This window comes from Cupressus sempervirens, chromosome 1, assembly GCF_028749045.1.
Source record: "Cupressus sempervirens isolate cs-2001-9-10 chromosome 1, ASM2874904v1, whole genome shotgun sequence".
NCBI classification, from domain to species: domain Eukaryota; kingdom Viridiplantae; phylum Streptophyta; class Pinopsida; order Cupressales; family Cupressaceae; genus Cupressus; species Cupressus sempervirens.
In genome coordinates this window covers 363,708,446-363,780,534 of record NC_143118.1, presented here as the reverse complement: position 1 = coordinate 363,780,534, position 72,089 = coordinate 363,708,446, and positions in this window count along the sequence as shown.

Sequence of the window (72,089 nt, the reverse complement as noted above, 5' to 3'; positions counted from 1 at the left end):
AAAAGCTCTAGACTTAACAAAAGTGTCATCTGACAAAAATTGATAGCTAGCCTATTCTAATACAAGGTCCAATTCCCTACCTCTATAGTCTGCAACTATCAAATCCAAATTTGGCACAAGAGGCTCTTGAGGGTTTCCCTCATCCAGTTCTCCTTGGGTGATAAGTACACCTCCTTGTAATCCTATTTGTTCAATTTGCTCACCAGTGAGCTATTCTTCTCCAATCTGCAAAGGGGACTGAGTGGGTGAATATTCCTTAGCTTGAGGACTCTTTTCCTTTATTATCTTCTACCTCTTAGGAAAAGGTTCATCAGGTCTCTCTTCTGTGACTACACTGGTGGATCCCATTATTTGCTTTCTCTTATCCACAGTGGCCTTTTTATTTTGAATTAGAGTATAGCCCGGTCTCTTTTGAACAATTATTTGATCGGCTCCTACATTAGGAGTGAAAGCCAACCTCCTCATGACCTCTTTGGCCTTATTTGGGTATGAATCAATAAAGAATTGTTTCTTCTCATTCATGGCTTCCATTATTTCAGGGAATGTATTCATGAGCTTATTTATTTTATTAGCCTTTGTATTAGCATTATCTAGAGGACTATATTTCTAATCAAAACAATGAATGAATTCTAAAACCCTGGAATATACTCTCCACTTTTCTTTTTTGGTTTCCTATTCCTGCAAGAACTCATTCCTTATGATATCCTTTGGATAATATGAGTCATGTTTGACCTTTCCTAATTTAATTATATGTCTTAAGGTCTGATTAAAAAACCCCCCAGTATCACAAAAACAGGGATGGGAAACAACCATTTTGTACTGATCCAAAATTTTATGTAAAAAGAACCATCCGCCTTTGGTAATTAGAAATTGATGGGCCATAGTACGAGTAGGGAAAATTGACCCTAGTTGCCTTTTCAATAGAAACATCTCTTCCAATCCTCCTAACTACCATAAAACTTCAACTATTCCTACCTTTAAAGGTACTTGGTAGGGCAACACATGAGGGTTCCCCTTAAAACCATAAACTCTAAAAATAGTAGAAATAGAGTATGGGATGATATCTCCCCAATTGTGTGAAACTTTCAAATCAATGGGATTGTCTATAGGCCTAATAAAATTCATTAGTGCCTTGGGGATTATAGGATTGTCACTCAATATGAGGCATCTCAACTTGGAGTCAAAATGCTTATCAAACCTAACAAAGCTAGCATTCTCTACATTCTAGGTCTTATTTGCACTCCACAACTGGACTGGCAGTGCTTCCCCATGCTCCTCTCTGTTCAACTCCATCTCTTTACCAAAGTATGTTACTCCCTTAAATAAGGACATATGCATCAATAGAGAATAATGGCCAAAAGTTTTCTCCACTTTTCCTTTTGCAATTCCAACCAAACTAGTATGAATTTCTTTAGCCAAATAAGAAGCAAAATAAAAAATAACATCTTCCCCAAAGGAAGCAATCTGAACCATCATATACATAAGGCTGACGGGCATGAAATTATGTTCATCCACACCAAAAAATGACATAGGGTCCTGTATATTTCTATAGCTCGGGAAGTGAAAAGATCCATTTTAAAAGGTTCCCTAGAGGCTACAGTGATTACTGGCAAAGTTCCTATTGTGCGAATATGTGCCCTTAGTGCACCTCCTCTAATCACATCCTTCTTTGCCTTGTATTCATTCTCTAGTTCTTGCAGATTAATTGGCACATGATAATCTGTCAATGGCTGTAGGCAAAAAACCTCTCTAATTTCCTCAGGACTGATTGAGATCAAAGGCACACCATCAGTTCTTCTCACTACCCTAACAGCTTGGTCATAATTCTTTGCAATGGCTTCAAGAAAATCATAATCCATGAAAACACTTGGAACTACTAGTTTACCCAAATCAAAATTCCAGATATTAGCATGTGGGGGAAACAAATTCCTCTATGAAAACCACTTTTTAAACAAAATAAGACTAGTTTGTGAAGTTGTTGCATTCCTAACCTAGTTCCCATTATCATACAAGACATCTACAATTTTAAGCCTAGGGTTTAAAGAAGTTAGCTTCTTCACTTGCACAGTTTCAGTGGTGGACTCTGGGAGTAATTCTAGCAAATCGTCACGAATATTTCTATCCATATAATTCACTTGCCTAGAAAATAATTTCTTAGGAGGCATCTTGACTGTAATTCACAGAAATTGGAATGCTACAGAGGTTATGATATGAGTACTTGATTTTCTTTAAGCTTGTTCTTCTTTGAATTTTTGCAATAGCTCATGAACAAATGGGAAACTACTTCACGTTTTTGCTAGGTTTAACACAATATTCTCAGTAGGCTCTTGTGCTCAAAAAATGTGAAATCTTTGTTCGCATGAGACTGGAACTGATGAAATCTCCTATATTATACTCTTATTTTTTCACACATGAAGCTTTCATTCCTCATAAATGCACAGAGTAGAAAACAAAGTGGCATCACCTCTCCTTTTAAATTTATGCCATTGATCTTTGAAAAATCCTACGATTTAGGGATAAAAATAGCACTGACCCATCTTTCTTCTTAACACGCTGGAAGTCAAACCAATGAAATTCTTCCATTTGTACCTTTCCTTTGTTGTTAGTGCTTTGAACTGGACCCACTTTTCCTTGACGACACGTGTCACTGAATCACTACCTCGCTATACATAAAGAGTGAGCACATTGCTATAGCGAGGAAGCGATAACCCTTGATACGATGGTAGGCACTTTTCTACATTCTCGTTACTATAATGGTGGGTCCCTCCTGTATTTTCCTTGTTCGCTATGTTGCTATGCATAAAAAGTGAGCAACTTTCAGTAGCGATAAAGCAATGATCGTTGATTTCGCTTTGATTGAGTGGAGGACATTCAATGCATCATACAATATGAACATGGGGGCCCCCATCTTTATCTGCCTTACTCACTATATCACTATACATAACCTTTGAGCAAATCACTATAGCGAGTTAGTGATTATCGTTGATCTCAACTTAATCGAACAATCACAATTCTTTACTTGGCTTCTGACTTGGAAGTGGGTCTGCATTTCTTGGTGACACTGAGTTGTCTTAATGTGCTGGCATATATTATTTTAACCCTTAATGACATCAGGTCTCCTTGATTTTTCCATGTTTGTTATTTTCAGGCTGGTCGCTACATCGCTACTGATGAAAGTCATTAACTTTTTGATCGCGACATAGCGAACTTTGGTGGATTAAGAGTTTTCGGCATATAAGTGCTTAGTAGGATGCCACCATGTCATTTGATCTACACAGCTCATTTTTAACGAAACACTCATTGGGGGCCCATCTTTTGAAACTGTTGTTACATCATGACATTTCGGCTAGTCACTACATCACTACTGGCAAAAGTCATTAACTTTTCGATCCTGACATAGTGACTTCCGGTGATCTACCAAAGTTTGGTGCTAGGAAAAAATAAATAGAATAACCATAATTGATATGACTGTCACAGAAATAAAAAGCATACTTTGCAAAATATCTTTCTTGGGATCCTCATAATCACCACCCTTTTCAAAAGAGCACTGTCTTTTGCATTATCTAAGCACTCGCTATGTCGCTACCGGTGAAGCACAATGATTTCCCATTCACGACATAATGACTTCTATTGAGAACTAAATTCTGGTGATGGATAAAGTATAACACATCAATTCTGATTACATCAATTAATATTTTTGTCAGAAATAGTGGTCGTGCACATTTATGATACTGCATGGGAATTTTGCGGTCACCATCAATTTTAAAAAATTATTGCCACTTTCTTCATATTTTAGTTAGTCACTACATCGCTATCGACAAGATGTATAGATTTTTTGATCGCGACACAGTGACTCACCAATAAAATTTGAATTTCAGTGACACCACTTACAAATTGCTCGACATGCATCCTTTCTGACACTGACAACCTTGGGATAGAGTGCGTGACCATAAAATTTTCAAATTGATGCACCTTTTTGGTGCTAGACCTCATTCTTCAGTACCATAACTCAATTTTTGATAGTCACTATGTCGCTATAGTTAAAGACCCTGCATTTTGTTATAATGACAAAGCGACAACCATGGATCTAGCCAAGATCAAATGGTGAGAAAAGATTTTTGACAAAGGTATCTTAGCGTGACAAGAATTAAGTGGGAAAGGAATATTCATGTTTTAAAAAGATTTGGTGCAAGATAAATTCAAAACTAAACCAAAACCTAAAGCTTAGGAAAACTTTTTCAAAGGATAAAAACTACTAGGCCCAAAAAACTAGAAAACTTAGCCTCTAACAATGGATTCAAATCTGATTTTTTATAGCTAAAAGTAGGGAAATTCATTATGTAAAAAGTCAAACCAATGGTGGCTCTATCTGGGGATGATAGACTACTTGAGTCTATACAAGAATTTAGAATCTTTGGTAGAGCAGACCACATACTTGATACAACCATGACAACTTCTTTAGAGAGCTCAAAACAAAACCATAGAAACCAGGAACCAAACTGTACAAAAATATTTACAAGGATCTAAAAAATATACAAAATGTACAAGAACACAAGGAACCCTAAAACTACTCTTCATGGAAAATAGATACTTTAAGAAAAGTAGCTATTCAAGAATTGTCCATGAACTGGCAATTCAAGAATATCTCCAGTTAAATCCTTCAAAAAATATGAATCTTCTCCATTTGTGTCACAAATGTTGTATGGGCCAAGCCAGATTGGGTCAAATTTACCATTTTTCCCTTTATCCTCCATTCTAGCATTCCACATTAACACCATATCACCTATTTCAAATATCCTCTCAATAGCCCTTTTGTCATATAAGTGCTTCATTTGTGATTGTAACTTGGTATTCTAAACAGAAGATTCTCTCCTTGCTTCTTCTAGTTGCAAAATATCATCCATCCTAAGTTGCATCTCATCAATGATATCATCTTCATATAATTGAATAAATTTATACATCTCTTTTAGGTTATTCTATGGAAGTCTAGCTGGTATACCGTAACCCAGATCAAATGGAGCACATCCAATGTCCTTTTTCACAGTAACCCTGTCAGCCCATAGAGCTAATGGCAATTTTGAATCCTAGGCCTTCTTTTTTTCTCATAAAATCCTCTTGATGATTTTCAGTATACTCTTATTACTTGATTTTGCCTGACCATTTCCTTGAGGATGATAGGGTGATGATGTGTACTTTGTAATGCCATACTTCTTACAAATTTTTTAATATTCCTCAGATCTAAAACATATAGCATTATCAGTTACAATCTTCTAAGGGCATCCAAACCTAGTCACAATATTATTTAGAAAGAAATTAATCACCACTTTACTTGTTGCATTCTTAGTAGGAATTGCTTTAACCCACTTAGTGAAGTAATTAGTAGCCACCAGGATCCAATAATGTCCACCACTAGATTTGTTTGAGATCTCACCTATAAAATCAATTTCCCATTGTTGAAATGGTGCCTGTACTTCAATAGGTCTTAATGGTAAATTCCCAAAAAAATTTAACTTTCCACTAAACCTTTGACAAGCATCACATATTTTAACAAACTATGAGAATCCTTGAAAAATGTTGGCCACCAGAAACTAGCCCTAAGAACTTTATGAGTAGTGGTTTTAGCCATATAATGACCACCACATACACCTTCATGCATATCTTTTAAAATCCTTGTAGATTCAATTTCATCTACACATTTCAAGAGTACCCCTTCCATATTTCTCCACCATAATTGACCTTGCACTATAACATACCTTATGGCCTGTAACTTAAGGGACCTTTTCTGATTGTCTATTAATTTTGATGGAGACTTCATATTTTGCAAGTAATAAGTCACATCTTTGTACCAATCAGAGGTATCCATATCACAAAGATTATGCCTGCAACTATCATCAAGTTGATTGATTTGGTTTGCCTCTAGATTGGCTTTTGTCATCAATTTAGCCAAACCTTGACCCCTAACCAGTTTGGTAATCTGAATATCAATGTTAAACTCTTGTATCCTATTAATCCATTTACATCTCTTGCCAGATACATCTTGTTGTGAAAAAATATCCTTCACAGCAGCAATAGGAACAAAAGTAATAACAATAGCTCCCATTACTTAACACCTAAAAGCCTTGACTCCTTTCACCAGTGCATATGCCTGTTTTTCATTTATATCATACTTGAGCTCCGCTACTTGCAAGGATTTGCTAAAAAATGCAATGGGTTGCTCATAACCTTTCTCATTTTTTTGTAACAATTCTACAGCAATAGTGTGAAATGAGGCAAAGGAAATTATATGCATTGGTTTATCATAATTTGGAGCTCTGAGAATAGGGGCATCTTTAATAGCTTGCTTAATCTTCTAGAATGCAATACTCGGTTCACCATCCCATCTTATCTCAGATCCTTTCTTTAGCATCCTTGATATAGGCCTACTAATCTCTGCAAAATTTGTCACAAATTTCTTAAGAAAGCTGATCTGTCCAAAGAATGACTAAATACCTTTAACATTTTAGGGTTTTTGAATCTTGTCTATTGCTTCTACCCTTTCAGGGTCAATCCTCACTCCATGCTTACCAACTAGATGTCCTAACAACTTTCCTTCAGTAACACCAAAACTAAATTTCCTTGGATTCAAAGAAATACCATACTTAAGGGCTCTGATAAATACCTTTTTCGGATGTATGCAATGATAATTTTCATCATTGGAATAAGCAGCGAGGTCATCCTAATACACAACTAGAAACTTATCAATGATATCAGCAAAAGTCACATCCATAGCCCTTTGAAAAGTAGCCCCAACATTAGTAAGCCCAAAAAGCATCCTAACATAAACATAAGTACCCTATGGAGTAGTAAAAGTTGTCTTGAACTATTCTGATTCTTTAACAACCACTTGATTATAGCCTGAAAATCCATCCATCATAGACATTAGTTCAAAACTAGTAACCCTTTGCAACATAGCTTCCATATTTGGCAATCCATAATTATCCTTTAATGAAGATATATTAAGATTCTTGAAGTCAACACATAACCTTATGTCTCCATTTTTCTTCCTGACAGGAACTAAATTGGATCCCCAAGAGGAATGTCTAATAGGCTTTATGATCCCAACATCTCTTAACTTGACCAATTCCTCTTGCATTTTGGGAGCCAGGGTGGGATTTATTGGCCTTTTTTTTTGCCTAAAAGGTTTAGCATCTAGTTTCAAAGGGATCTCATGCTGAAAAAGATCTTCCCTATAGGCTTTAAGGTCATCATATGACCATGCAAACACATGTCTATACTTCCTTAGCAGGTCCATCAGATCTTTCCTAATTTTAGGGGGCAATTTCTTACCAATATATACTTTTTAAGGTGTTTCTTGAGTTCCCAACTTTACCTCCTCTAGATCTTTGGCATTATATTCACTAGTATTCATTTGTGACCTGTCTTGGTTATCAAAAACAATCTTTAAAAAACTAAACCCTTTGGGATTTTATTTGTCTTTAACTGCACAACTTCCTGCCCAAAAACAATATCGTTTCCATTTATATTTTCTACATAAGCTGCACAATCAATTTCTTGTCCTGACAACATATTCTCATAGTTCAAAAATCTTAGAATATAGATGAAGTAACTGAGAGGGGGGGTGAACCAGTTACCTCAACAACAAATCCTGATCCCTTAGATGTCTTAAATAACTATTTACTACTGTCACTCGGTAAACATATCACAAAAATTCTATAACTTGGTAGATTAACTTGTTACTAATCTTTAAGAATTTATAATTATTAGCATGCATGCAAAAGTAAATGACATGAACACAAGAGACACTATATTTAACGTGGAAACCCAATATGAGAAAAGCCACCAAGTAACTAGTTACCAATTTTCACTCTTCTAAAGTGAGCCTTGTTAGGAGCCAACCTTGTTAAAGGTTACAATACACACTGTTAGGTGTGATCCTATTAGAGGATTCAATCACCCTGTTAGGAGTGGCCTTGCTAGAGGTCTTTAGAACAATTCAACTAAACTGTCACCTTGTTAGAGGATTTACAAAATGGTTGTTAAATCAACTCTGTTAAGAGATTTTGAAATCACTGCTACGATGGTTAGAAAGTAAGAATGAATTGACCTGAATATGATGCAACTAAATTTGCTGATTACAGATCTCTATTCTATACCATTAGATCCTCCTCAATCAAATATAGCTTTGTTGCTCCTCAATGATATCTAATCATCCTTCAAAATTTGCTTTCACAATAATCAGTCCTCCTTCTCATTCACATTACATCAAATCCATCACACACACTTAGAATTCACAACTTGACCTCTTATATATACCATTCAAATTATCAAGTCGGCTCATTCACAAGTTACATTTACCAATAAACCATACATCAGTCAACTACAAATATTACATTAAGAAAATAAACTTTATTTCACGAAACATTGAAATCCTTCATTGGCTGACCCTTCTCGCTAAGCACTACTTCCAGAATTAATTTCTTGAGTTAACCATCTCAACTCGATTAATACTGCAAAATCTACAAAATCCTTTGGCTGTCGAGTTAACTTGGTAATAACTAAATTACCTTCGTTGATCATGAGAGCTCGGTAAGAACTGTCTCTGCCATATTTCCCTTTGGTGACTGAGTGATCTCAGTAACAACCAAATTTCCTTGTTTAACCTTGAAAGCTCAATAATAACTGTTTGCACAAGGTAAAGCCTGAGAATGCTCGGTAGACACTGTAAACCTTCTTTGCTAACCTTCTGAGCTTAGTAGACTCTGTCTTTTGCCTTGCTGACCAACTAAGCTTGGTAGACTCTGTCTAATGACTGATATGACATTCGTGTAACATCAAAGACAACACACAATTGAACAATTGTATCCAAAAAAGTTGCACAATCAATTTCTTGTCCTGACAACATATTCTAATAGTCAAAAATCTCAGAATATCCATATCATCTTCAAACACTTGCCAATTTTGGAAATGATCAGAAACAGAGGGTCTAGTTTGAGTCTCAACTTTGGATATGCTAACAAATATAACATCATCAGGTTTTATTTCTATATTTGCTAACAAGTTTGCCATTTTTTTGTTAGTCCTATATTTCCAAACTATCTTAAATGCATCAAAACATTCAATCATATCCCATACAACATTTCTGTATTGTTTTAATCTTTTATTCTTTGACACATAAGCATTTCTTACTTGGGATACAACCAATTTAGAATCTCCTATAACATGTAAACATTTTATCCCATGCTTATGAGCTAGTCCAAGGCCTAATAGTAAAGCCTCATATTCTACTATATTGTTGGTACAAGGGAAACTTAAAGTAAAAGAGAATTTGTATGTTGCTCCTGCTAGAGATATCAACAAAATACCTGCACCTGCTCCATCTTTGCAGCAAACACCATCAAAGAACATAGTCCATAAATCTCCTTTATCTATTTTTTTTATCAACTTCTACTTCCATCTGAGATTTATGCTTACCCCTCTTCAAAGTTAGAATCTCTCCTATGAATGCATTGACATCTGTATCCACAAAGTTTGTCATATCATCCTCAAGATCTTCTTCTATCACATATATGCTCTTTGGTTCTCTATTTATTTTTACCAAATTCCCATCAATGTTAAAAGTAACAAATGATAAATCACATTGCAAACTTCCTCCCATGGCAGCACTCCACTTCCTAGATAATAACATACCATACTAAGGTGGGATATCAACAACTAGCACACTCATAGTAAGTTCTTTGTCTGGACAAGCTATCAGTCTACATGGTAAGGCATTAATAGTACTTATGACTATTACTTCTCTTTTATCCATGGCACAACATCTTCCCTGACTAGTATCAACTTTCAAACCTAGTTCCTTCATTATTTCAAAAGGCATAACAATATTGGAGGCACCATAATCAATCATGCAATTTTTTAATGTTTTACCACTCACTAAAATACTCAAGAAAAATGGCTCAACACTTCCCAAGCATTTATTAATAGAGCTATCCAAAAGTATATGAGGAATTTGAGACACAACTACTTCAACTTCTTTGTCTTTTATCTTTTCTTTGCTTCCCTATGTGGGATCATGAATTTCATTGCAATCTTGTTCTATCCTTACATCAGTATTTCCCAACCATACTATTACTTTATTTCAGCGTTCAATGATCCTTAATAATTTAGATAAAGCAACTCTAATAGTGATTTGTGACAGAACATCAAGCATATCTATAGAAGAATTAGAGGAATTATCAATAGTCATATCCTTCTTCTCATGATGTTTATTAGAAGTACCTTGATAATTCTTGTCATTTACAGTGATCACTTTTGATGCCTTCTCATCAAATTTCTTGGGAAAATTATTTGAGAATTCTAACTCCTTTAGATTTCCCTCTTTTTTTGGTTCCCATTTTTTGCAAGAAATTTTGATCTTCACAATAGGAATTTCTTTAGGCTTTACAGCTTCCTTTTTCTTAGGGTCAGCTTTCTTGATAAATATACTAGCCACCTTACCATTATCAACATTCTGAGCCATATGTCTAGTTTTTACTTGAGCTATCATGCTAGTAGTAATCTAATCAACCTCTTCTTTGAAAGGCTTCCTTAGTATCACCTCCTCTCTGGTAGATGCCATGTTACATACATTATCCTCGGCATCACTCTCCTCATCAGAAAATACCTGTTGCTGCATATGACTTTGAAACTATCTTTACTCAACTACATCTCTATCATGATCATCACTGTCATAATGGTCATAATGTGACTCAAACATATTACATCCTACATCATCACTACTTTCTTCATGTTCTTGATTTTCTTCTACCTCAGTTTGATTTCCAGAAAATGACAAAGCTACTGCACAATATTGAGGAGCATGAGGTAATTGGCAAACAAAACACCATGTGGGTTCAGTAGTGAATTTAGGGTCATCTACCACATTTATGGAATTTTTGGATAATGGATTAGTGGTAACCTTGTTACTTGTGTTCTTAGGAGGAGGGACATTGGGCTGACCATCCTTCCAAGTAGTGTTATAAGGAAAATTTTGCAATCTATTTTGTCTACCAAAATTAGATTGATAAGGGACCTTATTTTCAGTGGGATTCCTATCATTTTTTCCTTGAGGAAGATTCAAACATTTTATAGCATTCAAAACTTGACTCATCTCACTAGGCTCATGCTTTTTTCCTCCTGTAGATTTGTGCTCTTCTTTTCTATTTCCCTTACTCCCAAATAGCCAAGGATCATCTATTTTGTTCTCTAATCTCCCTGAAATCCTTGAATTATTTTCTATATTGATAGCAATTTTGAAAACATCTCTTAAAGTCCTAGGCTCCTTATCCCTAAGCTAATATGCCATTTTACCATCAAAGGCATTCAAATAAGCAATCATACATACCTCATCATCAACTTACATGGCTTGCATTAGCTTATCTTTTGGATCTAGTGCTATTGTGTTAATAATTTGCACCTTGTCCTTTTGTACCTCATCATCATCTGTACTGGCTTCTTCTAACTGCTCACCAGAAGCAATATCTACCATCAATGTGTCAAATTGTACATCATCTGGCTAGTTGAATTACATAATATCATTTTGTTTCTTAAGTATATACTCAGTCTCATTATTAATACTAACAAATTCTTGCTTCAAAGAATAAAAAAAAACTGGACTTTAACCAATTCCTCTATCGTGGTAGCCCACCAAGCATTCTCTTTTTCATTTATAACCTTGTTCATCCTCAGACAGAACAGGTCATCCAATTCCTTAGCCTATTATTCTTCAATTTATTCTTTCTATCCAAGGCACGAGGAAACAAATCAAAATTTTGATTCTTGTACTTGCTCAAATAAGAAATAATTTTTAGTTGCAAAGCAACTCTCCTCTTATCAAAGTCTAACAAATCATTAGCAATATCATATGTCTTTTCACTATGGTCATGAGAAGACCTTATAATTGAATAACATAAAAAATTAATTTCTTTCTTCCTCTTTCCCCACTTATTAACAATAGGCTTGAGGGCCTCATCATGGGTTTTCAGTTCTTCTCATTGTCATGTCCCCTTTTCAAATAATTAAAAAATAATAATCTTTGCTAAGGCAGGCAGGCCCAAGAAAGTGAAGTTTCGGAAAAAGGGGGTTAATCTTTGGAAACCGTTGGACTAATAAATGAAAATTATTATTAAAATATGTTTCATTAACCTCTCTTGGACGTGAGTTATAGTTATGCCCTCTTTTAAGGGGTTTGGAGGCATTTTAGGCAGATTCCAGAACTTGATTTTGGCTCATTCTTTGTTATTCTTCAGAGGCTGCCAAACCTATGGAGAAGGAGACCCAAGAACGGGAGTTTGCAGGTTTCCAGGGAGACCCAAGAACGGGAGTTTGTAGGTTTCCAAGAAGGCTAAGGATGGGATTTTGAAGCCATTCCATGTGCATGCTCATACAGAGGTTGCCTTTGTGCTGAACAGTGCAGATTTGTGGGTTTTCGGGTGTGTTTTTTGTATGAATTTGGTGTTTTCAGTTGAGTATTTCATATCAGTTTGGGTTGCTACTGTATTTCTGAATTTAAGGTGTTAAAATAGAGCTGAATATATGTATTGGGACATGATTAAACTTCTGAGATAGATTATTAGTGTTTTTGTGGTGTTTCCGAGCATTTTTGTGTTAATTTCGGGAGCCCAATGAGCATAGTTTTTGTCCTACATTTGAGAACTGTTGTGTAAAGGCTATACGGATCTGGAAATGTCATTTTGTAGGCTATTATGCTGCTGAAATTTCTGTAAAAATGTCCACTTTCAGATTTATTAATAATAGGTGAAGCTGTGAAGCTTTTGGCACAATTTCTAGCATACCCGATTTGGGGTTTCTTGAGAAATTTGGTGGATCTTTGTGATATTAGTTGTTTGATCTTGAAAATCTGATTAGAGGTTGGGAATATCATATAAAATCAGAAAAGAGACATTTCAGTGGTATCAGAGCCATGATCTTGCCAGCCTGAGGGTTTGTAGAAGTTGCATGTCAGTTTTGACAACTACCCAGATCTTGCATTTCAGTTTTTAGAACTACCCAAATCTTGCATGTCATAATTTATGGTTGCATGTTGCTTCTAATCAGTTGCATGTCAAAATTTATGGTTGCATGCTACTTCTAATCATTTTCATGTTAGTTCTTGGTGAATTTGGTGGTTGTAGAAGTTTGCATGTCAGTTTTGACAACTACCCAGATCTTGCATTTTTGACAACTACCCAGATCTTGCATGTCATAATTGATGATTGCATGTTGCTTCTAATCAGCTGCATGAAAAAATTTATGGTTGCATGCTACTTCTAATCATTTGCATGTTAGTTCTTGGTGAATTTGGTGGTTGCATGTTGCTTCTAATCAGTTGCATGTCAAAATCTATGGTTGCATGCTACTTCTAATCATTTGCATGTTAGTTCTTGGTGTTTGAAGAAGTTATATCCTATTGGGGTTACACTCTACTTTATCCAGAATGGACAGGTATAGTACAGAGTCTCAGAGGACACGATCTTGGACAATTGATATCCAGAGTCAAAATAGTAGAAAGGATGGTTATTTAGACATTCGAGATAAACTTATGAAAATAAGCCATGACATGTTTGAACAGTTGGTTGAGCACCACTGTATAATGAATGACATGTTGTCCGACCCAGCTAAGGTGGATAAGTTGACTGGATTTCTATTTGGTAGATTTTCTCACAGGACAGATGACACAATTCCCAAGAACTTGCATGAGGAGTTTGAGAAACTAGCTGATAGCCAGGTAGAGGTCTCAGATTCTACTCTGCCACAGGAGGTGGTGCGAAAGGATATTACACAGATTGATAGTAATAGTCAACTTGATACTCAAATTGAGATAATTGTTTACAAGTCGTCAAAGGGTGATGCCACAGGTATTCAGGATGGTATAGTTACAACAAGCAGTGACTACAGTGTAGTGGGTTCAGATGATGATTATGAGGATGTTGTTGTGCAGGATGGTGAGATACCTGGTAGAGATGAGCAGACATTGAGCATTCATGACTTTGCTGAGAAAGAGTACCAGGCATAGTTAGATGGTTCATCGCATGAGGTTGAGGCTGGTAGTACTTAACATGATTTGTCTAGCCAGCTAAAGGTGAACAAAGATAGTATTGTGACTTCATTATCTCATCATGACAGGTATGTGGAGTTAGTTGGTATTGGTCATATTACTCAGGTGAGGAGTTTGCTTGAGTTACCAGTTGATTCTAGTTTACGGATATCCACTTGAGATTGTTATATTGGCATTTAGGATTCAGTTGACTGGAGATCTTTAACACTTTTTGGTAGCAGTGATTGTTTGGGTGCTATCATGGATTTGATTAGCAGATTGCACGGTGTTGTCTTTTCTTGTGCTAGGAGCTTATCTGATGTTGGTATTAGTTTTTATACACCGGTGTTGGGCTTTGTTCATATATCCAGTCGACCATACTTGCTGGAATGTGTTGACGATATTTCATATTTGATAGTGTGTACAGATGAGTCCCAGGATCATATTGGCATTGATGACATCCACGAGGATGCAGTGGGCAGTTTTGAAGACTTAGTTTCCTTGGGTACAGAGGAGTTGGACAACAGTGCTAATGTTTTTGATACTCCGTATGTTGATATGAGCTTTAGATTTGATTCACAGGATATGGATGGTAATACTCTAGAGACTAGTAACTTTGAGGATACTCCTTTAGATAGTGCATCAGAGGAGGTTTGTAGGATACAGTCAAGCCAGTGCCATCATGTGTCTAATCAGTTGAGAGTTAGTGACTGAGACATTGCTATCACTTGCCAGCATTTCGATGCTGCTCGTCAGTTGTTAACAGTTTATGGATGGGGTTCTCCTACTAGTGATGAGTAGGAAGGCAATTATCTTTCCTTGATAGAGATCCACTCTTTATGGGAGGCTATTCAGATTTTGAGACAGAATTATATGCAGTTGGTAGCCGATAGAGATTATCTTATGGAGTGGGGCAGTACAGCATATGATGCATTATTGGCCAAGGAAGATGAGGTGAGTGAGCTTACTGAGCAACTTGAGGTGACTTCTGAGATTCTCGAGAGTACACAGTTGGCTTTCAAGGAGTCACAGTTTCATTTGGCTAAGGTGACCATGGAGTTAGACTGGCTACAGTCTTTACCTGATTCTATACAGTCACAAGCTGTGGTGTTTGGTGATCCGAGGATGTCCATGGTCGAGATTTTCAGAGACAGTGGAGATGGGGATGTATCCATCCTTGATACTAACATTAGCATATCAGGTTCATTCCCACTAGAGTCAGGTTCAGTTGAGTTGGGTGTTGTAGCAGATTGTTGTATGCCTGACATGGTGGTGGCCTCTAGTACTGATGGCACAAAGACTAGAGATGTATCAAAGATCATGTGTGATGTTGGTGAGTCGATAGTTGGCATGGTTCCTGCTAGTAATACTACTCCCTTGGTGATATCTTTGGAGGTAGTAGTCAGTTCCAACATGGTTAATGATCAATTGCAATTAGTTTCATCTGGATTACAGTCTGAGCCACTGACTAAGATTGGCGCATTCTATCGGCATTACACTGTGAGGTACGCTCATCAATTTACCTTTGATGACCATGTTGATGAGATTATGATACAGAGATGTACTTTGGTTCCTAGTGCTTATCATCAGTTATGGAATAGTTTGATGCCTCGGGATGAGAGTTGTGATGGGCAAGACATGGCGATAGGTCCTATAGTTGATAGCTTGATAATACATGACTTAGAGCAGGAGTTTTGGAGTGATGCTTCAACAGGTGTTATTGATTCTACTCCTTTGGCTATGACATCTCTTGACTTAGCTAGTGATCAGTCACAGTGGGTTATATCACTTGTTCACGGTGAGCTGTTGACTGAGGTTGGTTTTTTTAATCAACATTATATTGCAGGGTATGTACATCAGTTAGCAATTGATCCTTGTGTTGAGGAGTTGATGGCAGGAAAATTTGGTTTGGGTTCCATTTCTTGTTGTTTATCTTGTGATGGCTTTTCACCATCAAGGGTGCATGGGATTTATGGTTATGAGACAGTGGCCAATGATCTATAGAGTTGTATTGACTACAGGAGTTGTACAGTGTGTGGATTCTCCATACTTGGTATAGTTTCATTTGAGAGCATTCACCATTGTTGCAGAGTTGGATTGTACATTCCGTATAGGCCAGTGGAATGCATTGATGGTATTTACTATGTTGGTAGTCCACTTTACTTGGGTTTTGATGTTCTAAGAGTTTGTGTCTCATGGGTTTCTGACTGTGGAAGTTGTGATTTTGGAGTTTGGTTGAGCTATAATTGTCAGTTTGATTATGGATTCCTCTTGGTCATATTGCAGAGGATATTGCAGGAGCCTGTGTTAATTGGTAGTAGTATTCATGACTACATTTGGGATCCAGGTGGATTGATTGGTTTATTGTTCAGCCATTGCTTGAGGACAAGCAATGTTTGGGAGGGGAGGAATTGTCATGTCCCCTTTTCAAATAATTAAAAAATAATAATCTTTGCTAAGGTAGGCAGCCCCAAGAAAGTGAAGTTTCGGAAAAAGGGGGTTAATATTTGGAAACCGTTGGACTAATAAATGAAAATTATTATTAAAATATGTTTCATTAACCTCTCTTGGACGTGAGTTACAGTTATGCCCTCTTTTAAGGGGTTTGGAGGCATTTTGGGCAGATTCCAGAACTTGATTTTGGCTCATTCTTTGTTATTCTTCAGAGGCTGCCAAACCTGTGGAGAAGGAGACCCAAGAATGGGAGTTTGAAGGTTTCCAAGAAGGCTAAGGATGGGATTTTGAAGCCATTCCATGTGCATGCTCATACAGAGTTTGCCTTTGTGCTGAACAATGCAGATTTGTGGGTTTTCGGGTGTGTTTTTTGTATGAATTTGGTGTTTTCAGTTGAGTATTTCATATCAGTTTGGGTTGCTGCTGTATTTCAGACTTTAAAGTGTTAAAATATATCTAAATATATGTATTGGGACGTGATTAAACTTCTGAGATAGATTATTAGTGTTTTTGTGGTGTTTCCGGGCATTTTTGTGTTAATTTCGGGAGCCCGATGAGCATAGTTTTTGTCCTACATTTGAGAACTATTGTGCAAAGGCTATACGGATATGGAAATGTCATTTTTTAGGCTGTTATTCTGCTGAAATTTATGTAAAAATTTCCACTTTCAGATTTATTAATAATAGGTGAAGCTGTGAAGCTTTTGGCACAATTTCTAGCATACCCGATTTGGGGTTTCTTGAGAAATTTGGTGGATCTTTGTGATATTAGTTGTTTGATCTTGAAAATATGATTAGAGGTTGGGAATATCATATAAAATCAGAAAAGGGACATTTCACTCATATACTTATCACTCTTGCCAACTGATCATAGAATAGGGGCCATTCAATTTTATCTATCAAGTACATTAGAGCCTTTCTAAGTTTATCCTCATATTGTACTTCCATCTCTACATGTAATGCCCAAAGTTTAATTTTTTCTTCATCAAAATCCTTTGTTGTATAATATTGAGGCCTCTGTGGGGTGTTTGGCATTTCTATAAGAGGAGTGGATTTAAAAGGCTCCATTGAAGGGTGAGGATATGTCATTTTTGGCCTGGTAGACCTTCCCATAATTTTATTCTCCAATTCAATCCTCTTTTGAACCTTTTTATTGTAAGCTTCCAAAATTGTTTCATATTTACTTTGTAATTAAAACATAGCCTTTTCTTCCTTTTTTGCAGTGGCCAAAACAAACTAAGATGAATCCACATTCCAATGTGCAGCCTGCACATGAGAAGTATCAGCCACTCTTCTTACAACAATACTTCCCATCAAACTAGAATCATCTGGTTGTAATGAAGTGGCTCTTGATCCTCTCCTCAATGATTAGATAACCAAGGCAACCTGGTCTTCATTGAAAGGAGTGCCCTAGAAGTCTTTCTTATTTTGGGCTTGTAAATCAAGCTTATTTGAAATAGAATTAAACATGGGAGCATCAACAATGTCCCAATTGGGCAATAATAAAATGTTTGATGCTCTGACCATTTTCCTACCTTCCTTAGGGCTTATACTCTGAAACTCCCTAATCATTTCCTCTTTCACCTAATTTTGCAGGGTAGTTTCATCCATTTCTAGGTGCTCTATTCTCAGCTTGTTGCACCTTTCTTCAAATTTGCTCATATTGGCCTATCATGCAAATTGGAGAAAAGTTCTAGACTTAACAAAAATATCATCGGACAAAAATTGATAGCTAGCCTATTCTAATACAAGGTCTAATTCCTTGCCTTTATAGTCTGCAATTGTCAAATCCAAACTTGGCACAAGAGGCTCTTGAGGGTTTCCCTCATCCAGTTCTGCTTGGGTGATAAATACACCTCCTTGTAATCCTATTTGTTCAATTTTCTCACCAGTGAGCTATTCTTCTCCAATCTACAAAGGGGACTGAGTGGGTGAATATTCCTCAACTTGAGGACTCTTTTCCTTTATTATCTTCTACCTCTTAGGAAAAGGTTCATCAGGTCTCTATTCTATGACTGCATTGGTAGACCCCATTATTTTCTTATACTTATCCACAATGGCCTTTTTATTTTGAATTACAGTATAGCCTGGTCTCTTTTGAACAATTATTTGACTGGCTCCTACATTAGGAGTGAAAGCCAACCTCCTTATGACCTCTTTGGACTTATTTGGGTATGAATCAATAAAAAATTGTTTCTTCTCATTCATGGCTTCCATTATTTTAGGGAAGGTATTCATGAGCTTATTTATTTTATTAGCCTCTATATTAGCATTATCTAGAGGACTATATTTCTGATCAAAACAATGAATGAATTCTAAAACCCTGGAATATACTCTCCACTTTTCTTTTTTGGTTTCCTATTCTTGCAATGAGAACTCATTCCTTATGATATCCTCTGGATAATATAAGTCATGTTTGACCTGTCCTAATTTAATTCTATGTCTTAAGGTTTGATTAAAAAACCCCTCAGTATCACAAAAACGGGGATAGGAAACAACCATTTTCTATTGATCCAGAATTTTATGTAAAAAGAGCCATCCCCCTTTAGTAATTACAAACTGATGGGCCATAGTACAAGTAAGGAAAATTGACCCCAGTTGCCTTTTTAATAGAAACATCTCTTCCACTCCTCCTAACTGCCACAAAACTTTAGCCATTCCTACCTTTAAAGGTACTTGGTAGGGAGACACATGAGGGCTCCCCTTAAAACCATAAACTCTAAAAATAATAGAAATAGAGTATGGGATGATATCTCCCCAATTGTGTGAAACTTTCAAACCATTGGGATTGTCCATAGGCCTAATAAAATTCATTAGTACCTTGGGGATTCTAGGATTGTCACTCAATATGAGGCATCTCAACTTGGTGGCAAAATACCTATCAAACCTGACAAAGCTAGCATTCTCTACATCCCTAGTCATATCTGCACTCTACAACTGGACTGGTAGTGCTTCCCCATGTTCCTCTCTGTTCAACTCCATCTCTTTACCAAAGTATGCTACTCCCTTAAATAAGAACATATGCATCAATAGAGAATAATGGCCAAAATTTTTCTCCACTTTTCCTTTTGCAATTCCAACCAAACTAGTATGAATTTCTTTAGCCAAATAAGAAGCAAAATAAAAAATAACATCTACCCCAAAGGAAGCAATCTGAACCATCATATACATAAGGCTGATGGGCATGAAATTTTGTTTGTCCGCACCAAAAACATGACATATATATTATTTTAACCCTTAGTGACATCATGTCTCCTTGATTTCGTCGTGTTTTTTATTTTTAGGTGGGTCGCTACATCGCTATTGGTGAAAGTCATTAACTTTTTGGTTGCGACATAGTGAAATTTGGTAGATTAAGAGTTTCTAACGTATAAGTACTTAGTAGGATGCCATCATGTCATTTGATCTACACAACTCATTTCTAACGAAACACTCATTGGGGGTCCATCTTTTGAAACTGTCATTACATCATGACATTTCGGCTAGTCACTACATCGCTACCAACGAAAGTCATTAACTTTTTGGTCGCAACATAGCGACTTTTGGTGATCCATCAAAGTTTGGTGCCGAAAAATAAATAAATAGAATAACCATAATTGATACCACTGTCATAGAAATAAAAGCATACTTTGCAAAATATTTTTCTTGGGATCCTCATAATCACCGCCCTTTTCAAAAAAGCATCATCTTTTGCATTATCTGAGCACTCGTTATGTCGCTATTAGCGAAGCACAATGATTTCCCAATCATGACATAGTGACTTCCAGTGAGAACTAAATTTTGGTGATGGAGAAAGTATAACACATCAATTGTGATTACATCAATTAATATTGTTGTTAGAAATAGTGGTCGTGCACATTTATGATACCGCATGGTAATTCTACGGTCACCATTAGTTAAAAAAAAAATCCACTTTCTTCATATTATAATTAGTCACTACATTGCTACCAGCAGGATGTATAGATTTTTTGTTTGTGACATAGTGACTCGCCAAAAAAATTTGAATTTTTGTGACACCACTTACAAATTGATCCATGTGCGTCCTTTCTAATACTAACAACCCTGGGAAAGAGCGCCTGACCATAACATTTTCAAATCAATGCACCTTTCTAGAGCTGGACCTCATTCTTTAGTACCATAACTTAATTTTTGGTAGTTGCTATGTCGCTATAGTTAAAGACCCTGTATTTTGTTATAACGATAAAGTGACAACCATGGATCTAGCCAAGATCAAACAATGAGAAAATATTTTTGACAAAGGTATCTTAGGACGACAAGAATTAAGTGGGAAAGGAATATTCATGTTTTTAAAATATTTGGTGCCAGGATAAATTCAAAATTGAACCAAAACCTAAGGCTTAGGCAAATTTTTTCAAAGGATAAAAACTACCAGGCCCAAAAAACTAGAAAACCTAGCCTCTAACAATGGATTCAAATCTGATTTTTTATACCTAAAAGTAGGGAAATTCATTATGCAAAAAATTAGACCAATAGGATGTCTATCAGAGGCTTGGGAGTTCTGTTTTTGTGATATTATGATGATTTGATCTTGATCTTTTAAACTCAACTATGGTAATGTGTTTGGTATGCTTTATGATGAGTTTGGAACTTTTGTACATTATTGCTTTAAGATATTCTTATGTGATAACGTGAGGAATGGGATGACATAATTGTGTTGACCTTTGAGTCTTCAATCAGTTATTTTTGGGATGCTTTCCAGTTGCTTGTAAAGAACCGAGGGGTTATTGTGAATTATCTTTTGATGCTTTCTAGTCACTTGTGTAGGATCAAGGTGAAAAATTATGATTCTTTGATTTGTACTTTATCGAGAAGGTAGGAAGAGCTTAGGGTAGGTTATCTATATATAATGTCAAGAAGTGGCTTGCAATGGAGGCTAGGGCCCAAAGTGGTTGCTAGGGTAACCCATTGTAGGTTGTTTGACAAGTGAAAACACTACACTAAATGAGAGTAAAATGAACCTAATAAGAGTCTTTATATTTCCTTTCCCATGCGTCGAGTACTAGTATAGACTAGGATGGGAGTAGAGAGGAAACTTGGTTGTGACCATGCATCGTTAGTATGCCTTGTCTATATAAAAGGATACTAGTGCTGCATAGAGTCACTAGGGGGTTGGGGTCAAGTTAGACTACCAAGGTAACTCTAGCATTGATTTGTGTGATGACACTTTCCTGCTTGCATAGTAGATTCCATACATGTCTTTGTTTGCCTGTGGGTCTAGATGTTGATTTATCTTGGAACCTTTGAGTTAGATTACTTTTAAGGTTTCCTTGACATAGATATTACTTTTAATTTTTGGATTGATATCCTATTTGGAACTTGAGACTATCTCCTCAGCATAGTGGGAGTGGACCTTTTTGGGTTACCACGAGATTGGGTGGTAGTGCTTTTTACTTTTACCATTGAGATTCATTTGTTGATGTCGTGGCTAGAGTTCCTTGTCTACTTTTCCTTTCATTCTATCTTTGTGTATTATGATGGATGGTTATATCTTTATGATGGATGATTTCACTTATTGTATTGTACTTTATTTCATGGATCTGAAAGGGATGATGTAATTTGTTTTAATAAATGTATATTCTTTTAGCCTTTCATACATTGTGACATGTACAGTGGATGATTGTGCATTCTGAATTTTATTGCCAAGTGGAATTCGAAACAAATGTATATTATTTAAATGGAATGGACTTGTAGTTATACTTTCATGTGGATGTGTTAATTATTGGACTTAGTATTATTTAAATTTAAATGTGATTCAATGTCTTGGGATCCTTAAGGAATGTAATCTATTATGTTTTCTTATGTATGATTTTATGTATTGCTTGTGCTACTTTATGATTGTTGTACATGTTGTTCTTAAAAAAAAATGTTTGGCAAACTTACTAAAACTCTAGATTAGTTCTTTTGATCCCTTGGTAGGGTGTTACATCTGGTATCAGAGCCCGAGTTCTACATTGGGAGCTATGGGCATATAACACCCCTAGTTGTTAACTACTTGAAGTAAAATCAAATTTAAACTGTTATGTATATCTATTTCAAATTGAAACTTGAACTAGTTGAACTGAAACATAACTTAAAATATTAGTTGTATATTTTCAAAACTCAAACACTTCAAAATTGAAATGTACTTAAACCTAAAAATTGACAAAATTGAAAATTGAACTTATATAGTTTTCAAAACATCTACCTCCTATTTATGCTTTACAGTAGTATGTTTTCGTGTTATTATATCTTGGATATTGTTGTAGGATGGTATTTGGGACAAGATCTTTTGTTAGAGGTTGTAGCTTAGGACATGGTAGATGCCGTGGATGAGGTTGAAACATTAGTGTACATGAGTTTATCCACAAAGGCCCTAATCGGGAAGAGGATAGGGGAGATAATGTCAGTGAGCATCAAGAAGAGAACCATAGAGAGCAGTAGGCCAACTTGGAGGAGGTTCACTTGAGGCAAATGATGAAGACCATCATGGATCACCTACCTCCTCTTCATGGTTAGTATGAAGCACATCAAGCAGGGCATAAGCATAGACCTAGGTGTAGGAGCCCTTAGAGGGATTGATAGAGATTGATTAAAACTGCTTAGATAAAGGACCTTCAAAAGTCCAAGGTCAAACCCTTTAATGGGCATGGTTCAAGTTATGTAGCCAAGTAGTGGCTTATTGCTCTTGTTAGGGTTTTTTCTATTCAGGACTTTGACATTAATATCAAAGCAAAGTTTGCTATTACCAACCTGGAACTCTTTGGAGCCACCTGGTGGACTATAAAATAGAAAAAACTGGGTATAAACATGAACAATGTCACATGGGAGTTATTCTTGAAAAACTTCTATGAGAAATTCCTACCAAAGGAATGGAACCGACATAGAGCAGATGAATTCCATAACCTAAGATAGTTCACGATGACTATAATAGAGTATGAGTGCAAGTTCTATGAGCTCATGCCCTATGAGAGAATTAGTGATAACCTAACATAGTTGGCACAACATTTCAACGGAGCCTTGAACAAACTTCTAGTTGGGGGTGTTAAGGTATTTGAATGTAAAACCCTCAAAGATGTGGTACATCAAGCCATTCTTGTAGAGCAAAGTGTTAACCTAAGACATGGGAGTTTTGTGGGAGCACCTATAGTATTAGGATCTAAGGGTAACCACAACTCAGGTGGGAATAGGAAACCTCATTTTCCTAAAGGGAATTAGAACCAATAGCAACCTTAGCTTCAACAACAATAGAAGGGATCATACCCTCAAGAACAAAGTGGTGGTGGTGGTTCTAACTCTAAGAACTATCACAATGCACAACGCAATAGGCAAAATCAGAACACTTAGCCTACGTAGAGCAACCAATCTTTTGCTAGTAGGGATAGCCTATAGCAGTCAAGTGCACCTCCAATAGGGAGGGGATCTGGTAGAGGCACTAGACGTTATTCTTGTGGGTAGTTTGGACACATTGCAACCCATTGTATACAATGTGCATCTTAGTATTTAGGTTCTAGGCTAGCAACATCTGAGCCCACAATTAGAGATACAGGTAGAGCTCATAGGGTATTTGTTGCGGTGGACCACCGTCAGACAGACCATCACGGGAGTGTGGTTAAGATTATGAGAGCTACCCAAGGTACAACTCTCTCTATATTGTTTGATTCAGGTACCACAAACTCTTTTATTTCGCCATCATTAGTTGCTAAGTATAAGCTAGAAGAGGTTAAGTAGGATTTGGGTTAGCAAGTGGAAATATCCTCAAGTGCTAGGGTTTCCACAAATTTTGTAGTTCAGAAGTGTGAACTAATCTTAGGAGGGTTTGTGATGATAGTTGACCTTCGGGTAATTCCTCTTGGCTCTTACGATGTGGCCTTAGGTATGGATTGGCTTGGTTCTCATAGAGCTAGTATAGAGTGCAGGAAGAAGAGCATTGTGTGTCAGGATGATCAAGGAAGGGTGTGGAGATTGTGGGGATATAGAGACCTATATCTCTACAGATGATATCCATTATGCAATTAAAGCAAAGCTTTCGTAAGAAATATCAGGTATTTTTTATTATGGTAAGTGAGTTGGAAGAAGAAGACCTTGCGGGAAAGACTATAGAGCACCCTATTCTAGATGAATATGTGGATGTATTTTTGAGTGAGATTCTATGCATGCCCTCAAAGAGAGATAGTGATTTCACCATTAATCTCATTCTTGGAACGAAGCCTATTTCTAGAGCTCTTTATCGTATGACCACTTAGGAATTGAGTGAGTTGCACCTACAACTTGAGGACCTTCTGGCCAAGGGTAGTATCCGATCGAGTGTATCACCATGGGGAGCTCCAATGCTCTTTATAAAGAAGAATGATGGTTCTTTTCACCTATGTATTGATTATAGATAGCTAAAGAAGGTGACAATAAAGAATAGGTATTCTTTACCAAGGATTGATGATTTATTTGATCAAATTAAGGGAGCTAAAGTGTTCTCCAAAAATGATCTTAAGTCAGGATACCATCAACTTTGCATTTGGGATGCTAATATTCGTAAGACCACCTTTTGAACTCGCTATGGGTACTATGAGTTCACAGTAGTCCCATTTGGGCTGATGAATACTCCTTCAGTTTTTATGTGTCTAATGAATGGAGTGTTTTGTTCCTATCTTGACATATTTGGACTTGTATTCTTAGATGATATATTGATATATTCTAGATCCTTGAAGGAGCATGAGGTACATCTACATTTGGTTTTGTAGTGCTTGAGAGATAATCAACTTTATGCCAACTCGATGAAGTGTGATTTCTTTCAATAAGAGATACAATATTTAGGGCACATCATATCAAGTGAAGCTATCTCTATAGAACCTACGAAGATTCAGGAAATGGTAGATTGGCCCATACACACTATCATGTTGGAAATTCATAGTTTCATGGGTCTAGCTGGTTAGTATTACAGGTTTGTCCAAAACTTCTCCAAAATAGCACATCTTATTACTTCCCTTTAGAGGAAAGGAAAGAAGTTTTTATGAATAGAGAAATGCGAGGAAGCACTTCAAAAGCCCAAGGAGGTTTTGACCAGTGCACCTATCTTATCAATACCTAATACAATAGGTGACTTCATGGTGTGTACTGATACTTCCCTTGATGGGATTGGAGTAGTATTGATGCATGATAGATGGTTGATTGCATATGAATCACACAAGCAAAAGGATCATGAGTTGAATTATCTTATGCATGATCTTGAGTTAGTTGTGGTAGTTCATGCCTTAGTGAGATGGAGACACTTCTTACTGGGACACAAATTTTAACTTCATAGTGATCATTACAGTCTATAGTACATATTCACACAACCTAATTTGAATGCTAGGCAAAGGCATTGGATGGAGTTCCTTTATTATTATGACTTCAAGGTGAAGTATATTCAGGGAAAGGAGAATGTGGTAGCTCACACTTTGAGTCATAGGAGACATGTGACACTATCTATGATTCTTAGTGTGGATTTGAGGAGTCATATACTTTAGGCAATTCCTATAGATATTTGGTATTAGGAGGTGAGAAGAGAGATGGATTCAGGGAGACCATTGGAGGGTAGGTTTTTTGATTATGTTTTGGAGTCAAATGGGCTTTTACAACATTCAAGAAGGATCCATGTAGTGCTACTAGATGAGCTTCATACATTGATCCTATCAGAAGCTCATTGTGCACCTTACCCAATACATCCAGGTGTCAAGAAGATACATGCAGAATTGCAATGTCTATTCTATTGGACAAGGATAAAGCATGATATCGCTGATTTTGTGGCTAGGTGTCTTGAGTGTCAGAGAGTCAAAGTAGAGCACTAACATCCAACAGGGCTTTTATAGCCAAACCTCATTCCTTCATGGAACTGGGACATCATCTCTATGGATTTCACAGTAGGATTGCCTATCACTACTTGTCGACATGATGCTATCATGGTCACTGTTGATCGGTTGACTAAGGTGGCACATTTTTCATCGATGAGGTCATCCTACACTGCAACCTCTATAGCTAATGTCTTCATGTGTGATATCATGAGATTACATGAAATTCCTTGGAAGATCACTTCAAATAGGGATCCTGTATTCACTTCCACATTTTGGACATCATTGCAACATGAACTTGGAGTGTAGTTGAACTTCAGCTCAGCTTATCACCTAGAGACAGATGGGTAGACCAAGAGAGTGAATCAAGTTCTGGAGGATATATTTTGGATGTATGTGATGGACATACAAACTCTTTGGGAGGACTAACTTTAGCTAGTGGAGTTTTCTTATAACAACTGATATCATAGTTCTATTGGCATGAAACCTTTTTTAGATCTTGTATGGTCATCCTTATCATACAACTTTGAGTTGGGACAATCTTGAGGATCACATCCTGTTGGGTCCTGAGATGCTTTGAGATATGGAGCAACAAGTAGTGCTCATCAATGAGCATCTAAAACATTAATATGTCATAATTTGCATATCAATATCACTATCTAGTCAAATGACCCAACTAACATCCATTTTCAATCATATTGATGAAATTTTGAATCTATACTATTAAATTAGCCAACATGAATATTAGTTCCAAATACATATTTTAAGTCAAAATCATCAAAATGAAAACATCTCAACTAATATACTTTGATTCAGTTAAATATCATTTGGTTGTTGTCAATATCCTATTATCATTATGAGATAATTATAAAATGTATCAATTATGTTAGGTAGACAGGATGTTTGCATAGTCACGTCACATAGTTTCTAAATCGAATCATATAATAAATTGATTATGTTTTATTGGTTCATAAAATCTTTCCTTATAAATACCAAGATATCCACCTAATTGACTTATCACATTACATCATAAAAATTTCTTCTGTGTAGACCTTTATCCAAATTTGATAATAATTTTCATCTTATGACTATTAATATTAATCACAAGAGTGGGTGTCGATTCATCTTTCCATACTAGCCATATAATTTAATTATCCTAATAGATCATAACGTAACATGAACCCATTAACATAGTTTCTAAGCTATGACATCTCAAGCCTTTATTCCTTAGGGTCTTAGCTTATCAACCTAATGTGATTTTGAATAGGATACTTAGCACATGTGCGCACACACACACACACATATCGATCTCCATAAGATCTCAGGTTCACTATTGGTAAGGAAAATGCAAATCATGCCATACTTAGATCCTAGAACCTTCTTGCCATCACCCTATCTTAAGGTACATGGTACCAATATATATTCACATTGTATACAAAAAGGATTAAAACATGTCATCTCATCTCCTTACACTTCTATCTTTGACCATATGTGTGTTATGAAGATTAATAATGGGGTACTAGGGAAGGGACCTTATGAATTCTCTCTAAAAACTGTTAGAATTCTTTAGAATAACTTTGGGGGGGGGGGGGTGTGAATCAATTATTCAAGGTCCAGATGTACCAATAAAACTTTTCACTTAGCTCATTAAACATTCATATCTATGCATGTATCCAAGCTTGTCACTATAAACTTGCAGGTTACTGTTAAATCAACATGCAGTAATAAAAACATGAAACATGAAAATTCATCCACACATTTGACACAGTGATTTAATGTGGAAACCCAATTAAGGAAAAACCACCAATAAAATGCTCCTCCTTTTTCACTCTTCTAAAGTGATGCCCTATGAAAGGCCAACCCTGTTAAAGATTACAAAACACACTGTTAAATGTGACCTGGTTAAGGGATTTCAATCGCCCTATTAGAAGTGAACTTGGTTAAAGGACTTTAGGCCATTCACTTGGAATGCTACCTTGTTAAAGGATTTTTTAATGACTGTTAAGTCAACCTTAGTCCAAAGGATTTTACCCTAATTGATACAATTGTTAGAGAGTAACAATAGAGCTTTCATTTGATACAACTTACAACTTATCTTGCAAATTTTTGATCACAATTTAGTCTTCAATTTGCTTGGCTTTCATTCTTTGTAGCTCTAATAGCTTGTTCACCCTTCAAGCATGTATCTCCTTAAGCCTTCTTTCTTGGTAAGCCAATGCAGTCACTTTGACGAAGCAGAGTCCTTGACTCTCTATCTCTATTCTTCCTTGGTCTTCTCTGACCTTCTCAATATCTCCCCCTTTGACATTTTGCTTCATGACCAGACATTCCTTAAATAGGAAATTAGAATACTTTGCCACTTTGTTCTCCATCGTCCATTTTAAGGTTTGGATGGATTAGGTAGGATATAATGTATCTACCCCATAACTTGTCTATTTTAGAAACTTATCCTAGAATACATTTGAAATTTCCTAAAAATGGTTAATCTCAAATTCTGTACCACCAGCTCATCGTCCTTATCTTCCACCTGGTTCACAGGCTTCAAGAAAACAAAACTTGTTAGCTCAAATTTGGTGAATATTTGACTTTTATAATAATGCAATAGCTTAACATTATTATTCTTCTAATGCTTGACACATACTACGTTGCTTGACATCAACTGTGAGTTCACTTAGCATCAACTATGATTTACTAATACTCGACACCTATTGTGTTTGCTTGACATCAACTGATTTACTCGGCACACACTAGAATTTTCTTTTACTCGACACCAACTAATTTTCTTCTTGGCTTGAACTAACTTTGCTTGGCACCTACTATCAACTCAGTCAAGCTTTGCAGACAGTCTTAGTATTACTTGTTCTTCAAAAGTTTCTAAGTGTAGCCAACCTTTGTAACTTCAAGTAGATTATCAATACATCATTTCACCATTGTCTTAACTCATCCTTGTACTTCATTACATAACCATAACTCAACCTTTTCCTTAGGTGCTATTGTTACATCTTATTTATTAAATCCTCTTCATCAATCAACTAAGTGATAGTACTTGGATCTTATAAGCAATTGTCTTACTAGCAAATAGCAGGTTTCACATCAATGACAAAATAATGATTAAAACATATTATTTGCTTCAACAATCTCTCTCTTTCAGTAATGATCTTTTCAATTAGATCTCAATGGGAGCAAGAGATCAAAAAGGAGAAATGGAGAGTTTATTCTAGGGTTTTAGAGTTTATTAATTATTTTGACAAAGATTATAAGCCTTAAAAGATGCAAAGACAGAAGTAGATAAGTTAAATAACTTAATGATCACCTTTCTAGAGATTATGGAGGCAATGAATGAAAAGAAGGCATCCTTTATCAATTCTTATCCTAACAAGGCCCAAGAAATAATGGAAAAAATATCTTTTACCTCTGTAGTAGGATTAGGGCAATTGGTTATTAAGAGGAGATCTGGCTACAACATCATTAAAAACAAAGAGCATGCAGTTGACAAGGGTAAACAAATAGTTGGATCAACTAGTACTAGTTTGGAAGAGAGGCCTAAAGAGCCAAAGCCCAAGAGGTGAAAGATAGAAGAAAAAAAAGTATCCCAAATAGAAGAGTACTCAGCCACTCAATCCCCATTGCATGTAGGAGATGAACATCTCACTAAGGAGCAAATGGAGCAATTACAATCCTAGGGAGGAGTTTTTATTACTGTCACAAAATTAGAAGAAGGAAATCCTAAAGAGCCTCCCATGCCTAGCCTTGAGTTAACTATTGATGATTATAGAGGAAGGGAATTAGATCTTGTAGTAGAACAAGCTAGTCATGAATTTCTTTATGATGATAGTTTTGTTAAATCAGGAGCTTTTTATCAATTTGCATGGAGAACAAATATTGAACTATTTGAGGAAAAGTGTAGTAAGAGGAAGGCAAATCATTCTTAAATGGAAGAGGCATCCATAAAAGATAAAATCAAGGATGAGATGATGCAAGAGTTTAAAAGTTTGACCTCTAAAGAAGGAAGAAAAATGACAAAATCATCTGGGGTTCTGCTTTTACAAAATTGGGACATTGCAGATGCCATGGTCTTTGAGACTATTACCAAGCAGCCGAGTGCAGATGAAAAGGTAAAAAAGGAGCTAAGACATGCTAAATTTAGTGAGGATAATGCTACATTAGCAATTTTTTCTATGAGAATAGGATCTAGAGCCAGTTCCTCCCAACCTGATGATACTGGCATGATTGGAAAGTTGATTGTAAAAAGGGTGGAGGATACTCCAAATGAGGAGGCTATAGAGAAAAATGTTGGAACAACCAACCTCACCCTAGCCACAACCTCAAGGGAGAAAAAGGGAAAATTAGAATTACAAGGAAAATATGAACAAGTTTTGGGGGCTTACAATAAATAAGTGTAGAAGAGAATGGAGCTTGAGAATATGATGACAGGATGGTCTAGCAGACCTAGAGTTACTTATCCTTGGCATCTAGTTGAGCCTTTTAAATCAACTCCTCTTATAGAAATTCCAGACACCGCACAAAGACCTCAATATTATACTGTTAAGGATTTTGAAGAAGAAAAGAGAAAACTTTGGGCATTTCATCTAGAACTAGATATGAAATTCTAGACACCGTACAAAGACCTCAATATTATACTGTTAAGGATTTTGAAGAAGAAAAGAGAAAACTTTGGGAATTTCATCTAGAACTAGATATCTAGTATGAGGAGAAGTTGAGGAAAGAAATTATGTATTTGATAGATAAAATTTTTTGGCCTACATTCTATGAACAATTGGAAAAAAAGTAATAAACATATGGAATGAGCTGAAAGGAAATGAAGATGCTCTGAAGCCAATTGGCAATAAATGGAACAACGGGGACTTCAAAATAGAGGAGTAGAAACTTTGAACTCTTCCCCCATGTGTTGAATAAAAAGGATAAATTAAAAGATAAAGAGAAATGGGCCAAGGAATTGGATGATCTGTTATGCCTTAGGATGAATAGGGTCATAAATGAAAAGGGACATGAATGATGGGCAAATATAACTGAAGAAGTTGTTAAAGCTCAAATATTTTATGATTCTTTAAGAGAAGAGTTTATTAAAATAGATAAACTAGGAGAATATGTATTGAAGAAACAACATGAGATTTTGAGTTTTAATTGGCTAGATGATACACTTTTTGATAGTTAGTGCTTGGTGAAACTGACAAGGATAAAATAGAATGAGATGAGTTGCAAACAACTGATGCCTTAGTTAAAGCAGAAGAAGATAAAGATAAAAAACCAATTGTAGTAACAAGCACAGAGGCCCAAACTGATGAATTGGCAACAAGAGAATCAAGTGTGACTGTTAATTTGTCAGTACAAGATAACATGGATGGAGAACCCCGAGTTTAGCTCAATTTTAAAATATTAGAACATGGTCCATCTCAAGCAAGTCCAATGGCCACATGCTTCAAGGAATGACAATTATGACAAAGCCAATCACAAACTCCTCAACAAAGAGTGCAGTAGAAGTGGTCCCCACAAAAGGAATATTCATGATACACATCATTTTGTTGCACCATTTTTTGTCTTTTATGATAGTAACTTTTGTAAATGTCTTTTTATCTTAAGGAGAGCTATTAGTACTCTCTAGGCTTGGAGCTTGTTGCATCTCATACTATATAAATGAGATTTCAGGGCTAGAGAGGAGACTCAAACTATTGTGTAATATTTAGTTTTTGCTAGTTTTATTCAATCTAGTTTTCTTGATGCAAATTTTATGATGTATTTTCTCTTCAAGTCTAAGAATAAACTAACATTCAAAGATTATGTTGTCTTATCTTGAGTTGTTCTGAGTTTCATTCCAAATTTCATATATTTTCAATGAAAATTAATATAAAGACGAATCATCACCATATCTATTTTCTCTGAGTCTTGTCTCCTTCCTTTTTTGATTGGTTATCTTGAGGTTGTATGAGTGAAGCTTGTTCAATTTAATGCAAATGGAATAGGTTGTATATCAATTCACTATTTCTTTTAATTCAATAAATTAAGTAAGTTCTTCAGTGATATGACAGGATTTTGAGGTAATAAGAAGGATATGCATAAGAATGAGGTTTAGGGAAGATTGCTGATAATATTGATTGTAATGCAATCAATTAGGTCAAAATAATTAGATAGACTCTGAATCCCAATGGATGAGGCACTGGTCAATAATTTTAGTTTGTATGTGAAGAGATCATGGATAAGCATCAAGAAAAATCTTAAAATCAAAATTGATTTTACTTTAAATGTATGAAGAGTATCATAGCTGGTCAGTACTTGGTTGCATTTAATCTCTATGTTTTAGTTAGCTACTGTTACCAAAATTACCTATAAATCTAAGAAGAATTATGACCAAACATCTACTATAGAGGATGGGTCTTGTAATAAGATGTTATTGAATGAATGAAATGTGAAGATAGTATCAAGTTTTGAATCTTTTATCCCTCAGGTGCATTTTCCTTGGTTTTGTAGAGCCTAAAGAGTAGAAAATCTTTATGATTTTGTTGAAGTTGGGTCCAAATCTCAAGATCTCTTAGTTGAGTATAGGAAATAGCTAATCCTTAGACTAAATTTCTCTTTATTATCTTGGTATCAGGTATTTTTCTACTTGGTAGTTTAAAACACCAACATTGTAGAGGTAGATTCTACCTTCCGAAAGAAAAGAGAAGATCTATGAGTTTTTCGCTAAGCACTAATGGAAGAGAATGTGTTTTTTCATATTTCCAAAGCCATAGAAACACAAGAGACTTTAAAGTATGAATATTCTTTGGATATTCTTGAAATATACTTTACAAAAGTCAGTGGAAAGAATGTGATCCTAATATAAAGGAAAGGTAGGGTTAAAGGTTTTACGCAGAAAGTGAAATAATGAAGTGTGCAAGTTGACAAATGATCATTCCTTGTGCTACGATTCTAAATAGAAGGAAAATTTGTTTGTGAAAAAGCTAAGTTTCTCTTGAACTCCCCCATAGAACTTAAATTCTTGATTTGTTAAGTGTTTTTTGATAAACAACTTTGCTCCATGTAAAGTAACAATGCTTCTAGAAATACAATATTTTACATGAAAATGAATGGAAAGTTTAAATAGCCATTGGTAATCAAATTAAATGAAAATTCTACTTTTATATTCATTGGAAAAACTTAATTTCATTCATGTGGCACCAACATTCTAATTCCTAAACATATTTCATCATAATTTTTGGCAATTGATTTCTTCAAGTGTATTAAAATAACTATTTATTGAGAAATGTATCCTATGCAATCATAGCGAATGGAAATCATGTTAGAAATAGGAATTACTGGAAGGATGTTGTAACTAGCTCTATAGAGCCTCTAGCTCACTCATCTTACCTTCAATCTAACTAATAATATCCTTAGTCAACTTGTGAGGTATGGTACACTTGATGTACAATATCTTGCCATATTATTGACATTTCTGAAGTTCCTTGATACAAGTATCAAGACTTATCAAATCATTCTTGATGTTCTAATAAATAGTGCTAAACAAGTTAGCATCATGTAAAATTTGTGCCTTTGTTTCTGCAACATTGAAAAAATTTGAAAATCTTCATCAAAATATTTTACCACTAGTTGTATCCTCCCTATGTATGTTGGACTACTAAAGTACTATGTAATCTGTCAACAACCTCCATCAAGGTTCTCTGTAGGCTCTTTACTGTCTTGTTGTTCTCAATAAGTTTTGATGCAGATGAGATCAAGTCAGTTTGATCATCATCATCAGTTGTCAGGCTAGCAAGAAAAAGTAGAGTAAATGAACTAGAAGGTTTAGTGTCATCTTCCCTTTGCTTCTTTTTAGCTACCTCTTTGATTCTTCTTTCTTCTTTCTCTTTCTCTTCTTTTTCTTTTCTTTCTTTTTCTCTCTTTTCTTCCTCCTCTAATATCTTCTTCTTATCTTCCTCTAACTTCCTCTTCTTTTCTTTTTCAACTAATATTTTCTTTTCTTCCTCAACTTTTCTTTTCATTTATTCTTCAAGCAATTTCTGCTTGGCCTTTTCTATTTTCCACTTTGCTTCCCCTAATAACCTCTTCTCTTCTTCAATTTTCTTCAATTGATCTTTAATATCATCGGTGTAAGGTTCATTCTAATCCAAACTCTCAAAAGGGTTAGTATCATCAATGTTAATGATAACATTGGTCTGATCTATCTGCATCGTGTCACCGCTTATTGACACTTTCGAGGTTCTGGGTGCTAGTGAAGATGCTGCCTTGGATTCTATCAATATCTAACTTATAGCTATAGCTATTTCACTTCTTATCTTGTCCTTCACATCCACCATAAAAAGGAATGGTCTTACATTGTTTCTCAATTAAGGTGCTAGATTGTTCAACAATCTCTTGACTTCTTCTTCATCATCAGTCTTGCACATTGTCCTTATCATAGACTTCTGAAGTTCAATATCCTCTTCTCGAGTTGGTGCCTTCTTTTCAATGAGTTTGTCATTGACTTTATAGTTTACTGTGCCTTCAATATCCTCAAGTTTTAGATTGTTCTCTATCATGTATCTCATAGTAGAGATATCAATATGATCTTTCTCAAAATTGTTATACAAGTCATAAATTTTTTTTATTTGCACAAAGTTGCCTTCATTAGCAAATTCTAAATTTATCTTCTCTATCTTCGGCTTCTAGGGTTGCTAAGCTTGTCATGTTAATTGTTTAGAAGTAGTTACCTTCTTTGTCTATTTAGCTTCTTCTTCTTCTTCTTCTTCTTCTTTACTAGACTCAACAATTGTCAATAATGTCTTTTGTCTCTTTCCTGGTCCAGTGGCTTGTTGCTTGACCCTTTTTGTCTTGGTGGTCATAGCTTCCACTAATCTCTTTGATTTCCTCTTTGGCTCACTTGGTTGTACATCTGATATTGTTGCATAAGGAATGCTTTGTTCTGAAGATGTCTCTACAATAGATGCTGATAAAGGTTGCACATTGAATATACCTTGTTTCATAGTTTGCTAGACTACCTGTGACTCACTTTTAGTCATACCGACCTCTATTAAAGCTTTCTTCATTATTGTTTCTATCTTCTTGTGAGATATTTTCTCCAAGGATACCTAATGAGTTGATTGGTTAATCTCATCATAAGTTCCAAATCTATAATCAACTTGGTCCTTCTTAGATTTCAACAATAAATCAATGTATCCAACTACTACTTCATCACTCAATTCAAAACCTAAGGGATCAAGAAATTTTTCCCAAGGTTCTACTACTTGAATATAAGTAAAATTTGTATCAAACATAAGACAAATATCTTCTTTAAATTTGTCTATAATTGCAAGTGCAATTTAGAATCTTGGTCTCATCTCATTCTAAAATGTTTTCATTATCAAATTCCCACTATCCAAGATTTTATCTACTAGATATCCTCTACATACATCTGTAATCTTCTCCATTTTACATCTCTAACTACTCATAATCTTTGTTTCTAAAAAATATGGAAATCTCTTAAGTTCATGAAAAAATAAATGATTGATCAGTGACTAAAATCTAAACACACCATTCTTTGTCCTTTTGAATTTCTCTAGATTTTCAAGAAGTTGCATTCTTAGAATTTCACCAAGGTTAAGTTGTTCCTTCTCAACACATATCTAGTAGGCTACATAGATGAATCCAGCTGATAATTCATCAATCTTTGAACTTGCACATATAGAGTAGGCAATGATTCTACTCAGGAATCTTACATCATCTTGTTTAATGGTGATGATCACCATGGCCTTTCCATTATAAACTACTTTGGTGTAGCTCTCAACTTTCTTCTTAACCATTTTCTCACCTATAGGTTCACTTCCTTGTTTGCTAAGACCAATTACCTCATGAATAAGATTAGCTGAAATATCAATTACACTATCTTCCATCCATAGTTTTCCATCATGTATTCTACTTAGTATGATCTGAGTCCACTCATTGGTGTCTAATTCATGGTAGAAATGGTATTTGAACATGTCTAGTTCCTTTAAATGTTCAAATATGGGTTTCACAGTCATATCATGATTAAAGACTAATTTCATATCCTTGTTCATATACTCACTCCCAATACATTCAAACTTATTGGTAATATAACTTCCTACATCTTCCAAATACACTACATTGTTTGGAGTAATCGATAATGCTAAATTAGGGTTTCCTTCTACGATTTTCATAGAAAAAACCTTTAATTTCAGTCTCTCCTCATTCTCAACATTATAAACTATTGACATATCCATGCTTCTATCAAATATAAACTTTTACTGAATAAATTCTATGGATAAATGATAAAATACATCTTTCAAAAATAGGGTTTTCTTCGAAATCACCTTTTCAAGTCACTTTTGAGTGCTCTATGCTTCTGATGTAATCACAATTGAAGTGGTAATCAAGTTTGTACTCCATTTTATTGCTTCAACTCAAACTTGCATATTGTGTACTTTCCAAATATGAAAAATCTATCAATTACATTTTGAAATCAAATATCTGCTCAAGATCTTCTATCTGATCTTCAGATGATACCCAAGGTTTACTATAGCCTCCTTCCATCATGACGATGCTCCACAAAACTTCACTTCACAAAATTCTCTATAAAAACATAGTTTTCATGTTCTGCTACAAAATTAACTTCCTCTATAATATCAGTAACTCTTAATTCCTCCATAACTAGTTTATATAAGATCCAAATTACAAGTGAGCTTAGATACAATCTAAACTTATCTCAATACACTTTTTTGCAACTTCGCTACCTCTACTTTGATATCTAGATGAAGTTTCAAATTTTGGTGTTGTGAACAAGATTAATTCAACTTACTTGAGTCAAACTTGACTACTGATTTCGATCTTCCTATCTCATCATCTTCTAGCTTTTCTTTTGAGATGTGTAATCATTTTACAAATGCCTCATTGAGTTCTTCTCGAAGTTCACTGACTACATTTCTTTTTTGCTCATTGTCTTTGTTAGTTCTGGAGTTCTTCTCATGGTTCCATCTATCATTTTCAATGTTTCTTCCATCATTCCTTTTGTTTCTAAAGTTTCTTCCATTGTTCCTTCTATCTTCAAAGTTTCTATCCATAATTGACATACTGGAGTTCTGCTTCTAGGATTCTGCTGATCATCAGGTGCATGAAAATTCTAAGCTATGTTTCCAAAGATATTACACTTATAACACATGATTTATCTTCTTTCCTCATAAGGTCTTACTTATCTTGATGTCCTTTTATTAGATCTTCTTCTATCTATAGGGTTGGTATTTGTAGACATCCTGCTATTCGTTCTATCATTATCATATTTAGGTTTCCTAAAATCATTTGCTCTATGACCCATACCATGACAATTATGACAATAAAGATCTATAACATGATTAAATGACTTATTTTTACAATCTATTTTCATATGACCTATTTCATTACATGGAAAACACTTACCTCCAAATTCATATATGGTTTTCTTGGAAATTATACATGCTTTGGTTCATCCAATATCTCAACTTTCTTGTCTTGTCCAACTTCTTTAGGTTTATCAGAAGATTGATTGGGTTCAATCTTATCATCAGATTTATCTTTTTCTTTTGGATAGGATCTAATCTTAGGTTTCTTTGCAGACATGTTAAATAGATAGCATAGACCAGTCTTATCATAAGTAGGTCTCTGTATTGACATTGAATCATCAAGCTTTCTTTGCTAAAATAAAGCTTCTCAAGTTGTTTCTTGCATTGAGTTAACTCACCTTTCACAATATCGCTGTATTTATGAAGTTCTTCATGATCTTCTTTCAATGTTTCAAACTCAAATGTCTTCTTCACTAGACTTTCTCTAAGATATGTATTCTCAGTTTTCAAATAAGATTCAACTTTTCTAGGATCACTCCTCAAAGTCAACTTTAGATTCATAATCTTCAATTCATGCTTCAAGATCTTCTACTTTGTCTTCATCTTTGAATAATCATCATCACTAGTTTCAGATTTAGTAGATTTGGGCTTGGATTTGAGATAGTCAATCTTGTCCTTCAATTATCCAATGTATACTTTGGAGTCTTCATATCTATCCTTTAGCTTATCTCTTTCTTCAGTAAGGAGATCAATTTGTTCAAGTGCCTCTTCAAGGTTCTTCATCAACTATTACATATCCATAGGGATCTTAATCAATCTATTAAGCCTCTTCTGAGTAACTGTGCTCTAATACAAATTATTAGAAATAGGAACTACTAAGAGGGGGGTGGGTCAATTAGTAATTTACAAACTTTAGTTTCCAATTGGATAGTATTAACTACTTAGAACCATACATAAAAAATTAATAAAGTAATGCTAAATAGTAATAGTAAACATGCACAAAGATAAGTCATAACACCATATTTTGTTAACTACAAAAACCATGGCCAAGGGAAAACCCCAGTGGGGATGATACCCGCTAGATAATATACTGATATATAAGTTCCTTGTTAGAGGATGGGCCCTGTTAGGAGTCAATGAGGAAATTTAGTATAGAGAGTCCTTGTTAGGGGACTTTGAATCCTTGTTAGGAGATTCCAACCCTGTTAGGAGTTGTAGTATAGTAGATGCAAGATTAGCCCACTCCCCAAACATGCACTTCCAATTACAAGAAGAGCTCACTTCCCAAACAACCACAACAATGACCACCATAGCTACTACTTCAACATCCATATGCCCATTAAAGCTCATTGGTCAAGGTGGAGACTAGCCTCCAAAGAAGACTATGCCAACTACTCCTACTTGCGGAGGTGGCTCTCTTCTAAACACTAGGAAAGTTGGAGAGAAGATAGGAGACAAGAACAAAAGGATAGAACAAGAGAAATAAATGGCCAAACCATCTTCCCCTATCCAAGTCATCAATTTGGACAACAAAACCAACTCCATGACTGGCCAAGAATGAGATGCATCTTAGTAAGGGGATGCCTTATCTCTCGTAGGGACTAAGGTCATTGCCTTACCTATTGCTTCTTAGAGAAATAAAATTCTCTTAATTCCAAGGAAGCTATTCAATCCCACTGCCTTGTAGTAAGCTTTCAATGTCCTCTCTACAGAGTCATGGATTGAAGAGACCACTAATAGGAATAAGAGGAGATATGAAGAAGAATATTCATCGAAGGACTTGAGCACACAAATCACCTCTACTCACCCATCCAAGTAGATGAAGAAGTAGAAGAAAATTGTTGCATTGGCTACTGATTAGACAAATAGCCATATGCTAGTAGAGATTGTTGAGCCATGAAAATAAGGCAAATTTCATTAACTTTCCAAAGATGACTTCCAAATTAGGATAGTCAATCTTGTTATCCTTGGTCAAGACTCCATAATGAACATGTGAAAATCCAACAATGAGAAAATTGGAGATAAGCTAGAAGAGCTTAGAGGAGGAAAAGAAATCTTGAAGGCTTCAAATAGAGAATTGGTGGAGTACATAAGGTCTACACTTAGGAGCACTTCATCAAGTCAATTTGATGCAAACATAGAAGAGAACAAAAATCTACTCCTAAAGCTACAATAAGAAAAGCAATTTAGGTAGGTTGGCAAAGCGTGGGTAGACCAGATCAGGGCTTAACCTCCCCCAATAGTTGAAAACTTGGGAAGCCTAGCATTAGATGCTCACAAACTCAAGGAGGCAACTTCAAATCATTAGATCACCATACAAAAGGTAGCAGACAAGGTGATAGAGTTGTTGGCCCTTTTGCAAGAGGTCAATAACATGAAGACTAATGTTTCCATTATTCATGGGATCCTCAAGATGGGAAAGCAGTCATCATTTCACTAGAAACAATCCTTGGAGTTTGTTATAGAATGCTTTATGAGGTCCACAAATGAGCTGAAGGATGTACATGAATTGGTGCAGAAGTTCATTGAGAATTTATTTCAATATTTGAAGATATTACACACAGAGTCCTTGGTGTTTGCTAATTCGAAAGGATGAAATCAAAGTTCTTGGCATTTGTTGATGAAGCTGTTGATCCACTCAACTTTGAAATGTCCAAGATCTAGGAACTCTTAGTAGTATACACAATCATAAGGAGAGAATTAAAGAAGTTCTATTTGAGGGTTGCCAAAATAGATGAATGACTACTATATGGTTCAAGATGACAACATCATCATTCTAGATGTCGAAGAACTTGATAAAGTAACTAACACCATGAAATCCTATAGAGCCAAAGCAGTTACTCCCAAGAAGACATGATGTTTTGATGCTTTTCTAGACACCTTTCATTCTCCCTCATCTCTTTCTTTTTGTATTCATTCATGGTATTTTATTAGTGTCTGTAATGGAAAATAATTCAATCTTATCCTATTTTTAGTTTATTTTTTCAGATATGCTCTGTGAAGAAATCATCTAGTGTAGCTAGCCATTTTGAGAAGGCCTATAAATGTAACCTTTTGAGAAGTTAATAAGATTGACACAATTACTTTTGGGCATACCTTGATAGCTAGGACTACTGTGTGTAACTCTAACTCCATTTCTAGTTTTTTTGTTTATTTAGTTTCAATTTAGTGTATGGAATGAATTTTCTATTGATGATAATTGAATGAATATAAATGAAGTTAGTCTTGTCTCCTTCATTCAATAGATTTTATGTCTTACTTTCTACAGCATAATCATCTCTTTTGTTATTTTTGATGTACATCCTAGTTTGTGTGTTTAGTGTACTTTATTGCATAAGGAAGTCAAAAATTGGTGGATTGAGTAGTTGAGGGATAGACCATCCAAGTATTGTCAAAACATCAGCTAATTATGTAATTTAGGAATTACCTATTTCACCATCTCTTCCTTTCCTATTATTGTCATGGCTGGTTATGCATGTTTCCATTCATTGCATTTATGTTTGAATAGATTGCATGTTGTGAGTTAGTCCCCCTTTCAATTGCCTGAGTTTCTTAAAGTGTTGGGAAGCTTAGATTTTTTTCTCTTGTACTATCTTGTTAAGAGCATACCCCCCAAAACCCAAAAAACAAAATTCATTGCATATCTTGCATTTAAATGAGAGTTGTACCTTTCAATTTAGGGGTCCTTGATATATTACTACATTGACCCATTTTTTTGTTAACTTTTTTGTCCTCCATAGGCCATTGGGAAAGTTAAGGGTCAAGGTAAAATCAAAAGTTAAGGAAGACAAATTGTTAACCAACAATTTTTGGCAATTGTATTGGGGATAATACTCATACATCGTAAGTTTTTCTTACTAAGTATGTATGTGGATTTACTGAGAAACTTAGAGATTATCTCTATGGTACTCAATTAGTTGAGTCATGCATAACAACTTATAAGAAGAAACGATGTTTCCTCATGAAGGACAAATCCTAGTAATACAACCTAACCTCAATTTCCAGTATGAACGAAAGGACATAATAAATTAGTTGAATACCCTTTCTCAGAAAATAAAAAAGACCTATGATCAATACAAAAGAGTAAGCTTTGCCCTTGAAAGAGAGGAAGCCAATTTTGAATATTAGGAGGGATTTTTATGGGAAAGAAGATTAAGGGAAGAACCTGCTATCAGGATCTAGTAAAGATATTTGTTGTGCTCTTTTTTTGCCATGTTTCCCTATTTCTCAGATATGTAGCCATTCATCTTTGCCTCCTAATTTTTGTACTCAACTCTTGTCATTGTGCAACACCGTCACTCTTCACAGAGTAGTTACCCCTACTCCTATTACTTTTTAGGCCATACCAGTAATCCTCCCTAGCTCAATGGTTGCTCCTTGGGGTAATGCTATTGTCCCTCTATGGCTTACTGTGAATAATGATCTGCCAAGAGCTTCTCAAAATAATTTCCCCATATTCAATGGTAACGGGAAGGTCTTTGCTGACGAGCCCATCACACCTTTCTTTGCTGCATGTAGTTTCATTTGTCCTCAGCATGAAGATGTAATAGTGAGGATGTTTGTAGAAACTTTGGTTGAGAATGTAGTTCACTAGTTTAAGCACCTTCTAGTAGAATGTATCACGACTTGGGGTGACATGCAAAACTAATTTGACGTATTCTACAAGAGTACATAAGATGAACAAACTTTGTTGACTCACCTAGATAAGGAAGGAACACAATGTTCCTATGAGAGACTATTAAAAATGCTTTAGAATAACTGAGAGGGGGGGGGGGGGGGGGGGTTAATCAGTTATTCAATGTCCAAATGTCCTATTCAAACTTTTCACTAAGTATAGTGAACTGATTCAATCATTTATTCATCCAAGATTTAACTTTACTAATCATCAAGTTACTGTAAATCAACATGCAAGCATAACACATAAGAAATCAACACATAACATAGTGATTTACGTGGAAACCCAATTTGGGGAAAACCACTAGTAACATGCTACTCAATTTTCACTCTTCTGAAGTGATGCCATATAAAAGGCCTGCCCTATTAAAGGCTTACAACACACTATTAAATGTGACCTTGTTAGAGGATTTAACCACCCTATTAGAAGTGAGCTTGGTTAGAGGACTTTAGAACATTCACTTGGAATGCCACCCTGTTAAAGGATTTACAAATGGCTATTAAACCAACCTAAGTCCATAGGATTTTCCAAATCTAATACAATTGCTAGAGAGTATTAAAAAATCTTGACCTAACTACAACATACAACTTATCTTGCAGATCTCAGATCACTTCTTAGCTCATATCGTTGCGCTTGTCCTCCTTTCAAGCTTAGTCTCCTTAAGTCTCTATGCTCAATGTATCGGTGCAATCATCTCTTCATGACCTCTTATAGAAGTAGAGCCTATGTGCTCTTCCTTCTCCTAGATGTCTCCTCCTTGACACCCTTTCAACCACTTTGTAGATTTGGCTCTTTAGTAGCAACAGTATCAACATCTCTCTACTTCTTGGTCTATGAATTCTTAAATAGAAGTCTTGGAGTTCCTTTTCTCGCTTGATTCTTCCATTCTTTAATTTCAATTTGTATGGATTAGGTAGGATTCATTTCATCTAACCCATATTTTGTTTCCTCTAGAAACTTCTTGAATAATCCTTTAGAATTCACCCAAAAATGGTTTACATAGGATTCTGTACCACCAAATCATCATCCTTATCTTCCAACTCATTCACAAAATTCAATGTAACCACTATGTCAACTTAGATTTGGAAAATCTTCATCATTTGAAATAATGCAACAGCTTGGCACTATTAAAATACTGGTGCTCGACACATACTGTGTTACTCGGCATCAACTATGTTTTTTTTGATGCTCGGCACTTGAAGATCATTCGGCACCAATTAAGAATTTTTGAATGCTCGACACTTGATCTTCACTTGGCACTTGAAGATCACTCGACAGACACTAGGATTTTTTGTTACTCAGTTTCAACTGAGATTTGCTTAGCTTCAACTAACTTGGTTGGCATGCACTAATGATCTTAGTTTAAACTTTGCAGTCAATCTTGTTATAGCTTCTTCCTCCAATGTTTCTAAGTGTGACCAACTTCTGTATCTTTGAGTATGTTATCAATACATCATTTAACCATTGTCTTAACTGATCCTTGCACTTCATTACAACATCATAACTCAACCTTTCCCTTAGGTTCTCTTGTTACATCTTGTTGATCAAATCCTCTTCATTAATCAACTAAGTGATAGTACTTGGATCTTATAAGAAAATATCATCCATAAAAAAAGTAGGTTTGACATCAATGATAAAACAATGATTGAAAACATTCTTTTACAACAATCTTCCTTCTTTGCAACAATCTCCCTCTTTGATCTTCAACAATGAGCTTTTCAATTAGATTTCCAACAATCTCCCTCTTTGGCATTTATGGAAAACCAAACTGATCAACCATTAGACTAAACTATTCAACCATAAGCTAACTTGGTTGGAACAATAAGTCAAATGCTAAAAAGTAAATTGTAACTTTGTATCTTTTTGATTGCTTCATTTATATTTCTCCCTCTTTATTGCTATATCCTTCTTCTTTATCTTTCTCCCTCTGTATTGCTCATCTTTTGCTATTCTGATCAACTTCTAATTACTTCAGTCAACTTCTCCTGTTGATAAGTTTTCTACTATTTTTCCCTTTTGACAACAATGCCAAAGACATGTTACCATGTTAGTATGCAAGTGTAGCTTTTACAGATTCATTAAATTTCTCCCTTTTTCACCTTGCTTGTGACTGATTTGGAACTTCAGCACATCTACTACTTTAGGCATGAATCCCAAAGTAAACATCCTTTGCATCAATGTGTAAGGTCTTCAATAATCAGCTCATTTGATGTAGGGCATTCATGCTTTAGCTTCAAGTAGCCTTGGCTAGGGGTATCACCCCTAACTTACCTCTAAGGTATTCAAAAGCATCTTTAGGTAGTGCTTTTGTGAAGATGTCAGTAATCTATTCCTTTGAGCTAACATATTCCATCTTCACTTGTTTGTCTTCCACCAACTCTCTTACATAGTGATACTTGATTTTAATGTGCTTTGTTTTAGCATGCATTACAGGGTTCTTTGATATGTTGATAGCACTTGTGTTATCACAATAAAATATCACAGGCTTAGTTACCACTTCCTTTATACCTTACAACAAATGTTTGATCCATACAATATTGGTGCAATTTATAGCGGCTGCCACATATTCAGCTTCAGTAGTGGATAGTGAGGTGCATCTTTGCTTTTTGCTAGTCTATGTAATCAACCTTTTTCCTAAAAAAAGTGCTCATCTATTGGTGCTTTTTCTATCATCAATGTTACCTCCCTTATCTACATTAGTGCAAACTCTCAGTTCAAATTTCTCACACCTCTTGTAGTACAAACCAAAGTATTCGGTTCCTTTCAAGTACCTTAGTATTCTCTTTACTACAATTAAGTGATTTTCTCTTGGATTTGCAAAAAATATTGCCACTATTTCAACAACTAATGCAATATCTAATATATTATGTACAACATATTACAACTTTCCAATCATTGACCTATACAATGTTTGATTTACTTTAGCTGACTCATCATTCTTGGATAGCTTATGTCCTATAGCCTTTGGTGTGCTAACTAGTTTGATTCTTCTAACACAAATGTTTTGAGTATCTCTTTGATGTATTTGGATTGGGTCACAAATATGCCATGCTTCAATTGATGTACTTGTAATCCAACAAAAAAAAATCCAACAAAAAAATTGATTTCTCAAAACATTGACATCTCAAATTCATGTTTCATTTGATCAACAAAATCTTTGCATAGAACATTTTTCCTCCAAATATTATATCATCAACAAAAATTTCTAATATCAAAATGTCTTTACATTTTTCAGCTTTGATGTACAAGTTGCTGTTGTCATCTATTCTCTCAAATCCAATCTTCACAAGATATTTGTGCAGTCTCTCATACCATGCTCTTGGTGCTTGCTTTAATCCATAAAGTGCTTTGTGCAGTTTGCAGACCATATCCTTGTTCTTCTCATCTACAAATCCTTTTGGTTGTTCTATGCAGACTTCCTCTTCTAGTATACCATTCAAAAAAGTAGACTTCACATCCATTTGATAGACTTTGAAACCTTGGTATGTAGCATATGCAAGCATTGTTCTTACTCCTTCCATTCTTCCAACAGGGGCAAATGTTTCCCCATAGTCCAATCCTTCTTCTTATGCATAGCCTTTGCAAACTAATCTAGTTTTGTTTCTTGTTATCTCACCATTCTCATCAGGTTTGTTTCTAAACACCCATTTGGTACCAATCATATTCTTATCAGTTGGTCTAGGAACTAGAAACCATGTTTTGTTCTTCTCAATCTAATCTATCTCTTCTTCCATGGCTTTATACCAGTCATCATCTTGTAGTGCATCTCTTACTATTTTAGGTTAACCTTTCTTAATAGACATGATTCATTCCTAAGCCTATTCCTTGTCATTGGTCTAGCATCCTTGTTACCAATGATTTGATCTGCAAGGTGATGCCTTCTCACATACTTGGCTAATCTTGGTTTTGTCCTTCTTTCCATGTTTGATCCTTCAACTTCAGAGTTATTTTATTCTTCTTCATTTGGTACTTCATCATTCCTCTCATGTATACTGTTCTTAGAATCAAAATATGCATTGTCTACATTCTGCAGCTTAGCTTCTGAATGCAACTCGACATTCACTGGTTGAGACTCGGAAGATACTAAAATTTGTTGCTGATTCCCAACTTGATTTGCAGCATTGTCTTCAACAGTCATTCCTTCATAGAAGTATACAAAGGATCTATAATCCTCTATTTGCTTGGACTCATCAAAATTTACATTTGCACTCTCCACTATCTTATTAGTGTTTATATGCCTTACTTCTAGTGGAGTATCCAAGGAATATGCCTTAATCACTTTTTGCATCAGACTTTGCATTTCTAGTATTTTTTAGAATATAGCATTTACAACCAAATACTTTGAAATGTTTAACATTAGGTGAGTGACCATACCACAATTCAAAAGGTGTTGCATTTGTACCTTTCTTGACTTGAACTCTATTCAGTGTGTAGATTGCAGTACTTATAGCTTCTCTCCAGTATTTGAGTGCAACATTTTTCTCCATCATCAAGGTTCTAGCATAGTCAATCACTGATCTATTCCTCCTTTCAACAATATCATTCTGTGGTGGAGTTCTTGGTGTTGATGTTTTCGTTTTGATACCTTTTCATTGCAAAATATTTCAAATTCCTTTGATGTGAACTCAACTCCTCTGTCTGACCTTAGGCATTTCAGGTTCTTTCTTGTTTCCTTCTCAACTCTAGCCAAATACCACTTAAACATTTGAAATGCATTAGATTTTTTCTTTAAAAACATAGCAGTCATCATCCTAGAATAATCATCTACAAATAGCATTATGTATCTGTCTCCTAGGTAGCTTTTCACTTCTATTGGACCACACAAGTTTGTATGGACTAACTCTAGTACTTCATTGGAAGTGTATGTTTTGATTTTGAAACTAGAATTAGTCATCTTCCCTAGTTAACATTGTTTGCACATTGTGTTTTCAGGTTTCTTCAACTTGGGCAACCCTATGACTTTGTTCTTTTTGCTGATGCTAATCAGATTATCAAAGTTGACATGACACAACCTTTATGCCACAACCACACATCATCAAGTCTAACAACAAGACATATTGCATCTTCCAGATCTAGGTAAAACAGATTACTCCTAGCTTGTTCACCTTTTCCTATCAGGTTTCCATCAGTGTCATAGATCTTGGCAGTTTTGTTTCCAAATTCAACTTTGCAACCTACATTGCCTAATTGTGATACACTCAACAAGTTGTAATTCAATCCTTCAACATAGTATGCATTATCACATGAAATTTTCTCTGTGAGTTTGATAGATCCTTTTCCTTTAATTTGACATGGAGCATCATTACCAAATCTAACATTATTCCCATCATATTGAGTAAAGGTAATGAATTCCTATCATGTGATGTGAGCATCCATTGTCTATGATCCACTTGTCATTCTTGTTCACATAGGTAACCAATGCTGTTGGTTCATCTTCATCTTTGTATGATTCATCCTTCATGGCTACATAGACTACTTCATCATCATTTTCATCAAAATCTTCTTCAACAATGTAGCATCTTTTGTGTTTCTCCTTGTAATCTTTGCTATCATCTTCTCTCTTTCTCCTATACTTGTTTCCTTCTTTGTTCTTCTTCTTCTGTGTACATCTTGTAGCAATATGACCTACTTCATTATAATTGAAATATATGATAGGGAGTTTACCTTTGAATTTACCTTTGCCTCTATGGAATCTCCTAGCCAGTAGTGCTTCTAATTGTTCTACATCTTCCTCATCTGCACTGCTATCACTGGATGCATGTTTTCCTTTTCTTCTCTTCTTGCTTGATGTTTCGTCCTTAGTGTCTTTTATTGTCATCTTGGCTTTGAAGGAAGATTCAAGGTTTTCAAGTCTGTAGTTATCAAAATTGGATAGCTCAAATGCAGTAAGTCTTCTCACTATTCCTTCAAAGGTTACTCTGTTTCCTTGTACACACCTTAGCTCTTGGATAGCTAAAACTCTAATAGCATAGATAGGGAGAAGAGTTCTTAAGTATTATATGATTATAGTTTCTTCTTCTAATTGACCACCTAGAATTCTTATTGCACTCACCACTTCTTTCATTCTTGCAGCATATTGGATAACATTTTCACCTTCCTTCATTTTCATGTCATCAAACTTTCCTCTTAGGCTTTCTCTCTTTGCTCTCTAGACATTCTGATCTCCTCCATAGATTTCTAATAAGGTTTTCCACATTTTGAATGCAGTGTCACAATCTTTGAAGTCATCATATTTTGCATAATTAAGTGCAGAGGCAATCTCCAGCATTGCTTGATTGTGATCCTTCTTTTTGTTCAAATCATTTGTAGTTAAAGGTCCTGTGAGATTCACATGCTTTGTTCCAATTGAGGTTTGTGCATAGTCACCTATTGATCCAAGGTGAAATTTCATCAAACTCTACCATGGAGCAAAGTTGTCTTTGTTGAGCTTGGGAATTTCTCTCTTGGACATCTTGATCTTCCTGCTTCTAGTGCCTTGAAACTAAATCAGTAGATGGATCTGATACCAATTGTTAAAAATTCTTTAGAATAATTGAGAGGGGGTGGGGTGAATTAGTTATTCAAGGTTCAAATTTCCTATTCAAACTTTTCACTAAGTATAGTGAACCCATTTAATCATTTATTCATCCAAGCTTTAACTTTACTAATTAACAAGTTACTGTAAATAAACATGCAAGCATAACACATAAGAAATCAACACATAACATAGTGATTTACGTGAAAACCCAATTTGGGAAAAACCACTAGTAACATGCTACTCAATTTTCACTCTTCTGAAGTGATGCCCTGTGAAAGGCCTAACCTGTTAAAGGCTTACAACACACTGTTAACTATGACCTTGTTAGAGGATTTAACCACCCTGTTAGAAGTGATCCTAGTTAAAGGACTTTAGAACATTCACTTGGAATGCCACCCTATTAAAGGATTTACAAATGGCTATTAAACCAACCTAAGTCCATAGGATTTTCCAAATCTAATACAATTGCTAGAGAGTATTAGAAAATCTTGACCTAACTACAACATACAACTTATCTTTCAGATCTCAGACCACTTCTCAGCTCATACCCTTGCCTGGTTTTCAAACTTTGCAACTCTGACAACTTGTCCTCCTTTCAAGCTTAGTCTCCTTGAGTCTCTTTGCTCAATGTACCAGTGCAATCATCTTTTCATGACCACTTATAGAAGTAGAGCCTCTGTGCTCTTCCTTCTCCTAGATGTCTCCTCCTTGACACGCTTTCAACCACTTCACAAATTTGGCTCTTCAACAACAACAATATCAGTAGCTCTCTGCTTCTTGGTCTATGACTCCTTAAATAGAAGTTTTGGAGTTCCTTTTCCTGCTCGATTCTTCCATTCTTTAATTTCAATTCATATGGATTAAGTAGGATTCATTGCATCTAACCCATATTTTGTTTCCTCTAGAAACTTCTTGAATAATCCTTTAGAATTCACCCAAAAATGGCTTACATAGGATTCTGTGCCACCAGCTCATCATCCTTATCTTCCAACTCGTTCACAAAATTCAATGTAACCACTATGTCAGCTTAGATTTGGTAAATCTTCATATTTGAAATAATGCAGCAGCTCAACACTATTGAAATACTGGTGCTCGACACATACTGTGTTACTCGACATCAACTGTGTTTTTCCTGATGCTCGGCACCTAAAGATCACTCGGCACCAACTAAGAATTTTCTAATGCTCAACACCTGATCTTCACTTAGCACTTGAAGATCACTTGGCACACACAAGGATTTTTTGTTACTTGGCTCCAACTGAGATTTTTCTTAGCTTGAACTAACTTGCTCGACACCCACTAATGATCTTAGTTTAAGCTTTGCAGTCAATCTTGTTAGAGCTTCTTCCTCCAATGTTTCTAAGTGTGACCAACCTTTGTATCTATGAGTATGTTATCAATACATCATTTAACCATTGTCTTAACTGATCCTTGCACTTCATTACAACATCATAACTCAACCTTTCCCTTAGGTTCTCTTGTTACATCTTGTTGATCAAATCCTCTTCATCAATCAACTAAGTGATAGTACTTAGATCTTATAAGAAAATATCATCCCTAAAAATAGTAGGTTTGACATCAATGACAAAACAATGATTGAAAACATTCTTTTACAAAAATCTTCCTTCTTTGCAACAATCTCCCTCTTTGATCTTCAACAATGAGCTTTTCAATCAGATTTCCAACAGAGACTTCATTGCAAAGTTCAATAAGTTGGTCAATACAGTAATACATTTTGACAAATATGTGACTAGGTGACTAAAATGTTTAGTCGCATGACTAAAATTGATCAAATTCCACTATTATTTTGTAATTTATAGGTATAAGTGACTAAATAAGTGATTGATTTAGTAACTAGGTAAAATTACAGGATCAACCAAATAGAAATTACTAAATAGACTACCAAATAAGTGACTAAATAAGTTATTGGATAATCAGCAACCTAAACACAAGTGTAAATATACTACTAGATAAATGACTAAAAATGTTATTAGATAGTTAGTCACTAATAATTAGTCTTACACTCTTATATGCACAAAAGGCATAGGACATTATATGATTATCTAGATTGATGAAAGACAAATATAATCCATATAAGATGTTTAAAAGATATCTTTGCAACCTTGGGAGTGATCAAGTTAAAATAGATGATAGTGACTCATGCGCAAGTGCACAATCTTAATTTTAAGGACACTTATAGTCTTACAAAGATACAAATGCAAAAACTCCCCTTCATCAAATTATAAAATAAAGTTACAAAATAAAATAAGAATTTGAACTTGAACCATTAAAAAATTATGTGGATTGAGATACATTATAAAGACCACTAGACTTGGAATAATTTTCTATTAAACCTAACTTATGATCAAAACTATTTTAATTATATTTGAAAAAAAAGACAAAGAAAATATAATGCCAATGTCTATATGATGTGCATTACCTAAAATATATCATTTATAATTATAATTATTAACTAAATAAAATTAAAATCAATTAATTATAAAAAAATAATTAAACAAAAGTTATAATATAATGAACCTTATTAATTTAATATTTAACTAAAAATAATCATACAAATTATGGTCACCAAACAAAAATCATGAAATGGCACATTTTGCATGGTTTGTAATGAATAATATTTTCATTTCCCATGTGCAAGGATACTAAAATTCTATGGGTCATTCCCACCCAGTCCAGGAAAGCCCATCCATCCTGCCCTCTCCTCTCCTAATGCGAGAACTTAGCTTAACTTGTTGGGTCTGAAATTGGCGAATCCTCACTACTGGGTTTTGATATTGAACAAACACTAGATCTAGAATGAGGACTTATGGCTATGCAAGATTTTCTTCTAGAGGTGCTGATGTTGGATGTGCCCCCTAGTCAAGGCTTATCCTTAATGAAAGAGCTATATCCTATCTTCAATCGATGACCCCTAAGAAGAAATCATATCACTACTCCATAAATTATTGGCCTTGCACATGCAGAGGAAGCAAAATTGTGCAAAAGTGAGTAAGAAATATAATTTTGGATTTTAATGACACAGAGAAACTTTTTCATTTTTTGGGGGCAAGAAGGATAGCTTCAATTTTTATAGGCATTTCATTCATCTGCATTGGTTCTTGGATTCAAGCTTCAATGAAGTGAGTTTATTTAAGAATTTATATCAGAGTATTTCCAATCACAATATTTGATAGAAGCCTATCTTTATTATGCTATGATGAATGCTAGAAAAGGTTGTCAAATATAGATTAAACTAGCTATTTACATTTGCTTGAAAATTTACAAGGCTTTTTCAAAAACTCTTTTTTTGTTCATATCTTGCTACTAGTGCAAGCAATGAGACCTTTTTTTTCCCATGAATACTTCAATGTATTGTCTATTCTTTGATGGATTTTCATGCTCTGTTCTAAAGCTCCCATTTTGGGAAAGGTTGGCATGATACTAGTAAAGCTTGTGCAGTCTCTACGACATTTTAAATAAAAACATTGTGTGTAAAGCCTTCATCATTGCACTCAACTAAACCAAAGATTTTTTTAGGATTTTTCTTAAAGAGATCATGTGTGCTATGTTATTGTTTTGCATACATCCAACAAGGAAAACTGCAACATTTGAGAAAAATGACTTCATTTATGTTTTCATTTATCATAGGAACCCTAGCAAATTATATAGATATCATTCATTTTTAGAGACCATCACCATAAAACCCTACATTTGGTTGAGGATTTCCCCAACCAAGACCTAATCCCATACCCCTAAACATGCATATACTAGTAGAATTCTACCATTTGGTAAGTGATTATCAAGTTAGTTATAGCACCTACTGTGCCTTTCCCCTAAATGGAGTCCTACATTCAACAAATCTTATTTTCCTTATTGGTGCTACAAAAAAAACACACAACTATTACAATGAGGGAGGGAGGTGTTGTATTTCTCTTGAGGGTGCTCCAAAACAATGTCTCAGATGTTGGTGTTAGAGAAGAAGTGACTATTCTAAAAAGAGGGAGGGAGAGGTAGTTTTGTATATTTAAGTTCTTTTCTTTTAGTTTTCTTTTTTCTTAGATTTTTTAATTGAGTGGCTAATATTTTGAGTGAAGCTATCCAAAATTTTAAATATATCAATGTTTGACCATCCATAATAGTTCTTTTTAGTGTTTCTAGATTTGATTGTGGATATTTTTGCATCAATATTTTTGATGACACTCTATGATCAATCAATAGGATAATAAAGCATTTAGGAGTAGAAAATTTTGATGATAACCACAAAGTGTAATTCAAAACATTGGTGCAAGTTATCTAAACTGGCTGAGGCTAACTTGCTTTGGGACTAAGAAAGTTTGTAATAATCTTAATCACATCACAACCTAATCTCATATCCACTAGAATTATGTGATACCTTATAAAAATGATGGATTTGAATCTATTAAATTTCTCAAATAGTATTCTCTATTTCCCTTACTTCAGTGTCATGTTTATTTTTGTTGTTTGATAATTGTTTACATTCCCACAAGATGGTAGTTTGGGAAGTTATATCTGAAAGGCTTTATAAAAGGTACATTGTAACACAGTCCAAAATGAACTCTTAATAATATTATTGCCATTTTATGTTTAATACTATGCAATTGTATATTCTCTTGACTTTCCACTATATAATTCATTTTTTTGGTCATTTGCAGGAAGCCTCTCTTACTAGTGAGAGATATTAAAATTGCTTGAGAGAAATCAGGTCTTGAGGAAAAGATGTAGTGGATGAGAAGAAAGGGATTATAATCAAGAAAGAAGATTGGAAATGACTTTAGTTGCATATTTCATTACAGAATAATTTCCCAACTATTTTTGGCTTGGATTCTTTAGCCACTAGCTAGGTTACAAATTTATTCTCAGTTATTGATTATGACTATATGTGTTACATACTCATCTTCTATTCTACAAACTTTTGTCTTATAAGTGTTTTTTGTTTGCTTTATTGCAGTTTATGGCCTTGCAAAGTTAATGGATATGGAGAAAAGATATCAGGGTGAAATTTCAACTATATCTCAGTTAGTACACAAGATTAGATAATTTTTAGAATATTCCTTAGAAGTTTAAAGAAAAGTGTTTAACACAATTAAGCCAAAGGTATAGAAAGATGTATTGCTATAATCAATTTGATATCACTATATTATCCTAAATAGAACTAGAAGTAATAAACTATTCCATGTAAAGTATACAATGCACCATTGCATCTTCAAGCACACATTCCTTTTGTTTTGTAACAAGTTCTTTTGTTACCTAATCTAGTGGAGATACCAATTGTGTTAGGTTGTGTCAATTTATCTTTGTTACCCCATAGAAACTCCCTTGCTAACCTCTAGTGCCACTTTGAACTTTCAAAAACATTTTATGTATAGTGTGTTTAAAACCTATATATTCCAAGAAGCCCTCATTTGATGCAGGAGCATCCTGGGTGCAAGGGAAATCTTACATCACCCAAAAATATTTTATTTTCAGCCTTTTCTATTTTAATAAGGACTAGTAGACATGGAGGTTACTATTTATGGGAACTTACTATTTTTAGTAAGTTTTTCATACGAGCTCAGAATGTTCTCATTTTCTATAGGAAGGTTCATTTTAGAGTTGTAAGCCTACCATAAAAATCTCATTGCTCAAGAATTAGTATCAAAGAAGTTATTGCAGATTTTTGGTGGAAAAATTTGCATAAAAATCTTTAGGCTCACTGTTGGAGGCCTTAGATTTCCTAGATGAGGTCCAAAAACTCGATGGAAGGGTATTAGCATTGTTCCAAACCTTTAGATTAGGAGTGGCATTTTCAAAAAGTGGTTATAATAGCCAATCAGAGCAACAATTTGTGAGTTATGGCCTTCGAAAGTTGGATTGCCAAAATTTCTACAATAATTTGTCAAAGATGTATTTGGCTAACTCTATGTGTATTGTTAGGGTATGTCGACCCTAGGTATTAAGTTTAAGCATCTAGAACCTTCTCGGGCGGCATAAAACTGCCTATTTAAGAAGGCCCAAAGATTGTCTAGGACAACTCTGGCTGATAGTTCGTAGCACTATCTTGCAGATTACTGTAATGAAGGTGCCCATTTGGGTTAGCATATGGTAATTGAGAATTCTATAATTCTGCATTTGCAGAAATAATAAGAAGTTCATATTTTGTTCTCACATTTGTTGTTGTTTCTTTGTTTCTATTATGAGTTTATGGTATTAAGGGGAGTTCCCTGCATCATCATTAAACTATTGAGAAGAAGGCTGCATTGAAAAATAATAAGACCGACAAACCTTTAGTGGCTGCACCAATTTTTCTAGACTACTAGTAGTATTTTTACCATTAATAGAGAGCTTAAATTAGTTAAAATGACATAATTTGAGAAAGCATTAAAATTGTATGACTCAAGGTGTGCTTCTCCAAGTTCATAATTGCAATGTTTCTTTTAACAATCCTTTGTTGATAGGGCTATTAATGCTTGTCCTAAGTCTAATGGCTTGACTTTAAGCCATAATAGTTTAAACCCTTGTTTCTTTATACACATTTATTCTATTCTTTGTTTTTAGTTACATTTCATAACATATAGTTCTTTTTTGTGTTTTATAGGTGTGCCTATTTAGGCCCATTTATGCAAAAATATAATTATTATATAGGTTCAGGTTTGGGATGGCCCTAACTTCTCTTATGGTCTAGCTCTGGATCCAAATCTCAAATGTGGATTCCTATATTTGCAACATAAAACACAAAATTTAAGTGTAATGAAAATGAGTGTTTCCTTAGGTTATGGGATAAAATCTTTGTAAGGCTCAACTAGAATAGAAAGGGCAGGCCTTTAATCATATCGTTCTCATTTTCAAAGGAGCTAGAGGGCCATCTAAATTGGGGTTGATGGTGGTTATTTGATCATCCAAAATAAACCATCCTCATCATGTACTCTTCCCATCCTCTATAAACCAAAAATTTAATTTTGAAATTATATAAATTTAACTATTTAAATTTTGTACTTTTGGAGTCTGTACAACCAAATAATTTTGGTAAGGTTTTATTTCATTATAAACCAAATTCTATTGTTATCTACTAGATGAAGCCAATTTTGTGTTTTTTTTCTTCTTTTTAACCTATGATTTTTTTCTCATATGATATTATTGTAATGCAAAGTGTTATACCATCTTCATATGTTAAACTTATTGCATTCTCCTTGAAAATCTCTATACACTCATATTTCTTCACAGCTTTGTGCCATTATACTGGCTCTTGTACTTTAAAGGCATAGATATGAAGGCATAGACAAGGAATGTGAACTATTTAACAAAATTCCACTAACAATATGGTATCAAAGAATGCAATGATTGTGGGATATGTAGAAAAATATAATGTATAGCAAACTTAAGAAACTTGCAAGGAAATGTGATTGGCAAGCATAAAGCCAAATTCTACAACCATCATTCTCTATTTTTTGTGCTTAAGAGATGTTATTGAATAAGGTAGAAATACCAATCAAAGTGAAAATAAAAAGGTATAAATCCACTCCCAGCTGCACTGGTAATTATTTTTAAAAATGTAGAAGCATTACCAAGGTATGCAAACTGCTCCCTAGTAGGCGACACCGTTCCCTTTTCTCCCCAAGTGATCCATCTTATAAGTAGTGAATAGTGATGTAAAGTGACAAATTGAAGGTCAAATTACTCAAACTTTTCCCAACATTCTCCACATTATCCCTTCCTCTTAGAAACATTCTCTAAGTCTTTCCCTTATAAATTATTGTAAGAAGATTACATCCAAGAGATTTACACATTTTATATTTTGGATTGATCAAATCCTAATTATTGAATAAACATGATTCAAGTTTATTGGGTGTGAGAATATATGAATATGTATCAAAATTATAGAAGCTTTGAGGTCTAACACTTTTTGTGTGCTTACAACATTATGCAATAGTTCATATTCATTCTTTTTGCATAGATTGATTTTTCTTTTCTTTTTGTTATAAAAATTTCAACCAAAACTAGAAGAAAAAAGAAAAATTAGAGCTGAAAAATTAGCCATAGCCACTCTTTATGATAGACACCATAAAAAATTAAGTATCCTTAAAAGATGTATCAACACATTTTGTAGACAGAATTCCAGTTGTTTGAAAGTAATCTAATAAATTGTACCACTCTAAAAATGATCCAAATTTGACTCATGAATGTTGCATATCTATTGTAAATACTATAAGAGGTTTGTATTATCCTTTGAGGAGAAAATTCTAGTTTTTGGGCTTGTGATTAGCTAAGGAAGTCAAACCCAAACATGTTTGTGATGGTTGAACCTATCCCATAAATATAAATACAAATGAATAAGTTTGTCTAAAACTAAACTCTTCCCAAATGAGACAAGAGATAATCATTAAACAAACTACAGAGATCTAGTATAGGCTTAACTAAACAATGAATAGATTTACAAGAAGTGGCAACCACCATAATGTCATACACTTTAAAGAGCTATTTTAAAATCAACCTGAACAAGGTCACACAAAAGAAAGTTCTTCAGATAATGCATCAAGTGTTGATACATTCAATTTCTTATAGCCAAGCAGTGATGTCAGACCTCTAGCTACTTTTGAATCTACTAAATATGAAGTGGTAAGTCTGTTAAATTCCATTGAAAGTTGAAGGAGTCAAACATTTATTAAAATTTTAGATAGAAGCTTCTCCCTTAGATTAAAATGAACATGTCAAAGTTCACTTGAAAGGCTCATCTAATCATGGAAATATAGACCCTCTTCTAAAATCTTATGCTGATTTTCTATTCATTAAAAAAAATTACAATAATAATAATCTTTATTCGTGTTGCAAATTTCTTTGAAACCAATTTAACAATGAGAGATAAAAATTTAGGTTGACCGATTCACACTTTTTCCCAAATACCTAGATTTTCAGACACAATTGTCCAAGAGAAAGGGTTTATCGAGTCAAAGAGCCTCCTACCATATCCCAAGAGAAGAAACAATTGAAATGAAGGCTATAAAGCTATTCAATAAACAATCAAATTTTTTAGGAGCACATTAATCTCATAGAAGAAAATAAATATATGTAAGACTATGGTCAAGGGACATAAACATGCTTCCTTAATACAACTCTTGAATAAGCCTCAATATATTTTATAATGATGCAATAAGCTATGTAATTCAAACTTTCTAGATATCACGTCAAAAATATGTTCTGATCAGTAGGATCATGATTCCATACATGCAAGTCAAGAATATTTATATCATCCAGGGATTTGAGTTTGCAATTCCACATTATTGTCATTTCCTCTCTTGATTTTTCAAGGTAAGCATGTTTCTTAATAGTGTCTCTGTATCTCCATCTATTGCTAAACATCAAAAAGAAATCATACAAGTATGTCCTCTCCTTGAAAAAATTCAGTTCAGCAAATCTAGTAAAGCTATTGAAATGCTAGTAATAAAGTTTATACAAATTTCCTCTAAAGAAATCTAGAAAGATAATCAGAAGACTAAGTAAAGTTGAAGACTTGTTATAATTTATGGCTTGAAGAAAAATGGGAATTGTACTCAGAATACCCCAAAAATTGTTGCTATAATCAAAATAGTCTATGCATGTTGGCACTATATATTTGGGGCCTTTACTTAAATAGTAATGCTTGGACATTACCTTATCGTAAGCCTCTATTTGTAATAACAACTTGCCAACTATAATTGATCTAGACACTGCTAGAAGTCTCTTAATGAAGATTACATCTTCCCCATTCAACTCATTACATGTTGACAACTGACACATGTTGTTCTCATGTGAGATATAATAATACCCATTCCACTTCACCATGTAAGAACTTGGAGGGTTTCCATAAGATTGTATCTCCATATTCACTACTTCATATTTTCCAAGAGAGTAATCTTTATCAATGTACTTGGTTCCACCAATAACTACATCTTTCTTCTTCAATTTTTGCCTTGCGTAAAACTCCAAGAATGACAAGATGAGCAAAGCTAGAGGGTTGCCACATAGAAATTGCCAGGAAACATAAATCCACTGAGCCCATGATAACTGTGTGTTTTCAAGCCAATGGGGCAAAGCATTCTCCAAATGTGCCAAGCTCCACATTTTTGCCTTGTGATCCAACAATTTGATTTGGGGATTACAAAGGCTGTAGACCTAGATCTTGTCAAAACAAAATCCCAGGGCATTTAGTGAGTTAAGAAGAAGAGAATACTAGAAATCTTAAGGTAGCATTTATCCCTTCAAATTTTTACTTCATAATAGAGAGATAGATACATTACCCTCAAAACTCATTGGAAAATTATTGAGAATCATTTTTTTACTAAATTTCCACATTCTATTCCATTGAATTTACCTACCTCTTAACCATAATAGGATATTTAAATACCTTTCAATTGGATACAATTGATCAGCCCTCTTTTTAAGGATGTTGAATGGTTAAAAACCATTGACAACTTTTAATGCAGACATTGTACAAGTTGTCAAGCAACTTTGCAAATTCTTACAACTTTCAACATATAATTGATCTAACCACTAAATGAGGCCTATATACTTCCAATGTGCCAAAAATGGCTTTGGATGGCCCAAAATAGTATTTCCCTTTGTATTTAAATCCTTTGACCATTTTGACCTGTTGATAATTATAATGCAATTTTGTCTTATTAGCCTTACAATATGACCTCAAATGGCTATAAATATCAACTAAATAATCAGAAAGACCATAGCATCTCATTTTGATCTTTTGTACCTACGCTAATCTACATCGTGATTTTAATAAGGATGAGGGTAGTCATTCCAATTTTAATGTGCTGCTAACTATCATCTGCCCAATTACTCAAGCTTAAAGTTAACTTGTTCTAGGCCAATGACTCATTGACCTTCCCTTTGAGGGACTTTCTAGTAATTTTTTTCACACACAATGATGGTCAGGATAGAGGAAGAGTTATTTCTTTCCTTGTTGACTAGATGAAACTATGTAGTGGAAGTTAAGGAAGCCATAATAGTTTATTATCCTTGACATCACATGTTTTGGCTTTAATTTTACATGAGGACAATGTAGCTTGTCAACTGGCTTTTGAAAATGATCTAGTGAGTGTTTTTTTGGATGTTCTCTCTGACTTTTGCCCAGTAGAAGTCGAGATGGAGAAGATGCCATAATTAAAATATGTGACATAAATTCTACTAGTTCTAGATCATATGGTTCAAGCCAAGCCAAAATTGAATTCTATTGTGTTGACTACTGATCAGTTGAAGAGGAGAGATGAAAGCCATCAAAATTCTAAAAATGTGGGCGATAACTAGCAGAAGAGTCTAGAAAATTCTCTTAGTGTGGGTGAAAGGTACATGACATCTAAAGAGTAGAAAAGAGCAATTGACATTGTCTACAATTTTATCCATATTCATTTTCCCTCTACTACCACACAATCTCTGCTTCATCTCTATGCAAGGCTAACAAGAGTGATGTAGTGGAAGAGTGGAAGCTATTCAAAGCACAATGAGAGTTACATGTTTCAAAGGTTTAGGAACTTGGGCCTATCAATAATCACAAATATTTCAAGGACTTGACTTAACAAGGCTTCCCCACAATAATCTATGCAATGGATTTGGTTTTCAAAGCTTTGACTGACTTGGATTCAAGGATTTTGAGGCTCTTACTCAATTCCCATACTCCATTTCACCAATATTCTCACAAACTGGTCAAAAAAGTTTAATAGGCTGTCTATAACCCTGCAACAGGCTTAGAATAGGAATAACTTCACCTTTTCTCAAAATATTTGAAAATATGATGATGCTTACTGATGCCCTGTTTGGTGTGCTATAACATATCAAAGACTTCCTTATGTTTGTTTTGGACTAACACTCCTAACCTTGAATTGGTACCTTATTTTTATGCATGAAAGTTGACCTATTAACAAAGGAACTACATGACAGACTCCACTTGGAACTTCTTACTCTTGGACAATGTTTTCTCATACTGTCATGCCCAAACTACGAGGGCAAAAATACACTAACTTTTTTTTTTTGAATAATAACAAATAATTAAACATGCTCTAAGTTTGATATGATTGTGATATAAGTTTCAGCACAGGTTCTTTACACTACATCCTAAGATTTTAAACATGAGGACGATAACATCGTTAAAATTTTGAAACTTTCGTTATTAGATTAATATCGCTAAAATTATGATATTACATTAACTTATAATGATATGCAATAAAAATTACTTAAATAACAATGTTCATGAATTCGGATTTAAAATTACTTGCAATATCAAATCAATCAAACCTACATTTAAACCTTATTTAAATTGCCAATTAATCGATAAATTTAATCTACTTAATGGTTAAAACAATTAGATTACATTTAAATCAAAACTAACTAAATTAGTATTTACAATATTTAAACATTAAATTAGAACTTTCTAAATTAGTTAAACAACCGAATTAATTAAAACTGTAATATCTAAATCAAAATTCAATTAAATTCATGACCAACTAACCCTTAATAACAAAACTATTATCAAAGCTTATTACAAAAATAAAAGTAATAAAATTACTATATCTAAAATACTAAATTAAATTATTTTAACTTACTAATAAACTTAACACTACTCATATTAAACAAACTAAATATCTAATAATAAAAGGAGTAACTAGTTATACTAAACTAACCACATAAATAATAACTAACTAAAGCAATGTTAATAAACTAACTAATTATACTAACAAAATAAACTAACAAACATACATTATCCTTTTTATTAATTCCCTAGACCTAAGATCTACCTAGGGCCTACCCTCCCCTGCACCCCTAAGCCATGTGGGCATAACGTAAGCCCCCCCCACTTACTCCTACTCTGCATGCTGCCCAAGGGTCTGCGCTTGCAGACCCGTCCTTCCTGATGTTCCCTCGCATTGGAGCATGTGCTCAGGAAAGGAGGTTGGGTGGCTTGTTTTTGTATTAAAACACATTGCTTGCTTGGAAAATACGTGAGCCATAATTCCCATCCAACATGAGGCTAGCGCTAGGTTAGAAAAAAAAAGACAAGAGGGATGGGACATGGGGCAGGGTGACGTCACCCCCCCCATGTCGATTTGACATTGCTAAAGCAAAGAAACAATTAAAAATAACAACCCAAAAGCTGACGCCCAAGGAGATTTGGGTAAGGATTTAATGCAAAAAGTTTATTAGGTAGATGATAGAAATTTAGGATATTTAAGTTATTAAGGTTTAATAATTTATGCATTTTATTAGGCATCATTTATATATATGCTTTTTAAAAAAAAAAAAAATTTAAACACTAAAAGATTCTTAGAATATTCTCTGTTACAAATCAAGAATTATCACCTTCTCTCATACAAACTCCAGCATCCTGTAGGTGGTTTTTTTGATAATTTTCCTTCTCTCTCTCTCTCTTGAAACTCATTGTATATTTCTTTGCAACTATATTACAACAATAGGTGTATACATTCTCTTATGAATTTCTAATTCATTATTTCCATGAACCTCAAATGGCCATGCATTTCAATGGAACCACATTTCATGAAATAACCATCTACATTCATTTACTATCTAATAAAACTGATGGATCAACATTGGAACAACATAATGAATAAACTAGTCTTAAGGAAATTGAGAAAATAAGAGATCAAAATGATAATGCTCCATTCCTTTTTGAAGGGAGTATCAAAATACACAAAGTTATTTCTCTATCATGTTTCAATTTTAGCTTGGATCTCTTGACATAATTCTTCCTACATGTTCTTGCAAATTTATTTTCAACACAATCAACCATGAACTAAATCATTTCAAACTTGATAAAGACCCCATACATTTACATGGATTAGTAATATCTCTCTCTACCATCCATATGAATAGAGGCATCACCATACATTACAAATTGCATCATGTATAATTGAAAATCATTGTTGCATCTTATCTTTGATACACATTCTAATGACAACATAGGATACAAAAATTTTAAGAGAAGTAAATTTACTCAATCGCTTATTTTATTATCAACCTGATTCAAGGCTCAACCGGGAAAGAATCAGGAAGAAAACCTGGCTTCATTGCCATATATAATAAGGTTTAAAAAAAAATACAATTTACAATAGGATCTCAATCCCAGTTTTCAATAATTTTATCAAATTTCCTTCATGATCAAATCAAGGAGTTTGTAATGTCTTCTAAATCTCATTTCAAGAACCATGGAGGAAACCAATAATTGATCGGGTGACAACCAAGCAGAACCAAAAGAACATCAAGCATGCATAATCATACATGGTTTACACAATAAGATTCACAGTGAATCAAGACTAGGGAGAGGTGGATTCTTCCAACTGGAGAAGTCAAACACAACACCAAATCAAATGCCCAATCGGGGCCAATAACCAGGAACTTCCGTTCTTCCATTTAAACTTGCCATACTCATACCAGGTTTGTGCTGACGGGTAGGGGCCCATAACACCCTACCCTTTATCCCTCTTCTCATCCTGAGAAGAGACTCTACACAGGTTGGAGTCCAACTAAACAGACCTCTCCCAAAATTGGTCACTTCTGCCCTCTCCTAGGGTGAGTAATACCAAAACACCCATGCAAGGAACTCAAAATTGCAAACCTAAACAAGAAAGGAAAACAACCAAAATAACAAGGTTTACAAATCTTCCCAACATACCCACAACCATACAACAGTAAAACAACAAGGTAACAAGAACATGAAACAAAACATAAAAACTAAATAAGGGAGATGGAAGTTTCCTACCTTCTCAAGAGGTAATGGCAATGAACAAATTTGAGTAGAGTATCCCTCCTTCCTTCAAGCTTCAAGAAATCCTCTCTAAATGTAGAGATTGGGTAACCAAACCACTAGACCAAGGAAGGCCTCTAATAAGCCTCCAACTCAACCACCCAAAAGGAGCAATAACTATTTCCACCCACTAACCACACTAGAACTCCTAACTCAACCTACACCATGGTTAAACCCTAAAAGGAGGTGGGGTAAGACAACTCATGACAACCACTTGAAATTTTCGCACAAAGGCAAAAAGGGACTTTTTGAGTGCCCTCAAAAGTCAAAGCTAGGGTCTTAGGGGTTGGAAAAGACCCCTAACCCATACCCATACCCTTAGGTTAGAATAAAAACATGTTAAAAGCCTTAGGAAAGAGGTTAAGAGACAAAAATAAAATCTAGGAATAAAATAGGTCCATCTAACAACTCTAACTAGCAATTTAAGCACGTAAACATTTTACCAGTGTCAAGTGACACTGAAAGAGCATAATTACGAACAATAGGGTTTCCAAATTTTAGCACATGGAGATCAGTTTTGTTCCTCTGTAGGGTTTCTTGGCTAAATATCTGCACACTCATTGCACACATCAGTAGTCCCAAAAATCACATGTACATATATACGTATCAAAAATTTATATAATTTGAAACATACATAAATCAGGGTTTTCTTGCATCCTACTTATATCCTTAATCATAAAGATTCCAACTCAATGTGTTAATCCCACATTTTACTGATTTCATCAACATACATATACATGAGCATTAAATGAAAATCATCAAATATATCTGGAATTAACATCACACAACATGAAATAATAAAATATGTTCTAAGCATCAGATAATGTCTCGACATCTTGAGTCGCAGATAACAAAGTAAGAGTAATGTATCACTATGCTACGATGGGTCGGGGGTGAGGCCTCACACATACCATCAAATGGTCAATTCCAAAAGGAATTAGTCCCAAGAATTCTACAACTCCCAATTCCCAATTCTTGACTCCAAACCTTGTTCATTAGGGCCTTCTCAATCTCTTGTCAAACCTCACTTCTGCCTTAAATTGGTGATTGAACCACCTTCCAAATCAATGTAGTAGACTATTAAAAAACATAAAATAGATACCTTATGTGGACAGATCATCCACTATCATACCCGAGCCACCATCTTTACTGCTTTCTTTCATTGTTCTTGGCTGCGAACCCTATCACTCTACACAACTCTGTATATGCAATGTCAATAAAAAATAATAAAAGTTAGTAACTATAATTCCATGAATTAGGCCTAAATATTCATGGAATGACTCTAATAATTCCTAAGCTCCTACTGCAGTCGCAAATCTAAACAAAGAACACTTGACCAATTAGCAACTGGCACAACCATGATCTCAATACAATGTAAATTGCATTGGGAAGCAACTCAATGGATAAAGAACTTTATCAAATCATGTTTCCCTCCAATTAAACCAATACAAACTTCCAAAAATGAGGGGAATGCAAAAATTTAAAAGGTTTTGTATTGCTTTACTGTTGCAGATCTGTACACACTAGTTTTTCTTCCTTTCTGCCAAACAATAGATATTTCTCATATATTTGAATAACTCCCACATAACCAATTCAACCAATTGTCATCGTTGAGTTGAAAGGTTAAGGCTAAAACATAACAAATCAAAAACTTCCTGCTTATTCACAAACTAGCTGTTACCCTTCAAATATCTAAATTTTTAAAATAACAAAAGACTTTATTTGAATATCTAACCCCTTTCTAGTTGTTCCTTAATGACCTAGTCCTATTTCATGCCCATTCCATACTTCTTCAAACATTATTTGATAATTGGACATTATTAGTCCATTACAATCAACTATTGGACATTACAAACATAAAATGGATCCATTGAAGACATTACAAATTTAACACAATATTGCACTATTTAAAGCCCATAATAGGTGCTAGGATCTTCCAATTGACTTGTTGACCTTGATGATGCATTCCATTCTCCTAATTTCTATTGGATGTCCTTGTGATCTTCATAGTTTACATTTCTTGATTAGTTAAGTGTGGTGCTCCTACACCAAAGAGTCCATGCTATAGTGTTGTGATTCCTTGAAAAGGGTGGAGTGGCTGCATTGCTGAACTTGCCAACTAAGTGCTTTTTTTCTATATTTGACAATGTTGCAACTACTATCATTCATCACATTCTTGAAGATCCACATACCCTTCAACTATCCATGGAGTCTTGAATTCACCACAGTATCGTAATAGCTTTAACTCAAGACATTGGTGGAAGAGTGAGTCCTCATACTTTCCAATCAAATTTGGCTCCTGTTATTTCAAGAGATCCCATGGTTTTTATTTTGGCTGCACAAACAATTTGTCAAATTGAAATGCATGAAGAGAGGCCTTACCTTGTTTTGTCAAAAGAATGAGAAAAACAAAAGGGAAAAGAAAAAGAAAAGCTTTTGGAAAAAGATAAGAAGGTTATTGGAGATAAGGCCATTCAAGTTGAAAAGAGCTTGCCTGGAAACTTAGGTAATGGATCTATTAGAATTTTTGATTTAAGAGGGAAAACTAAAAGCCATAAGAGATCATCCCATAACTTTTTAAGTGTGATTGAGTAACTTTTGGATGTAATCATTCAATTTTCACTTGGTGCTAAAGATGATGTTGGAGGGAAATCTCAATGTTTGGGTTCTGCCATAAATATGGAGGTTGATGATAACCCTTTAGATAGTAAAGGGAAGGCTGTTGTTGGCAAGGATAATGTGGAGCTTGAATGCAAATTTTTAGCTTCATTATCAAGAGCTAATTTTATTTTGAATGATGTTCTTGCAGTGCATAATGAACACTTTTATAGATTTTATGAATGATGTTCATGTGGCACATTCACCTTTAGGCTCAAATATCTTGGCTAAAGTGTCAAAAATTTTAGTTGATGTTGGAGTTATTCATGCACTATGCTCAACTCTTCAATATCTAGACTTAGACCATGCTAATTCAATTAAGATTGTGAATAGAATTGTGAAGGCCTTTGAGTCCTTAACTGTGGAATAGATTCAAAGTCAGGAAGATTCAAAAAATAAATAGGGGAATCATGAGGTATCTGATTCAAATCATCATCAACTTTCAAATGATTGAGATAATCAAGAAGGGCCATCATTAGATATAATTGCTCAACCATGACAGAATGATTCAGATTTTGACCAAATGGAATCCTCACATGATGCACTTGTCCACATTCAAAGTGTTGGAAATTTGATAATGGGGTTTGAGGAGGATTTACATGAGAGTATTGAAGAAGATGGTATGGTTTCTGACTATAGCATGGATAATGGTGGACAAGATATTCTACTGGTGATGACGAGGAAGAGGAGATGAGATAATGGCTACAAGGTGTCTATAACTGATAACTCAAAGAGCTAATTTTAGCTATCTACAAACAAAAGTGAAGATAATAGTTCCATTTTACCTTTTAAAAATATACAAACTAAACTTAACAAACAAAACTCAGCACTGTATTTCTATCAACTTAAAATTAAAAATTATTACCAAAATCACAGTGAAGTGTCCATAGCTTCTTCATACCTAGCTAAAATAGAGTTTTATCAATAGAATTTGAAAACCTAGTTTCTCTTTCATCTGCAGTTGCATTGAACTAGGACATGTGATCTTCAAAAGAACTTTAGCCAGTCAGATTCTCTTAGTTTTAGAGCCCTCAATTCTCTGCAAGTCTCATATATGTAAAACTTATGGAGATCAAGGTTTCAACTTAACTTTCATCAACTTAACAACACTTTTGGAAAACAATAAGTTTTCTGCATCTTTTAATAATACATTGTTGCTCAAATTTTTTCTCTTTCTTTACCCCTAGTGCCTACTTACTAGCACTTGTACCTGTAGGTCCAAGGGTCAAGTCGATTGTCAAACCTAAATTTTTAAAATTTTTTATGACAAGGAGGAATAATCCATACCCTCCCAGATAATTGCATTTGTAAAAATAAGAAGCTTTTCAATTAGTGGAACTTGTAGGGTAAAGAGTTTTTAGATTCAATTCACTTAATCATGCTACTTATAAGGAAGAAGATTGTGAGATATGTTTGGGTTCACTATCATTAGAAGCTTTAATTTATAATTACATGTACCTATGGCCTAAGTATATAGCTATGAGAGCACATTTCAGCAACCCTATTTTAGATTATATATTTGGAACAATAATAAAATGTATTTGAAGCATGCATGGCTCCCACCATCATTATCATCATGAAAGGGGTCATCCATGCCTTTGTATATGGGTTACAAATGTTGAAAGTTGTGGTATGTTTAATGGTTAAAGCCAAAGGCTGAAAGAGATGGCTTACATATGGTCATAAGCATGGAATTGCTAATATAATGTTTCCATCATGTTAAGGAATCCTATGGAAGACAACATTGCTTTAAATTTTCAACAAACAATATGACTGGTGTTGGTACTCATTTAATGGATGTCCCAACTTAAGGTTCAGATAAAATTTTACCCAAATCTATCACAAAAAGGGTTTTTCATGCCCATTAGATGTGCATATTAGACTTCTTGTTGAGAACTTTCCAGATATAGTAGATGATGATCCCTGCTTTGAAGAAAAAAATTAAAAATAATATGAATGCCTAGTTCAAAGGGAATTAAGAGGACATCTTAAGAAAATACTAGGAAGCGAAAGAGCCTAACATGAAACATGTTAGAATACATGATTTTGTATAATAATCATATAGAAGGCACACTCATAGACAATATAGCATAAAGGAAGGGGGTTGATAGACATCAATGTCTTGATCTCTATCACAGCTTGACAAAAAGAGTATGCATCCTCAACAATCATCACAAAAGGATCAACAATACTAGAAGAATAGTATGGGCTGAAAATCCCCTACAACACAGTCTTCAAAGAATGCACTAACTCTCCTAGTGCATGTCCCATCCATAAATGACATTTGTCCAGGTCTAGATAGACCACATATGCCCATGTATTATGGAATATGAGAAATTTCCAATTATGTCTCGTGGTAGGCTAGGTGGTAAGATTTTGTTCCATTAAGTTAGACTAAACAATGTTGTGTTTTATGTCCATCTTCATGGGATGCTTTAAGTTTTGTGTAATATGTCTTTGTGTTAGGTAGAATAGATGTTATGACTCTTGAGTAGATTAGAACATATCATGTGCCAGCTAGAACTAGGTAGGAACATATGTTCAAAAATTATTTGAAGAGAATCCTATAGAGGATACCTGTTATAATGAAAGTTTCTATATTTTTTCATGTCATTTAAGAAGAAAAAGACTTGCCACATACAAACAAATGACTTGACAAGTTAAGAATCATCCGTTGCAATTTAAAACCTATAATTAGAATAGCCATATAAGGGTTGTATCGATATGACATCCACTATGAGCAAATCAAAAAAGGAAATTTTATGGAGCTGAAATGACAGAAATGAGTTCCTTAGAGATGTTTCAGTAGGTAACCCTCACTCTGTTCTTCATTATTTAGAGACTAAAGAGAAGATGTTGAGAGTTATTCTAAAAATCATGTCTCCTTCATGCTTATAGATTAGAAATGATTGTCTCCTTACAGAACAAAATCTTTCCTCTTACCATTCCTAGAAGATAAGAACTTTCACAAACTATTTGTAGATCTTCTTTGATAATCATCATAGTGATTTTTTTTTAATGTTTAGTGAATTTGATTTATTTATTTTAGAGTTGTAATGATTCCATCTTTCTTGTCAATCCCTCTTGGCTTTGTAGCTCTCCCATAAAAAATATGGTGCTACAGGACCATAGTGCAGGCTATTGAGATCTTAATCTATGATGGGGAATGATCAATAAAATAACATATAGTAGAGGGGTCATGGTCGGGATGAACTACACATACCTGCAATGGATTTTAGAATCTAAAATCAAATTCTACTATGTGTATTTCCCTCTATTTCTTCTCTACACAATCTAGAAGTAATCCACAAAGATATTCTACAAACAATATTTTAATAAAGTTCTCTATCCATTCATTTGGAGGTATGCTTGTTAACTTGTTTAGAAGATTCCACATTGGAGTGGCTAGGAACATGCTGGTATATGTATTTCCATGATTGTTTTCAAATAGAATTGACTAAATCAATTCTAAAAAACTTTTCATCATTTCAATTCACCTGGTGACAAAAGCATATACAAAGATGTAAGCAATCAGAACTAACTGGTCAAAAAATGAGGTGAGAAAAGCGGGTGTATATATAGCGAGCGATGAGCATAAGCTACTAGTCTTTGAGGTTTGGTCAGGGTAGGGTATAAATGCCAGTAATAGAGTTGTGTTGTCCTTTGAAAAACCAATTACAAATTAGAAACATCATGAGCTACCGTAAAAGCCACAAACCTAACTCTTGAGGTAGCAATTCCTAGGGTGGTCACAAACACCACCAAGCAGTGCTGTGGCATGTTGTCTGCATTGATCCTACAAGCTTCCTTGTATCCATTGCAAGTAGCTCTATGATAGGGTTCTCCAAAATTCTTATGCAACCAATTGGGGCTATTGTTTGGGAACTATTTTTTCATGGCCTTTGAGAGCAACATGATGCTTGCTATAGTGTTTTGAACCTGACATCTTCCAAAGCCTATATGCCTTTTTGTAGGTCTTCAATATTTTTTGTGCACCCTACACAAATTAGGAAAAGGTGAGCACACAATATCTTCTTATGTTGGTGAGTGTCAATAGGGACTATGGTGTAAAATTCCATGATCAAATGAACTGCTGCAGCATTGAACCTTCATGCTTGACATGTTTCCTTCATTTTGAAATGAGTTTAGCATGAGGAGTTCTCTCCCACAGCATGTGGTAAAATATTGTTTTCAATAACCAAAAATTATTTCTAACTTGATATTTTCTTTGTATAAGACAATTTACAGGGTATAAGACAATTTTAGATGTTGGAAAATTTTCCGTTAGTGGGCGATGCCCATAGTGAAAAGCCTATCAATAATTTAAACTAGGCATGTTGGGGTTTGGAAATACACAAGCTACTCTATACTTAAAAAATCTGATGTCATTAACAAAATACCAGGCAGTGACAAAGATATAGCTCCTATGTTCAACCATCTTAGAAATAATCGTATGCTATATTCAATTGCACAAAATTCCATATATATAGGTTTTGGAACTATGGTTTGGTTCAATTCTATTGAGAGATTTTTTGTTTCTATTACAAACATTCCAATAAGGAGAAACCTATTATAGATTAAATACTATTTTACTGGGCTTGTTCCCAAAGGGAACTTGAACAAGCCATGAACAGGCCCTGGTATGGGTCTAGTGTGGTAGAGATTATACTCTTAATTGTTTCTTGAGAATTGTCCTTATCATTATTTTCTGTGATCAAACTCTTAGTAAGGGCTTGTGTGGATGTATTTGCTTCAAAAATTTTGCAACTGAGCTATTTCATTCCTTCTACAATCTAGATTTTGTAGTTTATATATCATTGAATAATTATTTTTACATCCACAAGATTTTTGGAGACTTTTAATTATCGGTAACAATGTTTTCTAACCCCTACTGATAGTGCAAGTATTGATGTTTCTTTTAGCATTTTGTCTTGCAAAACGTTGCATCTACCTACCTCAAATCCCACTATCTCTTTATTTTCTTAGGCTTTAATACCTATCAAATTTGACTCTAAGAACAAAGAGTCTTGGTTTTTGCATGAATGATCTCTTTCTCACACTAAATTATGCCTTTTGTGGATCCCAAGAAAAGTGAAATCCACTTTATAGTTAATAACATTTAATTTTTTTATATCTATTTATAAGTATGATATTTTTTTCACAGTAAGTAATATCGTGGTATTACTATCAGGATTCAGCTATGTAGTTTTCGAGTCAAACTCATTGATCCATGTTTATATTTATATTTATATAATTATAATCCAAGGTAAATATTGCATGGCCAAAATTAGCTGACCTGTGTTTATATCCCTATATTTCCTATGTTGAATGGGATACATAACAATTATCTCCACAATAATTCCATTTACAATCAAACAGATAAAGAAGTTTCCAATTGTTGTAAGAACCTATATTATAGAACAAGTACTGTTAGAAATTTTCCTCAAAGGGTTTTATTGGCATGTGCCCACTGTTGAAACTCCGAGTTTGTATTCAACAGCCATAAACTATGGATTTTTGTTAATTATTTTTAGATTTTATTTAAGGAAAGAATTAGATACTTGAAATAATTAGCAGTAAATGTGAAAGAGGAGTTTGGATCTAGTAATCTAATTCTAAATATTTTCATATTTATGGAGTAGATTTATATGATTCAATTTTTTTGACTTTATTACCCAATGGAGTGGAAATGGTCTTTAATGTTCATTAGGAATAGAAATGGAAAGGCAATCTAATATCAAAATAATATTTTCTAACTTGGGGTGGGATA